At 31.8% G+C, this 72,089-nt stretch overlaps 2 protein-coding genes across 2 annotated transcripts; both read right to left on the reverse strand.

The window, feature by feature from the left end:
- Positions 1-17,290: 17,290 nt before the first annotated feature.
- On the reverse strand, positions 17,291-41,037 carry LOC139488663 (MAM and LDL-receptor class A domain-containing protein 1-like). The gene is made up of 7 exons (XM_071274467.1): positions 40,961-41,037; positions 38,419-38,562; positions 37,248-37,595; positions 28,697-28,789; positions 26,616-26,669; positions 21,115-21,168; positions 17,291-17,968 (listed from the first exon to the last, which is right to left on the reverse strand). The coding sequence occupies exons 1-7, from the start codon at positions 41,022-41,024 to the stop codon at positions 17,556-17,558; spliced, it is 1,170 nt and encodes a 389-aa protein (XP_071130568.1). The 5' UTR covers positions 41,025-41,037; the 3' UTR covers positions 17,291-17,555.
- A 10,160-nt stretch (positions 41,038-51,197) lies between these two features.
- Positions 51,198-53,930, reverse strand: LOC139490086 (uncharacterized). Its single transcript, XM_071276938.1, has 4 exons — positions 53,927-53,930; positions 53,336-53,419; positions 52,314-52,389; positions 51,198-51,961 (listed from the first exon to the last, which is right to left on the reverse strand). The coding sequence occupies exons 1-4, from the start codon at positions 53,928-53,930 to the stop codon at positions 51,358-51,360; spliced, it is 768 nt and encodes a 255-aa protein (XP_071133039.1). The 3' UTR covers positions 51,198-51,357.
- Positions 53,931-72,089: the final 18,159 nt, after the last annotated feature.

Below are 72,089 nucleotides of genomic sequence, written 5' to 3' on the forward strand. Positions count from 1 at the left end.
TATCTAGTTGTTAAGAAGTATCTTCATGGTAGTATTTGAGTTATACCTTACCTTATAGTGTTAAATATTGGGGAAAAAAATTTGATTGAATGCGTTGAAAATAATTTCTGATTCGGACAACATACCCCCCCCCTTTTTGCTCCCCTCTTCTGAAGTTAAATGGTTGCTCCGTTAGCACGCTGGTGCAGCCTTAATTTTTTTTATTGTTTAATCGAGATATCTTAAGTACCTTAAAAGAACTGCAAATCGTCAAAATGGCTTTCATAACTGCAAGACAAGTTTTCCAAGAAATCTTAATTCGATTCGGTGTAATTACATTTAAATGGCATATAGTTTACAAGTGTGAACAAATCTCATGTACAAAATTAAACCAGGTGTATAGATGTGAACAAATTTAATGTGAAACCAGTGTACATTTCTTTAAAACTAATTGTAAACGAGTTTACTGTACATGACGTTTGCCTTTAACCTTTATAAAAAAAATGTTCGAATCCAAATATTTGAAGTACAAGGCGGTACAATTACACAAGTGAAGAGCGCAATGACAAAAAGGACCCCACGTGTGTATTTTTTGCAAAGACAGAGGTAACTGTGACAGTATTGTTACAGAACAATATATGATAATATACTGACTGACATTAAAAACGGAACATTCATTTTGTAGATTTTTTTGTACCAAATCATGTTTGATCTTCATAAACATACTATTCATGCTCATCATACTTCTTTCCCTTTCGAAAAAATCAACATCTGACGTATCTGTGGTTATTGAACATACCGGATTATTGAGATCGCACGAATTCCAGAAAGCGAAATTTCGAGCCAATAAAAGATTTTTTCATTTTTTTCTTCTTTGTGAAACAGTTCGTTCAATCATTGGCCACACTTAAATCATTTAAAAAATGTCGCATCTCCATATTGCTAAGACTGGGGAATACAAAACAGAATCAACACATTAAAATACTGCAAACAGGAAAACGTGAACGTGCTGCAAAAAGACAATTTGACGTCACAAACTCGTCTTACTGTCCTTCTGACAATGATACCGGTAGACCGAGTTTGTTGAAGACCATCAAAGACCAAATCAACATGTCGTGACCATTCAACGTCAATAGAGTTTGATTAGACAACGTCATTTGCGAGACAGATCTACGGCCGCAAAGTCAACTGCCAACCAAATTGATGAATGAAATTTTGCACATAAATGCCATAAATGTTTCTCATTAACTGAACTGCCAAAGAATCGACTGCAGAAAAACGTTTCAACCGCATAAATGCCAAAACCCATTGTAATGGGTGGAACAACTGCAAAATCAGAAGATGCAAAACAGAAACAAAAACGTGCCGAACAGAATTGGTTTACCTTTCTGACAATCATTTTGGCGTTTGTTTCAGGTAGTCATTGCTTTTGACTGTGACACGTCCATTGGTAAGGGTAAAACCAGGGTTTCTGTGTACATGGTGTATACCACAATGTTTGACCATTGATAATGACGTAATCAATTTAACTTTGGAACTGCACTTTTTTAAACATTGAAGTAATGAAAGAACTTTCCGTTCATAAGTTTGTTTACAAAAAATTGCACATTTGAAAATGAGAATTCAAAATAATAATTTAGTGTTGCGTTTCTAAAGTCGGTCAGTATATATAAATAACGCATAGCTGGGAGGATGATAGCTCAGATTATTACCACGAGAGAACATTGTCAACCGAGGCGAACCGATTGTCAAATAATAGAATCTGAGCCAAAACGCAGAACTTAAGCATTATCTTCAATAACATGAATAACTTTATGTAAATTCAATACTATGTCCTTTAAATGGTCAAATTTTGATTTGTCTAGACGGGAGGTTGACATTCAAAAAAAGTTGTCACCTGCTTAGCCATGTGATAGAGTAAGTTAACACCCTCGTATCAGCCAATCAAAATATGGCATATTAACGTAATCTGCATCAGCAATATTTTCTTTAAGTTATAATTCAATCTCTAGTTCATGAACAACTTAAACATAGGTGCACAATGTAAACGAAGTTTTGATGTCTTTCAATTTAAATCTTGATATGAATAAGATGTGATTATGCATTTGCTTCATTGTCCTTTTACAATCAAGTGTATTATGTTTAAAGATTTCATCCTTCATGCACATTTAGGGTTTCGAAAGTTTTCATCATTCATACACATTCTTAATGTTCTGTCCGGCCAAAACTTTCAAATGGTATCCTGACTACCTGACTGTTTCACAAACCCATCCAAGTTGATTGCTCATCTATCGTTTTAATGTTTCAAGATATACATCTCTTCATTTTCTTTTAAAGGAAATTACAGGATTATAGTTTGATAATTATTCTTATTTATGTTTACTTTTATTTTATAAATATACATTTTTTTTTAATTATTTTAATCTAAATCTAAACAAACACTAATTAGTGTTTTGTGACCATTTTCAATTATCTGTTATTTAATCAGGGCAAGGTATTCATTGATCTTTTGGCAATACTGGAACACCTTTACAGTAATACTTTTCATATATATATATATATATATATATATATATTTAAAGGATAATGTACAAAATAAAAAAATGAACTCAATATGATAAACAATATTGTGTTATTCCATAAAGTAAATTAGTCATTAGTAAATCAAGAAATTTTTATTTTTAATTTAGTTAACATCTACAACAGTCTGTTAAAGATATATATTCTTGGATGTATTGCGAAGGAATGCCTGAAATTACATACCTTTCTGCTAAAGTAATGCATTAAATTACAATTATATGTAATGCCAAAAATGCTGCATTTCACATTACATTCCATTACCATGCATTACATTTACAAATTTGCTTTACCCATTGCCTGCTATGTATCCAAGTCAATTTTACAAAAATAGTCCATTAAAGAAAAGAAGCGTCTTTTAAACGGATCCTGGATCATGCCGAACAGCCAGTAAGGAGACGAGTATTAATCCACTCAAGCAGGAAAATAAATGGTAAATTTTATGTATAAACTCTTATGAACCATACCAATAAACGACAACCACCGAAAAACATGTTTTTGACTTAGGACAGGTGCAAACAAATGCAGCGGGTTTAAACGTTCAAACAGGCGCCAATCTTCATCATAATCTGACACCGTGGTTTATCATTACAACATAAAAAGACACAGTATTAAATATCAATTGAAATGACTTTCATAGCAAGTTAACATATACTAAAGTAATCAATTCGATCTATGACACAATATAAGTACAATATTTAAAACAATGACAAAAGACAATTACAACCATGCTTGAACAAAATGACGTCAAATGAGTTGCGTTTGCAGGAAGTTATAAATGAATAACTTATATTGTTAGGAGTACGGAAATAGTTTTACGAAATAATTTTGTTGTTCATAGTTTGATAAACGAAGTAAACATTTATCGTAATTATGAACACTTATCATAGGTGGGAACATCTCCGACGTGTTGTCTGTACTCTTCCCTCCACTATTTCAACAAATATTGGACATTTCTACCGGTTCGTCAAAACCTGCTCTGTTAAACTCATCCATATATAAGCATCTAACCAAAATTTGCCCTATGTGCTCCGAGGTCGTTGTCGATGAGGTAAATGTAACATCTGGGTCCAAATATGTTATTATTCTGGCTGGCAATCTTAATGGGACCCTACTTGAGACAAGAGCAAACACACATGATATATTGTTGATGGAGTTTCACAAGGAAGTTTCTCTTTTCGGCCCGATATAGACAATCAACTTACCTTCTTTCATCATGCTCACCATGTGTCCTCACAGATTGGTTATATTCTTTCCAACAGGAATAAATCATCTAAAAAGTACTGTATTCTAGACAATTCCTACGCCAACACTTCGGCACATTGTGCAGTTATCCTACAAACAAATATCACTATTCTTCTTCCTGTCAACAATACAAGTCAAAAGAAATCACAAAAACGAAAGTTTAATTGGAAATAAGGGACGAAGGGAAATTTTGGGAATCAATTCTAAATGAGTTGCTTCATAAGGATCTCCAAACACTGGTAAATGATCAGCAAATAGATATCATCTCAAATTCACTTATAAATGCTCCATAACAGTCTATTTTGTCCAAAATTGCACAGTTGAAAGGCCCGAAATAGAAGGTTTCCCCTGAAGTTACAGTCTTACTTAAGATGTGTAAAATTCGTTACAACAAATTGGTAGAAATGAGCAAACCAACTGAACATCCGTTAACTCTTGAATTAAGGATACGTAAACAAGCTTCGGCAACTCCAAGAATGGAACAAGCTATCGACAGAAATACCATTCTTGCCAAATTATGAACACCTCTAGTTCACAAATTTTCCATAGAATCATCAGAAGAAATATGAGTGGCAACTCTCAATCAGCAATACATTGTATAAAAACTGATGAGAATAAATATCTGTTTCTGGTTAAAGACCAACGGAAAGCTTTTGCAAGCTATTATAAAGACTGAATTCGAAGTGCTCCCAAACCCGAATAATTCGATGATCTATACAATTATGAAATGTATGCAAAATCCGTCAAAAAGAAATGATTGAAACTTTTGAAGACCAGGAAAACCTTCCAACTTTTTTTTACAGCTGTTGATTTAACTAAATTAAAGCTATCGAAGAATTAAATTTGAATAAAAATGTTGACGAATTTGGACTATGTGTTGAACATCTCAATTTTTCAAAAGGAAATAGCATCTTATCTAACTAAACTTTTTAACAATATAATAGAAATTCTAGACTCCAGGTACCTTCAAAACTGGCATTATCTTTCCTGTATGAAAAAGTACAATGATTCTTCTGATGTAAACTGTTACCGGGGTATCACAGAAACCCCAATTCTATGAAATGTCTTCGAATACTGCATTTTACCAAAACTACGAATTTACAGTTTGGCTACAGTAAAGGCCTAGATCCTCTTATCTCTAGGTTCATTTTATCGGAATAAAAATATGATCAAACAAGGAAAAACAGTAAGTTATACATATGTATATGGGTCTCTTGAATGTCAAATCAGCCTTTGAGATGGAAGAGCATGACATTATTCTAGATAAACTATATGAATTCAATATTTTCTTTGGCTGGTGATTACAGATCTATATTCTAATTTCTAATTTAAGAAAAGAAGTACAATGGCAAGGCGATCTTAGCAAACAAAAAATCCAGTCCACCAAGGAGAAGGTGGAATTTCATCAACTCATCTCAACAAATTCTGTGTACAAGATTTAATCTTTCAAGTAAAAAAAGAAACTCCTTAGTCTTAAATACTGGAAATATTTTTGTAGGTATTTCTACCTGCGCTGATGACATGGCTTTTTTTTTTATTGAAACAAATAGAGACAATCTTCAAGTTATGCTCAATTTTTCAGAAAGATATTCTTATCAACATTACTACACAATTCATCCTACAAAAACAACAAATTGTCACACGCGGAAGATCCCCAACCCTAATTGTACTCTTTATGATACTCCAGTTACAGTATTAAAAGAAGCAACTGATTAAGGGTTAACTAGAAACCGGAAAAAGGAAGGAGAAATAAATTAGAATGAAGCTTGCAAGACGAAGTTTGTATGCACTTATTGGCTGTGGGGTGCATTGGACAAATGACTTGGGTCCAGTAACATCTTATAAAATCTACACATATTTTCTGCCAAGACTCCTTTGTGGTTTGGAAACCATTTTCCTAAAATAAAACCAACATAACACAGCTGGAATCTTTTCATAGAAAGAATTTGAGACATCTCCGATATCTTCCTCAACAATGCTCAACGTACGGCAATAGCTGTAATATGCCTCTTGATTGGTGGACTCTCAATCGAAGCTGAACTTGTAATTGTAAAGTAATTGTCTTTTCTGCACAATTTACTTTCTTCGAAAGACCAAAGAGATAAAGATGTCATCATCAGATAGATGTCGATTAACTACGATAACCCAAACATCTTTTTCTCTACAATTCAGGAAATTCGATTGAAGTATGGACTGCCTTCGATTCATCTTCTTCGAAAATCTCTTCCTTCAATAATAAAATGGAAATCTCTTGTAACGAGGCAATTTATATGGAAACTAAACATCTTCTCATTGGCAAAAATCACGTAGTTTGGAATTTCTTTGACAAAAAAAAATGTTGAAGTTCGAAAAGCTGTTATGAAAACTACAATTGATTCAGGAACATTTAAACGAAATTCTGATAGAGCGAAACTAAATCAATCGCTTTCTCCACGTTGTCAATTGTATGTAATCTATTTGAGTAAAATATCTTTTATTTTCTCCTGGATTGGCCACTGTTATCCAAAACTAGAATTACATATTTTTAACCGATCATGGACTACGTTACTTAACATACAACAGAAGAAGTCTGGCACAGTGTCTATTAATTGAAACCGAACATTATCAGGCTAATGATAGACTGCAGACATTTCTCACACATATTAAACAAATATCAATGTAGTAAACATGGTTCCCGTTTGAATGGTTTACACTAGTAATTTTTGGGCCCTTTATAGCTTGTTGTTCGGTGTGAGCCAAGGCTCTGTGTTGAAGACCGTACTTTGACCTAATATATGGTTTACTATTATAAATTTTTATTTGGATGGAGAGTTGTCTCATTAACACTTACACCACATCTTCCTATATCCATGATAGACGCCAAATAGGGAGATGTGCTATAAACTCTATGTAAAACGCTTACAGTTGCTTGAAGCAATGGATGGTTGACGATCTGGAAAAAAAACCAGTTTATAATCCGTATATTTTGTGTTTTATTATTCATAAAAGACAGTTGGATTGCTTGTGTAAATAGAGTTTTATTTTGTATAAACTGTTAGACAATAAGTTTTAAAATATATAAATAATATTTTACCATGTAAAGAATACTTTATTTGGATTTTATCCTTGGTGTACCTTATTAAGGAACCTAGTACTGAGAGAAGAAAAAAAGGGTACATAGAAAAATACTTAGACGAGATTGAAACAAAAACAAGCACAAATTGAGTGACAAAAATGCATTATAAATGTGTCAACAAGCCTTATCAACACGATTTTACTATTTGAGAGTACGGTAGTTGGTATAAAAAATGCACACACAAAAAAAAACCACGCATTTAAGACTATATAATAAGAAGATGTGGTATGATTGCCTATGAGACAATTCTCCTCAAGGGACCAAAATGACACGAAAATTAATAGCCTATTTGCACTTATTTTTAGAGGTCACAAAATCACTTTGGATTGCCGGTGACCCCAAAATGTGTTTTCCGATTTCTTAAAATTGAGACATCACGTTTGTACAACTTCTGTCATTTTGTTTGCTGTGAAAATTCAATCAAAGAGGTTTAATGTCCATTTTCCTCATTTACAGAGGTTTCAGAGTAGGATCCTTGGTTCTTAAAAGACTTTATAAGCGTATCTATGCTGCTATATCATCTGATCATGATATCCTTACCCAAACATTTCATGTTTAGTGTCATACATATAAATATTTCACAACAATTTCACAAAACTGCACTGTATACGCGTTATGATTTCGTTTTACGTATGAAAATTATTAAATTGCATCTTTAACTGTGTCATTGAAGCGTCAGAGAATACCAGGGGTTGAAGTCATAAAACTCTGCTCAGTACTCTGAGCACAAAAACATGAAAAATCATGCTCGAAACATGAAATCCAGTATTTTGATTGGTTGATTCTTGAGTCTGAGTACAAAAATCGCACTCGAAAGTTTTATGACCGCATGACCTGAACTGCTTGTGCTGTCGTTGATCACCGCCCTTGTCAATAAACGAAACCATAGTGAAAAAAGGAATACTCATTTGTTGTTTTATAAAAAATGTCTGTGTATCAAGTGTATCTGTATATAGTGGAAAGACATTCTATCTTTGTTAAATTTCATTTCCTTTTATTTTTGTCTTACGTTTAATTGTGTGTTATGCTGTATTGTTGTTTTTATAGGTGTAGCTCATGTTTTGTGTATAGGATTTCATGCAGATTTTACTCTTTTAAAAATGACCCTGTTTTAATAAAAACTTTGTCAAATCCACGAATCTGAGTATCCACAAATATGCAAGTGTTCCTCAATCCACGAAAGTTGGTACCCACAAAAAAATGAATCCACAGTTTTATGTTTAACTAACTGATTAATTGTTGTGTACTTAACGTCCATTGGGAAGAAATACAAAAAAGGATGAAAACCCGAAATTTTATAATGGGGAAACAATCTTAAGACTTGTACAAATAATGCAAATATGTACAGAAAGATAACAAAAATAAACATACATTAAAGGTTTTTATTTACATTACTAAATCGTGAAGAAACTTACGAATATAACACAAATGCACGCCAGAAAAACAAAATGGATTCGTATCAGCTATAAACTATTAAACAATCTCTTATTTTAAGAGGCAAATCGGTATAGATATACGATATATTATTCACATATACAATATATAGCCATATAACGAAATTATGTACATCTATAGCAACAAAAAGTTTAATAGAGACCTAGAACTGAAAAAAATATAATTTTAACGCACTATTTTCATTTAACATTGTGAAAGAAATAAAACATGTAAAAACAAATTATTCGATTACAAATAACAAAGTAAAAATAAAATAGAATATTAGTATTCTTCAAACAATTATACATATGAATAATAAGATATCATGTTAATCTCGTTGATCCTAAAAAAAAAGCGTATATAAATAATACGCTTTCGGAAAATTATATTTTTTAAAACCAGTTTTTGTGACTTTGGCAAGTTATATCAGGTAAAAGGGAGACAACCAGTGATTGTAGAATGTAAAAAAAATAAATGAAACAAAAGCAAAAGCTGTCAACAGTCCATAAAATACTACAAAGATAACAAAAGGCTGCGAATCACAAACCATATCAAAACCCGATAAAACAATCAAATGTTCTACTAAATCAATCAAGAAATCGTAGATAGCATTGAGCATGTTGAGTGTGAATGAATATAAGCATGAAGTTTCCTAGCCAATACTGTTACAAAAAGACAACAAAAAATGTGAATCAAAGTATTATGTATGTGACATGTTTAATGATAACATGTAATCTACATATACTCAGAACTAAATGTGCATGCAATTGATTCAACGACCACTGACTAGCTTGGAGATAAAATCTATGAACTCACAATAGATATATATTTGTTCATTGAATTAATAAAATAACAACACTACATACAATGACATTTTACAAATGTAAAACTGTTGATGTATAATAAACGATAGAGGTAAGTCTTAAACATGAATATGATGTCATTGTCACAATACTTAAAGTGCCAATGAAAAATGAATGAAATAATAAATCTGAAGATTTGAGAGATCTTAACAATCTATAAAACTAGTTTATGTAAAATAAAATATCAAAACGAAGATTCAAATGCAACGGTTACCATGATTGCTAATTGAAAGTTGATCGAGGCGATCGTACGTCTTTTTCTATTTCTTATCCAGACTCGAAACGACAATAATCGATAGTATTATTCAACCAGTTTGGGTGACAATGAAGCAAACCATAAGTATATAACCTGTAGACTTGATCTTAATGAGGTTCGCTACTCAGTTTCAAAATAACAAGCTTTTCATAATACTAGTACATGTATATATTGATAGTTTTTTTTAAGGAACCAAAAAAGAAAAAAGTAAAAACAATATAGGTCAATGTGCTTGTTCCCGAGATATTTTGGCGGAAAAATTGTCTCTCTTGATTTTTCATAGCTTTGTCATTGACAAGTTTAAGTGCCCAAAAACTATTAAAAAATAGCCAGGACTTTATAAGACTTATAATTATACCTGTAATAGATTTATATAAAAAACAAAACGAGGGTCAATGTGCAAATTGTTTCAAGGCATTTAAATGGTTAAAACCAGAGGAATCCGAAAATCAGACAAAAATTCAAAAAAATGACAAGTGAACATCCTTAAGTTTTCATATAGTTAGTTCTTATCATCATTAGTTTATCACCTCAAATCATCAGATGTATCACACAAACAGGAAACCATTTTGTAATTTTCTTTACGTTGAGATTTTAATTTCCCCTCCCGTGTTGTAGTTAATATATTTATATGTTTAAAACTGTTCAGTATGGGTAGTTGTATACTAGGTTCGTCTTCAAGGGTTTAATTGGTAATATATGCATTGGAAATATATAGACTTGATTATTTTTGCTGGTCGCGGTGTTGACATAGAAAGTTTTGATTTGTAAATCCTTTTTTTTGGCTTTTCTTATTCTGTTTAGATAATCTCTTCCGCTCACTCTAACATTTTCATTGAATTTGTCCACATTTACCCCTTTTAATTTGGCAAAAGCCCGAAGAACCTGGCCCCCATTTGCAGGTCTTTTTCCTTTGCATTTAATGTTGTACCAAATGGCCATACGTGACCAGTTAATGCAAAGGGCTTCTGTATTTTGGATCTCATCCAGAAATGCTGTTTTGTCAAAATCATACGCGTTGAAGGGGCCGTGATGTCTTTTTGGCTTTTTTTTCCCCGTGAAGATTCTTTTTGTTTTTCTTCTTTTGTTTTTTCTTTCTGCATCAGCAGGTGAGACAAAGCATGTCTGAAGTCTACATTTGTATCCCTGTTATTTGAAAAAAAATAATACTGTAAGCAAGACCAAAATTTATTTGAAAACTTTTTATTATACTTTGCCTACAAGTTTGTCAATTATTGATTTTACAATTTGAAAATTCTGTTTTAGGGTCTTTCTGAAATCAGTGGTGCCCTCTGATCCAATTTTTTTTCATACAGTTGCCTCAACTAAATTTGACATTTTAATTAGTTTTAGGTAGAATGGGAGTCTTTATCTATCTTGAAATGTAATATAGCAGAAAACATCAGGTCTACATTTTTGATTCAGTCACCCATATCAGATTTAGGAATGCAATTTTCTATTAAGAATGTCATTTTCAAAAACAAATTTAATGGATTTTTCTCCTAATCTTGCAACTATTAATTTTACATGTACAAAACACAACTTTTCGGTGTCAGATCAGATTTTTTTTTCACCTTCTATATTAATGGGAGAAAACTAAAAAAGTATATTTTTAAAGGGATTATTTTTGTTATACCACATAAAAACATGCAAGTACATGTAAGTACTAAACATTCTTTTTTTTTTTTTATAAATACATATATATTCTCCCATACATAAGTTAACAAAAGTTAATAGAAGCAGGGAACCTTTTTTTTTAACCCAAAACTTTGATTTTGATGTTACAGTTTATCTTTGAAATTGAAAAAAGTACAGATTAGTTTTTTTAATTTTTTTTTTATTCAAGTGTTGATAGCTAAGATAAGCAAGTTTTTGCTGATTAAGATCTAGAACTAGAATTATAAATTGAAAAATCTTAACATTGATGTAGGCAAGTATTGATATTTAATCAGTTTTATCTTTTCTATAAATGCAAATTGTTTTTTTATTCAGATCAAGTAGTGTTATCATTTGAAAGTAAATATTGTTTTATTCAAGTTGTTAAACAATTGAAATAGAAAATTTCTTTCCTCCACCCTTGCAATATTTTTGTTTTTTGTTTTTAAAAAAGAATATCGGAACTTGATAAAAGCAAACCGTCAAATGTAGATATTTAAAGATGCAAAATTTAACTGGGTTTTCCATTTAGTAAAGCAGTAAATCGGTTAAAACCTTTTTCTGTACTAACTACAGAACAGTTATATTGATTCAGTTTATAGGATTTAAAAAAAGTAAAATTAAATCTATACTTCAATTTAAGCAAAAGTTCCAGTTTTGAAATTCTTGCCTTGAAGCTGCTTGATGATAATTTCCAATACTAATGTAAATTTTTCTAACATTATGAAATTAAGGTTGCAATATTAATTCAAATTGTGTTGTTTAAAGATTTACAATTTTTAATGAAAAACCCAGCAGGCCATTTTGCAGCTAAAAGAGTCTCCCAAATGAAATGTTTAATTGAATTTTGGCGTATATTTTTGGTTGATTTAAGTGAGGAGGGGGTGGACCTTTATCAGGATTCCAGTGTTTTTAAGCTTGTAATGACAGGATTTGTCCTTTCGAATGTTGGGATGTTAGGATGTTGGAATTTAAATTTCTTGTACGTTTGGGACATCCGGATTTCAGGTCTTTAAAATGGTGATTTCAAGATCAGGACCCCCCTACCCCTCTCCCCATATATCTTTTAGCTACTGCCCTTTTAATGGTAATGGTTTTTGATTTTAATATCATTTCTTGATTTTCTTGTTAAAAAATTGTGACTATGAAATTCAAAAATACAAGAATAAACATTTCATTAGGGAGACAACAAATAATGTTTATAATTTTATTTTTTATTTTATTTTTTTTGTACCTATCATACTGTTGATATGATTTGCCTGATGCTAGCAAATGTTCAATATCAAGGTCATTTTCTTTATAACTATCCTCTATTTGTTTGTTAGTATTGATTATGACTCTTGTGATGTTTTGTTCTCTCTCTGAAGCAGATACTTGTGGTGTTAAATTTAATGATGCGGCGACAGCTTCCTTAAAATTGACGTTGAGGTTTTTTTCAATCAATGGTTGGATCAAACCAACAACGGTTTTGACTACCTTATTTCCTTGAGTTGGTGTATTACATTTTGCAGTAAGGGAGCTGAATGACTCAACCATTTGAGTGCATGCAGAGTTTAATCGAGACTGTATGAAGGAAGTATGTAGAGACGAGTGCTCCATGAGGACAGTTTGGCACGCAAAACAGTTGTGCAAAGAATGTTCTCTCTTGGCACCATCTGACAATTTCAACCATTTACTCAACGAGAAAAATTCAATAAATGTTTTTTTCTCTCCATTTGTATTTCTGTTCTTGTAGTATTTATTTTCACTTAAATAGTCTTGTATTCTTTTACATTGTTGTTCAAATACATCATAAGTTGTAATATGTAAGCTTTTACATCTATCTACAAATGCACAATAATTGTCATATGTTTGTGTTAATAAAATGCCATTATAATATTTTGGAATAAAGGAATTATTTGAAATACTGGCATTTGTTTCTTGTTCTTCCAGATGCTTGTTGAAGTTTTTGATTTCAGAGAGATCCTTTGAGCTTCTCCCTTTAAAAACCTTTGAAAATTGCAATAATTCATTTTAGGGAAGAAATTGTCTTGCCAGATCATGTTTTTTCATTATTTTCGTAATAAAAAAACAGCTATAATTAGTGAAAGGAAGATGAAATTAATTCCAATAGGGCTTTGTCATTGAAGCCTCTTCATGGCTGTGCCAAGGACAGGATTTGCACATTTCTTGGTTAAATATTTTTTGTTTTCTTGCTTAAATTATTCATTGTTGTGGAATAATAATCTCATTACACATGAAACATTGGAAATAAAATAAAAAACAACATTTAATAAAAAAAACAAAAGCAAGTACTCCTTTCTGATTGGTTGAATTTGTTTATCGCATTATTTGTTAAAAAGAGATGATAATTTACAAATATTAGTATCTAAATTACTTGGTTGTGTTTATGAGAATATCTTAGGATAATTTCTTTGAAATTGGATTTGTTTTTACAATTAAAGGAAAAAAGAGGGAAGGGGTTATTAAGAAGCCAAATGTGTCTACCCTTGTGGATCCTTGTATCCTTAGTATTGAGCCAAGGGGACCTTTACTTTCCTATACTTTGTTGATGCACAAATAAAATTTAAATTATTAATGCCAATATGAATGGGACTATAAAGGTATCCAGCTACATAAAAATCAAGATTCTAGATTCACATTTGAGAATATTATTGGTGGTTCACTCTGCATTTTCCAAGCTTGTGACTGGCAAGAATACATGAAATCTTGGCTGCATTACCCACTCATTATGTGACTGGAAAAAAAAACTTTTTGTCGTTTCGTCTATATAGATGTAGGAAGATGTGGTGTGAGTGCCAATGAGACAACTCTCCATCCTAAAAACAATTTTAAAAAAGTAAACCATTCTAGGTCAATGCACGGCCTTCAACACGGAGCCTTGGCTCACATCGAACAACAAGCTATAAAGGCCCCAAAATTACAAGTGTAAAACCATTCAAACAGGAAACCCAACTGAACGGTATACTATATAAGATACTATTATAATTTACATGTAGTGTTGAAAGCATTTAAGAATGCCTAGATTACGGAACCAGATGTACATTTCTTCTGAATATGCCTCTTTAGTGATGCTCTTAAGAACAGTCTTTAGGATTTGTCCCAACTCTCACAGGTGTCGAACTCTGAAATTATCAACTGTAGCCACATGTCAAGTAGGTGTGCTAGCTGACCACTACAATATATACCAGTTTGAATTATGGAATATTACTGAGAGATAAATGGAAAAATATCTGTTAATAAGCAATCATGATCTTGCATAAAATAACAGCATAACACTACATCTATAGCCCTAATATTTATTTACTATTTAATTTTGGGGACAGATATATATGAATCAAGTTATTGTCAAGTGACCCCTCCTGAAATACTAATTCTAGGAAGCTGGCACTTATGAAAGAGGTAAATATTTCACAGAATCTGAACTAGAAATGACTAGTTAAAATAGATCATACAAAGAATATATTCGTACAGCTCTGTTGGATCCTGATACCAGGTTGATGCAGTTGAGGGACATTGCATAAAGTCCAAATAAGTAAGTGAAAATGCAGTGCTAGCCGCACAAATCATGTCAAATCATAATTGTAATGGCACAGTTGATAATTTATGATCAAACAGACATGTATATAAATGTCTATAAACCGATAGATATATATAAATATATATAAACGTTTGCCGACTTCATAATAATCCCGTATTGATAACTTGAAAACATAAAGGCTAAACAACTGCCGTTCAACTGCACGTTCCGTATCATGTATCAACGTCTTTCGTGCGCTTGATAGATAGGAATAAATATCTCGAGACCCTAGTAACCCTTCTATTTTCACAAAAATCGGGTTACTAGAGAGGAAAGTTTTTGGAAAGCTCAATAATTCATTATAAAGAAAACTGCTGCGCGCTTTATAAATATGTTACTGTAATAAAAATTGGAACAAAAACGAGCTGTAATTTAACGTTATATCATGTCCGGTAAATGAATATTGTATTTTTTTTTTATTAGATGTACTTTTCTGGTCAAGCGCGCAGCACTTTTCAATTACGGGGGATAACAAGGCTTCGTTTAAAAAAAAATTGAAGTGTTTTGATAAGCGTTACGGTAGTAACCCGCTTTTTGCCAATTTGGTAAAGGTAGTTTACCCTCATCGAAGTCACGTGACGAAAGAGGTCATGACCAATTTTTTTTTATTGTAACGAATTCTTTTTACATGACCAACTGTAGGGTAAAACTTCAGACAACAGGTGTGCATATTTAACGAATTTTTCAAGAAAATAGGTTTTTAACACTATTTACGATACAAAGTACCTTAACCTACCTGCGTACGTTGGCGATTTATAAATTTTGTAATAAAAGTTGGAACAAAAACGAGCTGTAATTTAACGTTATATCATGTCCGGTAAATCAATATTGTATTTTTTTTTTATAAGATGTACTTTTCTGGTCAAGCGCGCAGCACTTTTCAATTACGGGGGATAACAAGGCTTCGTTTAAAAAAATGATTGAAGTGTTTTGATAAGCGTTACGGTAGTAACCCGCTTTTTGCCAATTTGGTTAAGGTAGTTTACCCTCATCGAAGTCACGTGACGAAAGAAGTCATGACCAATTTTTTTTTATTGTAACGAATTCTTTTTACATGACCAACTGTAGGGTAAAACTTCAGACAACAGGTGTGCATATTTAACGAATTTTTCAAGAAAATAGGTTTTTAACACTATTTACGATACAAAGTACCTTAACCTACCTGCGTACGTTGGCGATTTAAAAGTGTGGTTCCGTTATATTATATAAAGAATGTTTGTGGGTGTCACTTTTCGAAAGGTTCTCAGATTTACTACGACAGTCAGTTTGCTGTCTGTTGTCGCATATTAATGTATGATTACAATATCAAGTATGATTTTAGTTTATTTTAATATATTGGATATTTTTTATGTATTTTGAATATTGTTCTTATGAAATATTGGTTTATAATGTAATAAAACATTGCTTGCGGGAAAATAGAAAAGTTACAGGAAATAGCTCAAACTATATCTAGAGTGTTGTTAAATTTATTTGACTAATGATTTTAGTAAAGAAATACTTTGAAATTGGACGAGCATGGCGATGAAGAAGTTAAGCTGTTTTTTCGAACAGCCTACAATAATTAAAGAAGTAAGTACACAATATGTGAGCTTGGAGTTAATATCATTACTTCTTAATATTTATAACCTTGTCTGTTTGTACGTATAAAATTAGCATGTTCATTCTTATTACACCATCAAGATATTGTCGTGAATATAGGTTCTCCGGAAACCGATAAAGAATTAAATGTTCGTGAACAAAACGTACCATGCCAAATTATCATGATTTAGGAAGAAAAGCTAACTCCACCTACTGAGTTCTTGTTTTGTATAATTTGTACAAATGACGACGGGTGCCGTATACGGTGCAGGAAATGCTTAACCTTCTGGAGCATCTGATTTCACTCCCGGTTTTTAGTGGAGTTCGTGTTGTTTCTTAATTATTATTTATAACTGTTGATGTAAATGTCCTTTGGTTTTGTGAGTCTTTGTTAACTCCTTGGTTTTGATTGTTATTGTCTTGTAACAGGTCACTGTTAAGACGCTGTTGACGCATTGGTATCTGGTTCAGAAGGGTTTGTAAGCGATTGATATTGAGATAAGTTTGGTTCCGTCGATGGAGTTGATTCATGTTCTGTAGATTCATAGATATGTTCAACTGATTCCCGTTGGTTTGGTAATAGTTCGTATTGATTGGTGTGTATATATATAACCCTTTTAAATTTTGGGCACGGGTTACATTAAAGTTTGTTGGTCTATAACCGACACTGTGGCTGCTTTAAACGCAAGACTCTAACAATATATACAGATTTATAAACACTAGTTTACAGCTTGAAAGCCAGGGAAAGACTGCCCAAGCAACAATTTACAAAACATAAATTAAGTCAAAGATAAGAGTATTAAAACAAAATAAAAGGTTCTCATAACATAAATATCATTGTCCAATCTTATATACTAGTAATCTGATTATTGTCCTCCGGCAAAACTTAGTAATAAGCGATAATTGCTTTCGCACTTTTGACAGCGATGATTGCTTTCTCACTTTTGACAGTCATCGGGTTAAGTTGAATGAATGATTGATTCAATCTTTAATTCAAAGTTCAAAAATAGTAAATATATAATCTCTTTATGTATTTGAAATAAAGAAACATGCATTATATCTAAGAATAAAGAAACACATGAAAACAAGAAATATTCAGCTTCAATCTAAAATGAGAAATATTGAATTTTAAACGAAAGTTCATATAAATATTCAATTTTAAACGAGAGTTCATATAAATATTCAATTTTAAACGAGAGTTCATATAGATATTCAATTGTATACGATATTTTATATAAAACACTTTGCAAATTATAGTAAAAGTTCCTAGTATCACTTTTCTTCCGGTTGTATATATTTTGATTCATAGATATGTTCAATTGAGGTTCTATTAGTTAATAACGATTCGTATATGTTGTTATAATTCCCCATCTGTTCAATTCCAGCTGGTGTGGTTTGTCTTTCACGATGTGTTGGACTATTCTCATGTCGAGTCTCAGGTAAACTAACATCTCTCATTTCAATGTAGTTCTCATGTCTAGTCTGGTGTATCTCAGGTAAACTAACATCTCTCATTTCAATGTAATTTACTGCGATATTGTCCAAAGAACTATTCATATCTGTAGCAGTTGGATTTGCACGAACCTCAGAGGGTTGTGAATGATTGGATGTCCTTCTCCTGTTACAAATCACTATGATGAATACTAAAGCGGCAATAAATATGACAACCAATGAAGATATGCCAACTACAATATAATAAAAATCATAAAAATAAATGAATGTAATTTGTTCAATATTTAAAGTACTAACACAAGTTATAGTTTATGACATCCTACTTGTTTTGTTAAGTCATCATTTTCATTCTAAAATTAATTCAGTCTGTTTCTCCGGCTAAGGACCCACATAGTAAAATTGGTATGTCTAACTATGCAAGATTCTAAATTATCATCGGTATTTGTGTAATTTTTTTTATAATTGATCCTTCGATTCACATCCGAAACTTATAGATGTATGTTAAATAAAAACACGCTCATACATGTTCAAGACTAACTCAGTACGATATCGTCGATATTGACAAGGTTGACACGATATCTACTCAAAATCGATAAACTTATACGCTCATTATATAATCAAACGTCAACTTGATGTCGACACCAGACTCGGACTTCTCTTGAACTGAATTTTAATGTGCGTATTGTTATGCGTTTACTTTTCTGCATTGGCTAGAGGTATAAGGGAGGGTTGAGATCTCACAAACATGTTTAACCCGCCGCATTTTTGCGCCTGTCCCAAGTCAGGATCCTCTGGCCTTTGTTAGTCTTGTATCATTTTAACTTTTAGTTTCTTGTGTACAATTTGGAGTTTAGTATGGTGTTCATTATCACTGAACCAGTATATATTTGTTTAGGGGTCAGCTGAAGGACGCCTCCGGGTGCGAGAATTTCTTGTTGCATTGAAGACCTGTTGGTGACCTTCTGCTGTTGTCTGTTCTATGGTCGGGGTGTTGTCTCTTTGGCACATTCCCCGTTTCCATTCTCAATTTTACCAATACACAAATCGACAATGTCCAATAGTGTTGTTGACCAAAAAAGATAATAAATTAAGGCTAATATAGGGTTTGAAATATAATTCATTTTTTTTTCATAGTATTTATACCTCTTCCAAATTACAAGTTCTGTATCTTGTATTCCTTTGATTGTATAACATTGATAGTAATTGAAATTTAGGTAGGCGAAATATGAAACATTCAAAAACCGTCAAAAGACAGAAACAGGACAAACATGAACAAATATATATGTAAAAATGAATTCCATGGGCTCTCGCACTTGTCAATAAAATAAAATATGGCTAATGTATTAGTTGAAACGTGCAACCACATAAAACAATGATATAGATGATTAACACAGAGTACATCCGTGTGGAGGGTTTAAAGACATAATGATGACCCGAGAAAATACCAAAGATCGATCTTAAGCTTACAAGCGACAAAGATATTGATCAAGCACAAGTAATGATTCAAATCACCTATAGAAAAACTCATATGGGAACACAATTTAACATTTTTAATAAAAAATAATAAAGATGAATTGGATTAATCTGAAGAAATTTAACTTAAAAAAATTATAGGTAGGTCTTAATATTAAAAAATATTATCATATTTTGTTGCTTTTTGTGTCAAATCTATCATGCTGACAATTTTGTATTTGTAATTTTTCTCCGTTTTAAAAACAAAATGCATATTATTTCAACTTTTTGTCATAAATGATTGAAAAATATATATTTAAGAATTTTGAAAAGAGAAAGTGAAATAGAATGTACATTTTGTACATGTTCTTGGTAAAATCATTTTTTGTTCCTCTTTCCCATTTTCTCAAAATTGTGGCTAAAAAGGCTGAATTGATTAGTAAAAAAAAAATGAAAAATTTAATACTCAAAATCTAATCATTTTGAATACACAATTTTTCACAGAGTTAAGTTTGATTATAACATTTTTTAAATACATTAATATTATCCACTTGTATCACATGTTTTGGAAATAATTCCGGAACGAGATTTCAACAACACTGCAACATCAGAAGATTACATCCTTAATATTATAGTAGCTTATTCTTGACCTACATATACTAAATGATAACGAAGGTAGGCTGATAACGATACTGAACGACACAAACGGGGATTTTAAGTATCAAAGGAGTAGGGGCAATAAGACCCTTATTTGGGCCAAAAATTTCTGCAAATTTTAAGAATATCATACATATTCTTAAATTACTGAAAACTTGACTTAGGTATAAAATACTAAGAAAAACAAAACAAATTTGACATCGAACACGTTACCATGGCACCAAATCATGACTTAACTTGCATATTTTGTTAAATCTCGTGATTTTCCTTGATTTTCATCAAATTTTAAGTGTATGTTAGATTGAAAAAGTATGTGCGCACCCAAGAAACAACTTTATATTTAATTTGGTGAGATTATGCCAATAGTTATAATAAAGATTCTGTTAAATTACATTTTGTTGTTTCTCGGCTGCGCAGGATGTTTCCACAACGGAAATACAGATAGTAAACTGAATAAGTTTTGTATTTTTCATCGTTTTTGTGAAAAAAGTATACATTATGACGTAATTGTGACGTCATCAGATAAAAATCTTTATGTTTTTTATTCATATGTCTTGACACTATGCATTTCTAAACATTTTGTGCCAATTTGAAATAGTTATCAAACATTTTATTTTCTTGGGCCAAAACTACGCCTTAATGCCCCTACTCCTTTGTCAACTTTTCATTTGTACGTAGCAACACACTAGCAGGGATGGCATACGGAAGCATATCTCTCCCTGCTGACACTTAGTACCAAGTCTTATGTTTCCTGTCATGATATCGCTGAAAGAGAGTTGCTGCTTATAAGGAAGTTACCTGTGAGTGTTTTCGTAATGATATGTTAAACTTTGCGAGGACGCATCGAAGAGTTGGTTAACCATTATGTTATAGCTTGCCACGTATACGTTCTAATAGTCGTAACCACAACTTCGCCTATTAGTGATTAATTGTGACTTGCTTGACACAAGAAACCGAATGTTGAACTTAACACTAACAAATATTTTTAAGTTATTGGTGCCACTAAAGGAGCATGATTTGTTAACCTTTCCGGAACAGATGAGATCACTCCAATTTTGTTTGTGGTGTTCGTTTTTGTTTCTCAATCTTTGCTTTTCTATGTAATGTTTTAATTCTTTTTATCGTTGTCTTTTTTGCCGAAGTGATTCCAGTTTCCATCCGATTTATAGATTTTGAATGTGCCGTTGTCCCCTTTCAAATTCCAGATGCTTTTTTATTCCAGATAATCTGATGTTCATAAATTAGACATAATATAAAAAACAATGTTTACCTGTTACTGAATCTCTTGTATCACGGGTATCACTTGTAACACTGGTATTACTTACTGTAAGAAAATTAATGTAAACGTGTATATCAATATGTCGACTATAATTACATTTCGAGTAATGTCCATAACATTACATTCGAGAAGTACAAAATTCTTCATCAACGGCAAAATGGCTTTAGAGTTTAAGCTTCCAGATAGACATAGTTTAGATCCCAAGAAACCTCTCACATATGGTAAATAATTGTAGAGCACATGTAAGAGGGCGAATAGTTTCATACTTTTATATCTAAACAATTCATTTGAAGATTTAAGCAAACGAATATGATTTTGCAAGGATCATACAACTACAAATAAGAGGATGTGGTATAATTGCCAATGAGACAATTCTCGACCAGAGACCAAACAAACGATTACCACTTGATGCTCCTGACGATAGGCAGACGTATACATATGCAGAATTTGATGGGGTTCAATATTTTTGTTGATGAAAAATTATCTTCCTAACCAGGGAGATTGGTACAATAACATAAACGGTACCAAGTTGTCAGCACCAGATGCCCATTTCGACAATCAATGTCTCTTCAGTGATGATAGGTGCGGTCAAAATATTTGAAAAGCCATATCTTATCAAAAATATAAAGAGCTATAAATCAAAAAGGATAACAAAAGTATAACCAAAAAACGGGCAAGAAATTAGACTAGAGAGAAACACTATTGCATTTAAAAAAAATCCTAGATATTGTAACAGCAAATTTTAATACAAAAATAGGTATGTTCGTGCCAGTACCGCATCACTGGCTACTTAACTGGTGATACCCTCGAGGACTATCAATCCGACAGCAGAGGCATCGACCCTGTGCTAGTAATAACATAAATGATACCAACAATTCTGCACCGGATGCGCATTCTACAAGCAATGTGTCATCAGTGATGTTTGTTGTCAAGATATTTGAAAACCAAATTTATTAAAAATATAAAAAGCTATAAACAAAAAGTGACAAACAAATATAACCAAAACCGACCAAGGAATCCGAGCTTTGCATAAAGGTGATAAATCCCTCATTTCAAATAATTTCAAACATGTTGTAACAGCAAATTTTTATAGCACAAAATCCGTATGTTCATACCAGTACTAAAGTACTGACTACTGCGCTGGTTATACCAGCGGGGACTATCATATAAAAAATACGATGTGGTTTGATTGCCAATGAGACAACTCTCCACAAGAAACACAAACATTACCAACTATAGGTCTTCCTACGTCCTTCAACAATGAGCAAAGCCCATACCGCATAGTATCCGTCCACGAGTAGAAGCATAGACCACGATTTACAACAAAATATGAAAAAGACTAAACTGTATGTGGGGTATTCGTCATAAATCGATGGGGTAGTCGCTTTCAAGATGGTGATATTAAATGTATAGAACGACAGGTCATCATGTATTATATACCTTCTACAGATCGTAAAATTAAATGGTAAATTCCATCTTCATTTCTTTCTTCATTTGAATTCTAAACTGTATTTTTTTTAATGGTAAAAAATCATAAGGCTACAATTCTTTTTTCTCAATCTTAAAGGGGCACTAGCTACGAGATATAAAAAAAAATCTAAAATATTATTTTGTTTTGCTCAATCATTAATGAAATACAAATAATGAACTAATAATTCGTTTTAGCAGCCTGTATTTTTCAATTTTATCCAACCATATATGTTATTGTTCTAGTATAATATTGAAAATACTTTGAACGCGCGGAACCTCGCCATGCAGTTATTTGGGTTAATTTTAAATACATATGTACAAGTAGTAATGCATGTGGTTGTTTAATTTTATATTTCCTTTTTGTTATGCTTCTTTGTTAGATGTTTGTTTGTGTTGTTCTGATTGAGATTTAGACACGTTATTGATGGCTGTATCCCTATTTTGACAATTTTACCTATTCTGTCTGTTGTGTTCACGTATCGTTATAAATATAAGGGAATTTGATACGACTGGTATCAAAGTGAGAGGGTTAGCGCTATCAAACCAGGTTAAATCCACTATTTTCTACATTTGAAAATGCTTGTACCAAGTCAGGAATATGGCAGTTCTTGTCCATTCGTTTTTTATGTGTTTTGTTATTTGAATTTGTCATGTGATTAGGAACTTTCCGAATAGATTTTCCTCTAAGTTCAGTATTTTTGTGAATTCACTTTTTCCTCGGAGTTCAGTATTTTTGTAATTTTCTTCTTTTTTTTTAATTAAAAAGTATGAATCACTACGCTATTTTTCCAGGTACATGTACAAGTCGTTCCAAATTGCAAAATTTCCTTAGATTGTTCATAAAAAACACATTTGTGTGAATGAAAAGAGAAAGAATTTAAAAAAAAATATGAGAAGATAGGTTTTATAATATATTCTAAGAAAATAAAAAGAACAAATGATGTCACCGAACTTGTTTTCTTGCTACAAAATTCCCTATATTTAAAAGATATTTTTTTTACTATAAGATCTCCCCATAAATGGCTGATTTGAAAAATTATTTCTAAAAGCACAAATATTTGGTACTTGTTAAAATTTTCGATAAAGTTTTCTTTATATGAATTAACAGTGTAACCAATAAATTGCCAATCTGTTTCCAAATTTGCAGTTTTTGGCAAAGAACTAAACCGATTTTTTACTGTGGTTGTACAATTCAAGACGGTGGTATACTCCTGAATTACACTAAACATAAATTTACACAGTACGAAACATGTATCTGAACAGGTCACCAAGAAAAAACAAGTCTTTGAACGGAAATCTTATAAATTTTGTTCTCATTTTTTTATTCATCCGCCAGTCAGAAGGTAGGGTCCGGAAGTTCAGTATTTTTGTTATCTTAATTTTTTGGTTCGAGCGTCACTAATGATTTTTTTGTAGACGAGCTGCTCGAACAAAATTGTAAGCCTGGTATCTAAATTGACTTTCTTTACACATGTTACATGTTGTCAACTTTTTTGATATAAATGTTTGAAAAAATATATATCTATGAATTTTGAAGAAAAAAAAGTTATATGGTATCTTCATGTTCTTGGTCAGGTAATGTTTTGTACCTCTCACACATTTTCTCAAAATTGTTGACAAAATATGCTGACTTAATTAGTAAAAAAAAAATGAAAATTGAAAACTCAAAAACTAATCATTGTAAATATACAATTTTTTCACAGAGTTAAGTTTGATTATAACATTTTTTTAAATACATTAATATTTTCCACATGTATCACATGTTTTCGAAATAAATCCAGAACGAGATTTCAACGAGAATGAAACGTCAGAAGATTACATCCTTAATATTCTAGTACCTTATTTTTGACCTACATATACTAAATGATAATGAGGGTAGCTATATAGGCTGATAACAACAAAAAACGACACAAAAGGTGATTTCAAGTATCAAATTTGCCAATTTTCCATTTGTTCGTAGGAATATACTAGCAGGGCTTGCATATCATGCATATGGAAGCATATCTGTCCCAGCTTATACGAAGTACCAAAGGCTTATGTTTCCTGTCATGATATCGCTGAAAGAGAGTTGCTGCTGATAAGGAAGTTACCTGTCATGTTTTTTTTAATGATATTTTAAAGTTTGCGAGGACGCAATGAAGAGTTGGTTTATTACCATTATGTTATATTTTCGACGGATATGTTATAAAAGAGGGACGAAAGATACCAAAGGGACAGTCAAACTCACCAATCTAAAACAAACTGACAACGCCATGGCTAAAAATAAAAAGACAAACAGAAAAACAATAGTAAACACGACACAACATAGAAAACTAAAGAATAAACAACACGAACCCCACCAAAAACTAGGGGTGATCTCAGGTGCTCCGGAAGGGTAAGCAGATCCTGCTCCACATGTGGCACCCGTCGTGTTGCTTATGTGATTACAAATCCGGTAAATAGTCTAATTCGGTAGGTCATATTCATGAAAGGGAAGGGAATTGTAGTTACGACGTAAGGAACATATCCGATATCATTTGTGAAACGGTTATTTCATAACGGTCAACCAACTCGTGATGGCGTCCGTAAAATGTACGAAGGGATGAATTCAACTTCACCATTTGGAACTCTTGGTTTAATAGCTTCCTTGTGAGCAGCAAACCTCTATCAAGAAAATCATGTTAGGAAATGCAAGCACGGGAATATCGTATCAATTGGGAGATATATACCCCGTATGCAGGTGCTGCTGGAATGTTGCTACTTAGAAATGGAAAGTTCACAATTGGAAAGCTGAAATCATCTCTTTTGTCGTAAAGTTTTGTTTTCAACCGACCCTCATTGTCAATTTCTAGATGTAAGTCAAGATATGAAGCCGACTTAACTGTATCTGTAGTACCCTTTATCTCTAGTTCGATTGGATAGGTGTGTTCCACATATAGTCACCAAATTTTGAATTGTTTAGTGAAAGAACATCATCTATATAGCGGAAAGTAGAGTTAAAGGATATTGCTAACTTCTTATCTTTCTTCCTAAGAAGTTCCTACACGAAGTTAGCCTCATAATAATAAAGAAACAAGTCGGCGAGTAGAGGGGCACAGTTTGTTCCCATTGGAATGCCGACAGTCTGTTGAAAAACACGTCCTCCGAACGTAACAAATATGTTGTCAATTAAGAAATCAAGCATCTTGATAATATCAGTTTCAGAGAATTTTTTGTTTGAATCAGAGTGATTCTTTACAAAGTAGGATTTATCCCTTCCTAAGACAAGATACTTGTATCTACGTTGGCCATTCTTTTTTATGAAGCAAAGTAATACCAACTCTTTCAATTTGTCTTTTAGTTTGGAATGTGGAATACTTGTGTACAGAGTAGAAAAGTCAAATGTTTTAATACTGTTACAAGATGAAAGAGAGTTAGATTGTATGTACTCTAAAAGATCTTTTGAATTTTTAAGTATCCACATCTGATTCACGCCACCTCTAGAATAGGCAGTTCACAATAACTTTGAAGCCCGTCTTTGATTGCTGATAAAATAGATGTTAATAATTTAGAAAGAGGTTTCGTGGAGCACTTGGAAGACCCAGCAATATACCGTTGTTTGTAAGGACACTTATGTAGTTTAGGTATCCAATACAGTGATGGAATATATAATATAATATAAGTCGTAACCACAACTGCGCCCATTAGTGATTAATTGTGACTTGCTCGACACAAGTAACCGAATGTTTAACTTAACATCTACAAATATGTTTAAGGTATTGATGCCACTAAAGGAGCATGATCTGTTTACCTTTCCGGAACAGTTGAGATCACACGAAATTTTTTGTGGTGTTCGTTTTTGTTTCTCAATCTTTACTTTTCTTATTCATGTTATTATTTTTTCGAGTCTTTCTATCGTTGTCTTCTTGTCACGGTGTTGACAGTTTCCATCCGATTTATAGATTTCGAATGTGCCGTTGTCCCCTTTTTAAATTCCAGATGCTTTTTATTTCAGATAATATGATGTTCATAAGTTAGAAATAATTTTAAAAAAAATTCTTTACCTGGTACGGAATCTCTTGTATCACGGGTATCACTTGAAACACTGGTATTACTTACTGTAAGGAAATTATGTAAACGTGTATATCAATATGTCGACTATAATTACATTTCGAGCAATGTCCATAACATTGCATTCGAGGATTACAAAATTCTGCATCAACGTCGAAGTGACTTTAGAGTTTAAGCTTCCATATAGACATATTTGAGATCACAAGAAACCTTTCACATATGGTAAATATTGTTTAAACATATGAAACCAAAAGGCAACCTGTTTCATACTTTCATATCTAAACAATGCATATGTGGATTTAAACTCACGAATATGATTGTGCAAGGATCATACAACTGAAGATGTGATATGATAGCTAATTAAGAGACCACTGTCCACCACAGACCAAATGATGTAGCAATTACCACTATAGGTAACCATACGACCTTTAGTAATGAACAAAACCCAGACCACATAGTAAGGCGCCAAAGCCTAAACAATAAACGAAACAAAAATAGGATTACCAACAACAGACGATAACCACTAAATTACAGACCCCTGATTATGGACAGGCACATACAGATCTAACATGTGGTGGGATTCATAAAAGTTTGTTGGTGCCAAACCATCCCCCTAATCATTGAGAGTGGTTTTATGACATAATTGGTGCCATTTTTGTGTTTTCGACATTCAATGTGTCCTCATTGATGCTTGAGGTCATAATATTTGAAAATCATAGTGAAAAAAAGCTACAAATCAAAAAGGAGAAAAAATAAGTATCACCAGCCCAGTAGTCAACACTTCGGTGTTGACATGAATATCAATAATGTGGTCATTTTTATATATTTCCCGTATAGAAAACGTTTTGAAGAACTAAGGATTTTCTTATCCTAGGCATAGATTACCTTAGCCGTATTTGGCACAACTTTTTGGAAATTTGGATCATCAATGCTCTTCAACTTTGTACTAGTTTGGGTTTATAAATATTTTTGATTTGAGCGTCACTGATGAGTCTTATGTAGACGAAACGCGCGTCTGGCGTACTAAATTATAATCCTGGTACCTTTGATAACTATTTACACCACTGGGTCGATGCCACTGCTGGTGGACGTTTCGTCCCCGAGGGTATCACCAGCCCAGTAGTCAACACTTCGGTGTTGACACGAATATCAATAATGTGGTCATTTTTATTAATTTCCCGTATAAAAAACTTTGAACTTTTTGCAAAACTAAGGATATTTTTATCCCAGGCATAGATTACCTTACCCTAGCCGTATTTGGCACAACTTTTTGGAATTTTGGATCATAAATGCTCTTCAACTTTGTACTAGTTTGGGTTTATAAATACTTTTGATTTGAGCGTCACTGATGAGTCTTATGTAGACGAAACGCGCGTCTGGCGTACTAAAGTATAATCCTGGTACCTTTGATAACTATTTACACCACTGGGTCGATGCCACTGCTGGTGGACGTTTCGTCCCCGAGGGTATCACCAGCCCAGTAGTCAACACTTCGGTGTTCACATGAATATCAATAATGTGGTCATTTTTATAAATTTCCCGTATAAAAAAATTTGAACTTTTTGAAAAACTAAGGATTTTCTAATCCCAGGCATAGATTACCTTAGCCGTATTTGGCACAACTTTTTGGAATTTTTACTAGTTTGGGTTTATAAATATTTTTATATGCAAGGCGGAGACATATTCCTTCATTTCAATTCAGTTCCAAATTTTTGTTACACCAAATGTTTATAACACTAAATCAGTATTTTGCAAGGTGATACCTTCGTGGACTATCAGTTTACCAGCAGAGACCTCGACCAAGATATTAGCTAAGATATGAAACAGACTAAACGGTATTGGTACGTGTTTGTAATCGATAGGATAGTTGCGTTCAATATTGTATAGTATCAGATTAGTAATGATTTGTAATTCTCTTTATATCATATGACTTTAACAATGGAGAAATATAACAGATTAATATATTGATCCTATTTTAAAAGTGGCCCTCAAATAGAAGTTAAATAGTGAAAAGTTTCCGGACGTGAGACCCCAAATGCAGTACATCCGATATCACTTGTAACACTGGTATTACTTGTATCACTGGCATCACTTGTATGACTGGTATCACTTGTGTCACTGGTATCACTTGTATCAATGGCATCACTTGTAACACTGGTATTATTTACTGTAAAGAAAATAATTCATATGTTATAACATCGAATTGACAATTATTGCAATGAGTTATCCGAGCTTTACATTTGAGCGATACAAAATTCCCCCTGAAAGGTGAAATGGCTATATACTTTCAGCTTCCATTTAAAGGTATTTGAAATCTCAAATAACTTAGAATTGACGTAAAAATAAACAGTTATAAAAATAACTTAAAGCCTTCAACAATGAACAAAACTCATATCGCATAGTAAGCTATAAAAGGCCACGAAATGACAACTGTAAAGAAAGTCGAACGACTAACTTAAATTAACGGTGTGATTATTGTACACAACAATAAACACACATATATTCTGTTATCTATTTCTTGTATGAAAAGATATTTTTTTGTATCACTCTGCACGTATTTTTTTCTATTTCAGATCAGATGAACCCTACAAAAATGGAGCACAAAAATGTAGTTATTGAATATGTGTGTTCTTAATGAATGCTTTGTACTTTATTTGGCCTCTTTAATAACTTTGTATCGATTGTTACTGCTGTTTTGTTATAGATGAGATTCGCGTCTTCCGCATGAAATGTTAAGCCTGATATCTGTTAGAAAATAACATACACCCACTGGCTCGATATGCGACTGCTGATAGAGGTTTCAACTCCGAGGGATTCATCAGTCAAGTAGTCAGCACCTATTGTTGACATGAGTTGTCATAAAAATAAATGTACACCAGGCTTTTTCAATAAGTACGGAGTTTTTAACCCAGGAATAGATAACTATATCTATATATGCTGTAATTGCAATAGCTGTCTGAATTTAGACACTCCATGGTCTTCAATTTTGTACTTAACTTGACCGGTTAAACCTTTTTGACTCGAATATCATATGTATCGAATACACATTTTTCTTCTGAGTACAGATTTGAGAAACAGAATCGACTACGAAAGCTTCAAGCTGGCCTAAGAACCATGAAAATGAGATAAATGTTATGATAACCCTACCAGGTAGCATCCAAGTACGAGATTAACAATAACAATAACAATCATTGTATTAAAATTTAGGAAAAGAATATCTTAAATAACATATGACTGTTAAGGTTGTATGTTGCAGTGAAACATGACTATCAACTATTAATTTCCGAATATTTTCTAATGCCAGTGACAAATATCGCCCTCCATCCAGATCGACCAACTTTGCAAAATTTTCATAAATTACGGAGATTTGTTTTCATCCGTAAAATTAGTTCACTACTTCCGATGAACGTTCTGTTAAACTTGTGTATAACACTTGTGTTGTCCACTAATCATCTTTTCGGGATTTTGTGGCATTTAAATACCCATTACAGACATAAAAAAAAATCAAAATTCTGATTCTGGTTTTAAATCTATTAAACTATATATATCATGTACATTACCAGTTCAAGCGACAAATTCCAATGATAAGACACTAGTAGCACGATTTCAGTCTGAAACGGTCATTTTGGTCTGATCACATCTTGATTGACTGGATTTACCGCTAGAAAAAATCTTCAAGATATTTAAGATCGTTTAGTCGCCGTTCAGATCGATAGCCTCATTAGGTAAATCAGTTCGTTAAGGCATGTCAAGACGGAAAAGACTGAATCGTCTAGCGGGTTGTTTAGACCCGTTAAGACCGTGTCAGACCAAAACAGACCATGGATACAAAAGAACGTTAAGAGGCTGTCAGACCGTGTTCAGTCGTGTTCCGATTTTATTAATTTGGACACAAAACGGGTAAAACTTTCCCAGTGTTTATCAGGGGTTGCTCCCCTTTTAAGAATAAAATTAAAATTAAAAAGAAGACGGTATATGTTAACTGAAAGTCTACCATGTCCACTTAATTAACTAAAGAAAATAATCAATTCTAATTCATACCTCTTCCTATTTAATTATTTAACATTTTCTATATTAAAAAAAACATAAGTGGTTCAAAGTCATACTGCTGCGCAAACCGCGGCGAATTGAGTTTAAAATCAACCGATTGCCGAAATAATATTTCTTCATTGAATATAAACATCAAAAACTTTATATTTTAAAATGGTTTACAAGTGATTGTATATAAATATTTATGCAATTATAGACTAGTGCCGTGGTGAAAAATTTGTCAACTTGACGTTACAGATAATTTTCATACCCTGAAAAATTACGGAGGTAAGGACTTAAATGAAAGCATTAAAATTCTCCTATACAAAAATATTAAGATTAACTTGAAACAATAATTACCTAAAACATAACCATTCTGCCTCCAGAAAACTATTAACAAAATTCATCATTAGCGAACACTCTCTTTTAATAGAAAAGGTTAGACATCTTAAGATTCCTAGATATCAGAGATATTGCAAATTCTGTAATGAGATTGAGGACGAAAAACACTTCTTTCTCAAATGCTCTAAATATAACTTTTATAGAAAAAAAAATATTTTGACTCAACGAAAATCAATTCGGAGAGGATTGTTAAAGATGACATGCTTAAACTTACAATATTTATACTAAACCCCACATCTCACAGTCAAATAAAAAAATACAGCTTCCTTAATAAGAGTCATTAGAACTGAAGACGGGAGACCCACAACAATAATTTGAACTGCTACATCTGTATTTTAATATTGTACTGTAATTTTTGTATTTATGTTATGTTTGTCAGAGACTAGTTTTTTTTTTTATTTATATGACAATAAAAGTATTTGATTATAAAAATACAAGGCAAACGTTTTGTTAATAGTTCGTTAGAAATCATTGAAATATATAACAATTTTCAAAGAATATTGTTCATACACACAAAAGTCATTATAATAAAATTGAGAATGGGAATGGGGAATGTGTCAAAGAGACAACAACCCGACCATAGAGAAGACAACCTTAGAAGGTCACCAAAAGGTCTTCAATGCAGCGAGAAATAATGTCTGCATCCGTTGCTGCATATATATTCTTACGACGCTAAAAACGACGATTCTCCAGTAAAAATTTCAAATATATTTGTCAAATATGTGAGAAAATACGTAACCCTACGACATAAAAACTTTATTTGGGTATTTTGATTTAATTCAAGATGAAATAAACGCTTGATCATGATCAAGCATGTGAACAATCTTCTTTGAAAATAAGTTTTATTTATGCATAGGTCGACTTCGTTCTCTACTTCTATTTTTTTGAGTGAAGAATGAGTACAATACAACTGATTTTGTGTCAAATACAGTTGAACAAATTGAAGTTTTTAACGACCTTGACTGGCTATACAGATACAGCCCTTGCACGGTCGGCCCTGGCTTGCGCCTTATTGGGCATTAAATAATTTATTTTTTTACCATGTGGTAATTAACATAATTTGGAATGAAAAAAATATTAATAAAAGTTTACTGAAAGAGCAAAAATTTGAATAAATAAATGAATAAAAAATTGATAAATAAGTAAATAAATTAAAATTTAAATACAGTTGGGTACGAAATAATAGCTTAAACCCTTTCAAACTATTCTAGAAATCTCTCCATGCCGTATGGCACAGGTTATGATTAGCCCTCGGGGAAAAACAGTCAAATGTAGAGATAATTATGACAAGTACGTGTATTCCCGACAAACACTGACAATTACCAAATTCGTTTATTACGTGAACATGAATGCATTTTGTATAACCATTAAATCTGCATATATATATATATAACTGTATACATCACCCATGCAGGAACATATATATATAAATAGTTAGATTTACTGTTACCAGATTTACTTTTTATATTTATTCACACGTGTACGTGTTGTGAGGTTGATTTATTTTGAATTATACTAAATACTAGATAAATAAAAAATAACGAATACATGATACATAATTGTAGACAATCCAAACGGGCTGTATGACATTATAAGTAATAACGCGGGCCATGCTTGTGATAATTGTGTGATAGTGGTTAGTTCGTATAATAAGTCAACGTTCGGTATAGTAAGGGACTGTTTTACACCAGGAACGGTGAAATCGAAGACATCCAAAACCTTTGATAAACATGGAACTATTTTATTGCCAATCAGCCAATTATTGTACAATAATATCTTTGACTCATTGGCACTCATACCATAATGCACATCTTCTTCAGTGGCGGATCCAGAAATTTTCATAAGTGGGGGCCGACGGACTGACCTAAGAGAGGGTTCGCTCCAGTCACGCTTGAGTGATTCCCTATATAAACAACCAAATTTTTTTCCAAAAAAGGGAGGCCCGGGTCCCCTGCCCCCTAAATCCAACTAGGTTCTTATATCTATCTTTACTATTACGTCGCTTCTATATATCATTGTCAATATTTAGCAAACGACAGTGTGATTATTTTGTGTATGAGTGACAAATGATTCGATGACATACTTATCAGTCTTCGGTTGTTGTCAGTGTATAACATGTATAATGCAGGCTTTAATCTTTCAAATTTCTTCCTTTATATGTCATGCATCAAATAATAAGTAGTATTATACATGTGAAAATTAAGGTGATAAAATCTAAGGTATAAAGTAGTGATTAAGACCAACGAGTCCGTTGTGTATATACCGCAACGGATTTCTTAGTGCACTAAGAAGAAAGTTTTAGCACCAATGACTCTCACTAAAACGACGTTTTAAGTCCCCAGAGAACATGGATATAAGAGAATATAATTTATAACTCATATCTATGGTATCAATAGATATAGTAATTGTGAAGTTAAATGACTTTTTTAATCAGCGTGTGCCACTCGGCACGTGACCAAGACCTTAATGCAAATTCCCAATTATCACAATAAAAAGGGTGAAACAGCTTGTATGATTGGAGCTTTCAAACTAAATGGTAGACCCAACCCCCAACATAGCAGGGTTCAAATTTTGAGTTGGAGCCGTTAGACTGCTCTATAATTTGATATAATTTGTCTCGAAAGCAGAATTACACTGCACTGTGAGTATTTGTTAGATAATCACGCGCGATTTTATTATTTAAAGGAAATGCTTTACGAAATAACTAAGATCAGTGTATTTGTACTCGTAACAAAAAGGAGAAAAGATTGGGCTGCCTCTCTTCAATTTTGTCCAGTTTCCAAAGTAAAATCAAAATTAAATTCTCCGACAATGCACATGGTGATATATTGTATATGTCATTCCAACACTTACACTTGTTCTTTTATTTGTGTGGCAATTTTAATGAACATTTTAATTCAAAGCTTGGATTTGCATCCTTCATTCTCCAGTACGTCTGAATTTCTACATACATCACAGTCAGTAATTAAAGTTGTGTGTTAAACGTCAATACGAAAGCAAACAATCCATAGTAAAAAAGATATTTAGAGGGCACATATGTATCTTTCGTCTGACAGCACGTATACACCACAGTTATCGTAAATTATATAAACATATAAAAAAAATCGAAAAAAAACCCATTACTTTTTTAAGACAAAACAGAGAAAAGAACTGATAAGTGCGGGTAATCCATGCGCCTTGCCTCCTTTATGTTTCGATATCTTAAAAATTGATTATTCTTTAATCTATTATAACACGTGAAAACTACACCGGTGAGTTCCATACATGTCATAAACTTACAGCTGGTCCTGAACATGCATGAAGTATTTGCCACTGGACTTTAAACAACAATCAATCACACTACAACTTATAGTATATATAGTTGTGAAATACAAAATGTATATTATAATGATACATTTAAATAAATAAATAGAATACAAATACACACTACTTTATATAACTGACACAATTTAAAGGATTACTCTCTAAACTATATAAGTAGAGAAGCGAAACGTTTCTTTTGCATACTAAACAAACTTCCTAACAGTACATGTTTTTTTAAGGGTTTTCCATGCGGCGCTCAAATATTTTGCATGGTCTTTTGGTAAAGTGTTTAGACATATATGATATTATAAGAACCTTTAACGTATATTAGATTCACATTCGTTATTTTACTCAATATAAAAAAAAACATAAGCATTAATTTATATTAAAAACTGAAGGTCAGACATCACTAATACGTGTATACACAAATTCATTCATTTTTTATTAACGTTTACACATTTTCATCAAGAATGATGATGAGAGTAATTGTAAAATATAATAGGCATGTACTTTATTACGTTATGGATCATTGATTTTGTTACCTGTTGACCCGATTGATTACTAGCACGTGCCATTGAACTCGACCATTTTAACTAAAACAGATTTTATTTTAAATTAACGCCATATATATATATACAAAGTATAGACAAAGTACTATATACATATTATATGGATAAGAAAATAAATATTATAAGGATATATTGTTTGAATGAACATTTTTATACGGTGATACTTTAACACCGTCTCGACAGAGACTGAATGCAGTATATGATCAGGTTTCGGGATCCGGGAAGTCTTTTTTCGAATTTCCGGATGTCGGGAAAATTTTTGTTCCAACTTTAATAGAGTAACTCGCACGAAAAAAAAAATAAACATACAAAAAAAGCAACAGCTTCAACGGTAAACTAGGACATATATCAACAGAAAACGAATTAAAGAAACTGTCTTGCATAAAACAAAAATATGCATGACTGTGTTAATTTGCCTCTGCTGCATTTCTGTGGATTGTCTCATTGGCAATCATACAACATCTCCTTAACTTTTTTAGGTTACGTTTAGGATTTTCCGTTACTAATCTTCAAATACAAAAAACATTTTCACCGGTGTTCACAACATTTCAAGGTTAAATTTATGGCATACATTCTGGTGTGTATACAATTAACATGCGTCCTTGCATTTAATTATCAATATATATTTATATAAACTAACATTTATTAAAAAATAAACAACATATATAGACGAATAATTTATTAGTTCCTCAACAAAACTAGAAAAGAAATAAAGAATCAACACAAGATTTAATCTTTTTTTTCCTAATAAATCAAAATATACTTCAAATTCTAATATTAAAATACATATATACATGTATTAATCTAAAATGCATTATCGAGTAGAAGGGGCGCAACTCGTGGTATCAAACCGGTATACTGAACGGATCTAAACAGGGTCTGAAAATTTAAAAGTTCTTTTGTATCCATGGTCTGTTTTGGTCTGACGCGGTCTTAACGGGTCTAAACAACCCGCTAGACGATTCAGTCTTTTCCGTCTTGACATGCCTTAACGAACTGATTTACCTGATGAGGCTATCGATCTGAACGGCGACTTAACGATCTTAAATATCTTGACGATTTTTTCTAGCGGTAAATCCAGTCAATCAAGATGTGATCAGACCAAAATGACCTTTTCAGACTGAAATCGTGCTACTAGTGAGATGTATCAATTGATTTTAAGAAAAAATGGGAATTTAATGACTTGATAAAGTGATGTCATGTAGTTGATTCTTTCAACGATGGCCAATGTTTAAACAAGTTGACTTGAATGTTTGTCTAAATGTGTTTCTGTAAAACATTGTATCAACATAGTTTTTTTCAGAAAAAAAAAATATATATATGATGAGCAGATTGTTTAGTTCGAGTCTGTTGCTGTAGGTTTCATATCAAATAACTTAATTGCAAATGTTATTTTTTTTCTTTTTCTGAAGATCAACAATTTGTTTGTTTTAAGTGCAACGATTGTCCATGCTTGCATTTGTTTTAATCACAATACACTAAATCTGATCACGAATTGTTATTGTTTCATTTTTATTTCATTGAACACCCTGTCGTTTCCATTCTGATGGACTATATTTGTGTTTGTTTTCTATACTGCAGCACAAATATTGAATCTATACATACTCAAAAATAAGATAAATGCTAAACAATTAGAAAACATGTGCCTTATAACTGTTATAACTTTCATCTTACAGCATATACTATATAGATATAGGAAGATGTGGTGTGAGTGCTAATGAGACAACTCTCCATCCAAATAACAATTTAAAAAAAGTAAACCAGTATAGGTCAATGCACAGCCTTCAACACGGAGCCTTGGCTCACACCGAACAACAAGCTATAAAGGGCCCAAAAATTACTAGTGTAAAACCATTCAAATGGGAAAACTATCGGTCTAATCTATATAAAATATGTTTGAATATGATTCAACATATTTGTATAGAGAACAGCTCGTTTTGCATATCGTAAGTGTTGGTATTATATTTTATTTTAATATGTATCTGTGAAACATATACTCTACATGATTTCTTTTATGGTTTTGTTTATGTTTCATAGAAACCCAACAAAGCGTTATATGCATTGTATACATGATCTATTAAAGGTCCGATAAAGAATTGTCGTGTTAATCATGAACATGTACGTAGTATACAATATCATAAATAGTAAAATTTAGAAAAAAGATATCATCCACATTTTTGTGTGCAAAAACCAGAAACTAATTCACGCTAACTGTAAACTATTTTACTTATTTTTTTTTATGAATATCAATATAAAGCACGTACATACCAGATCTTTCGATTGTTATTTCTAGTTATGATTAAAGAGAAGTTAGTATCATACCTTTCTTGCACTCCGTGTTGTTTATAGAAATATCGTCAACAGCAATTTCACTTTTGTATCCATTACCACGTGTCGCTCTGAACAGAATTTGGAATGGCCCTATATCGTTCAACGACAGCGATTGGAAATGCCATTTGTTCCTATGGGTACCTGATTTCCTCCATAGTTCAATTAAACGTGCATTTTTAACTTGAAATACTTTCAAGGTGTTGATGTGTTTCCCATACATGTGATACCAAAATGTCAAAACTTGCTTTGGACACTCATTTATCAAACCAGACAGTAGATCAGTTACATCGTTTTGTTTCGATTGACTTTGAGATTTAGTGTAAAAGTAGTAACCATTTTCTATAATATATTGAATATAAGTCGGTAGAATAAAAGTAAAAATGTTATAAGATAATCCAGAATATAGATCAAAATATAGATAAAAAAGAACGCTCACGATAAAACTGTAAATATGATAAGTTTATTCCTTCAGAATATCTAGAATTGCTCCAAAAAAATAACGTGGTTTGATGTTGGGCTTGTGTTGATTTTTGTTTTTGTTTTCATATTGATTCTAAATCATGCATTTTTATGAAACCTAGCATAACCACAACAATGCATTGGACAGAATTATGAAAAAAAAAATCTTTATATCATCAGTATAATATTTGTTGCAGACGATATTAACTTGAATTATATCATGTATATCGTAACATAAGTAAGTTCGTTTGGCTTTTTGTAGTTGTTGTTTGGATTCTATTGGCTTTAATGACATATACAATTGTAAATAAATAACAAAAAAGAGAAGAAAGCTATATACACGTAAGATAAGAATCAGTTTGGCCACATTCTTATTGTAAATGAGACGGGATTGATGCTTTTTCTTAGCATAACAATGCATTTTTAAATTAAAACATTCGGAAATGAAAAAAAAAAGAGAAATAAAAAAATATTCTCCCTTAAAAACTAAAGAAACATTATAAAAGCTGACATACATTGTACTTTATAATGCTGCGAAGAACTCCGTAGTATTAAGTAGATATAAAGATAGAATGTATTTAGTTTAACTATAAGTTTGTAAAGGCTTTACTTTCACTGGTAATTTCAATATGATGCTTCTCTGCTGCTGTTTGTTTGTTTGTTTGTTTGTTTTGGTATATATATATTTGCATTGTAACTTTACCGGATGCAGTTGTGTGATCTTTGTCTGGTCCTGTGGATACATGAGATGTTTTACCACGATGAATCGTCCACTTGTATTGAGCCAAACCATTGACTAACCAACCACACGTACCATTATCGAAAGTGCAACTAATGTTAACATTTCCTGTGAAAGATATATTTTTAAAATTCTAAATCAAAGAAAAGTTATAAATGTAGTACATTAGTATGTGTAATATATACTTCTGATTAAGTAGATTACTTATAAAATGCAATTAATGGGATATTGTTACAAGTGACGGTTCAAAGTGCTTTACCAAACTCTTAATATATATCACGTCATGTCAGTGGTATCAGTCACTGAATTTTGTAATGTTTTCGTTTTTATTCTATAGCTAGTTACCACTTCAGTTTAATCATGTATATCTGTTATAAAGTCATTTTTATAAAATTTACTGTTTGCAAAACTATGTATTATTCTTGATATTAATGATGTTTTTGTCCCAGCCAGAAAACCCTGGCCTCACAACTTTTTTGAACTTTTGGTCCTCGGCGATCTTCAACTTTGTAATTGTTATGGCTTTCAAACTTTTTACCTCTGAGCATAGTTTTGTTTGGACGTAGCGCGCGTCTGGCGTATTAAAATATTTTTTAACCTGTTACCCTTTTGATGGCTTTTGTTCGTTTGTTTCTCTGTCCTATATTTTCTCCCATTCTGTATATTTATTGTAACCCTGTCGTGTTATGTTGTCATTAAATGTTATAATTAACACTGCCATTGAAGCGGGATGTTTAACATGCCACAAAACCAGGTTCAACCCACCATTTTTTTCATTAAATGCCCTTTAGCAAGCAAGGAAAATGGCCATTGATACATTATAGCTCGTTTATGTGTGTCTTACATATCGCTGTTGTGTCTCTGTTGTGTCGTAGTTCTCTTATATTTGATACGTTTCACTCAGTTTTAGTTTGTAACCCGGATTTGTTTTTTCTCTATCGATTTATGAATTTTGAACAGCGGTATACTACTGTTGCCTTCATTTACAAAGGTCTTTTCAAATCTCTGTATGACGTTATATAACGTGATACTATCTATTTCAGATATATTATTTAATATAATGTTTCTGTACAGAACATTTGTGAAATCTCTAAACTTTATAGGTTCTTTAACTTTATTCGGTTAATTGGCAAAGACAAAATCAAAAATCTAAATATTGTTAAAACATTTCAATGCAAAAGGACAACATCTTACAACAGTAAGTTAACAGTTAGCAAGTTGAGAATACTTTACCAGTGTATACATCCCGTTGTTGGGATTTAGTGCTATGGCAATTTGTCTTTCATTTTTGTTATGTGCTTTATCTACATACCGTCTTGTGTTTCTTTGTTACATATTTTTTTTGTTTTAAGGTCATAAGGATTATAACAAAAAAGTGACTGCTGTACCTCTAATTTAGATATTCGTATTGTGTTATGTCTGTTTGTTTTGTTAGCACATCTTTGTCAATATAAAGGAATTTTATGCGACTGTCATACAAGTGAGAGGTTTACCTAGCTATAAAACCAGGTTAAACTCACCATTTTCTACATAGGAAAATGCCAACACAAAGTCAAGAGTATGACAGTTGTTATCTATTCGTTTAAAGTGTTTAAGCTTTTTAAATTGCCATTTGTGATACGTAGTTGATAATGATATATAAACAAATGAATACGAATATCCAGCGCATGCAGTATTATGATATTGTATGATGATAAGTGTTCTTTTTCCCTTTCATTAAGATTATCAATAAAAATCTAATATGGTTTTTGTCAGATACAAACACGTTTTACATATAGCTATATAAAATGCATCAATTTTAAAGGCTGAATATGTTAAGAAAGGAAAATTTTCTAATTTCATCTTCTCCATATTTGAAGACATTCAGTTAATAAAGCAAATAAGTTTTACTGAATACCAATTGTATGATCAGAAAAACACTTTTCCTTTAAGAGGAAAATAAGCTATGATATAGGACAAAACGTCGTCTTGTTTTATACATGAAAGAGGGACATTTCGCTATCAGCAGTCGGTTCGGTTCAATTTGGACAACATAGAATAAAAAACATTCCGTTATGTACAGTAACATTCAGTTTGAAAAAATTATACATGTAGCCCGAAGTACAATGTAATAGAAGAAACTAAGTAGAATGAATTAGATTACCATCAATTAAAAAAGTACTCTTAGAGACCTTCTTTTAACTGTCTTTATGATATGAAAATCAACAAAAATCCTTACCATTAGTTGTATAGTATCATGAATGCCGCCATCAATCATAAAAGAAATACCTAAACCATTTCTAGCTAACAACTGGTTTTAAGGCAACTGTGTTTTTTCCCAAGGCAAAGACCATATATGCAACAGTACCTTAATATATTGCTTGCACATAATTCCGTTTACAGGTTTGGTAAACTTTTCAGGTTAATGACGACATTTTGATGCTATGCATAGAACATTACCATGACTACCATAAAACACTGAAACACCTGATTGGTTTGGTACAAAACTTATCAAAGAAGCACTTACCTGATTTTGTATTCATCACTAAAACATGTAAAAGTATGAGCAGCTTCAATGTTAACAACTTCATAACGTTTCGTGGCCGTTTTATCATTTCTTATTATATAATATTATAAATAAGGAAGTAAACATTTAGGTCAATATAAGTATACTTGCATTGATGTTTTCTATGTGTGTATCAAAATATGTTTTATAGTACTTACATGAAATCATGATAAAATTCAAACTAATGATTGGGTTAACTCATCATTTTTGTACATACATTTTTATATTATATACTGTATGAAAGTGAATAATTCATGTTTCATATAGTTAAAACTATTGAATTCATATCAAATTAATGAAGTCATTCATACAAAAAACAACAAAAAACATATTTTTTAACGAACTTCTTTATGTCGGAAATATATTTTAGACAGTTCGCCTGACCCAGTTGAAATGTAGACATAGGCGTACTCTAATAGTGAAAACTTTGCTATCTATATTTTCAACAGCAACACACAAAAAAGGACAAACGATTTCCAAGTTGGTTTTCTTTCATGCAATTACGATCTTGGGAATCAAGAATTATGGAAGGTTTTTTTCGCGGTGTGGAAACTTATTCCCCATGAAAAATGACAAACGAGTTCCAAGTTGTTTTTCTTTCATGCAATTTTTAAATAGAGATCTTGGGAATCATTAATTATGGACGTTTATTTTTCGCGGTGTGGAAACTTATCCCCCATGAACATGGCTTGGACTGGTATGCACGAAAAAATAGCGTTAACCCCTGTTCCGCGACTAATACTATTTTCATGGAATTATAATATAGAGTGCACTGACTAAGTAAAAGGGTGATACAACTACGACGTTGTTCATTTTAACACAAAGATGTACGCAAATATATTCATTGATTATAAGGGATAAAAATTGCAAAAGTGTAGCAGGCGGTTAGAAATAATAAAAATGCACAATCTATTACACACAGTCTCCCATAAAACAATGCAAAAAGTCCACAAGGAGGGTCATCATATTCGATTGAAACTGTGTGTGCTTAAACAACATTATAAAAGAAGTTCATATAACAGATATTTCATCTGGTTCCCATGTCTTTCAGCTTGGAGATGCTGTAATGTACCGGGAACCAGTTTTGCCATGTTTGAGGCAGTATTTTTCTAGGAAATTGACCAATTTCAACACCCTGAAACTTATAATTGCGAAAAATAACGAGATAGAGAATGATGATTTATTGAATAATCAATTGTTAAAGCTTTAGAAACTCATCAGTACAAACATTTTTCAAGAAACAGTTTGTGGATTATTACAAGGGAGATAATCTAGTAAAAAGTATTTTCAGAAAATCATAAAAAGTACATATTTCAAAAGCTATCCAGCCTTTGGTCCATTAAAAATATTAAGACAACTCACTTTGTGTTATCAATTGAAATACATAATTATGCATTGTAGCTAATAAACTTGCTGGGGTCTCTTTCAAGTACATTGTAGAATTCTTCTAAAAAAATGCCTAAATTTACATTTTCTCTCTATAAATCAATGAATTTAAACTAGTATTTTGTGGAAAAAGGGAATGTAATTGTTTCTTTTTTTCAAAAGCAGTATAACAATTGACAAATTTCTTCAAAGTAAAAATGACTTTAGTTAAATTACAATTTATGGTGCCATATATATTGAATTGATATGGTACAGAGGGAGATAATCAAGTAAAAATGATTTAACAAAAAACTTAAGTCCCAAGTCAGGAGCCTGTAATTCAGTGGTCGTTTGTTTATGTGTTACATATTTGTCTTTTTGTTAATTTTTTTATATAAATAAGGCCGTTAGTTTTCTCGTTTGAATTGTTTTACATTGTCTTATCGGGGCCTTTTATAGCTGACTATGCGGTATGGGCTTTGCTCATTGTTAAAGGCCGTACGGTGACCTATAGTTGTTAATGTCTGTGTCATTTTGGTCTTTTGTGGATAGTTGTCTCATTGGCAATCATACCACGTCTTCTTTTTTTTTTATATTAAAATGACTATTTGCAAACTTACCAATTATCGGTACATTAAACATAAAAGTATATATCTATTTGGTTATATTAAGAGACATAGTTAATAACGCATTTAAGATCATTTAAGCATATACGATGGGTGGGCTCTTGTTTTAGTACTTTCTAAAATTCTCCTTGAATAATATTCAAATTTGTCTTTCTCTGAAATCAACGAAATCAATATATCAATCCGTAGACAATTTTTTATGAATGTATTTTTTTCTTTTTCCTAAACCATTATTACACCTAACAATGTAAGATAAACTAACAATGAAGACAATACATCAAAATAAATAATGCCATAAATATTGATTATGCAATTTCAAAAATTTGAAAAAAAAATCGATTTTTCTTCAAATTTATTGTTCTGCCCTTGATAAATCTTAAGCGTTTCAATACTTCCTTTTTTCATAAAGATAAATATAAAACAAAGCCTACAAAGGTGTAAAAATAGAATGTTTAGACTAAAACAATCAGTATTTCTTGTACGATTCTGTTGAAAAATGTAAAAAATGTGCAGTTGATAATTGATAACAAACTTTTATAGAATAACAATCTGTATATCCATATCGTTTTAAAGAATATTTTAAAATAATTTAACAAGGTGTAAAGACCTAAATTACAGTCAAATTAACATTAATTTTTATATGACCAATTGAATAATACAAAGAAATCCAAAATTATAAAAACAGACTTCTAAACTAATGTGTGCTGTCATATTTTTACTAGAGTTAACTCATCATTACAAAACCATCTCATGTATTTAAATGTTTCTTTTTATGAAATAATTATAGAACATTTTTTTCTTGCTTTTAAAAGTTGACATATTTAGATTTAAGATTTCAAGATACAATGGATTTTTTTTTTTAAATAAGGTTAAAAATCTTCATTATAAGGCTATTATTCGTCTGACGATTTGAGCCATGTAGAGTTTTTTGTCGTCCTTTGATTTTTGCCCCTATAGTTTCTATACACCCATATATTAAACTATTACAGTTTATCCCATTTCGGAATAATACGCAAACATGCAAATAAATGTTTAAAATCGTCATTGAAGGACAATAACACCAATGGGAAGTAAACTTGCAAGTTAAGCCATTGAATTGTTTTTACATCTTGTCATGCTGAAAATTTATATCGATACTGCACTATTTATGTTGCAAAAGTGAGACAAAGCGATCCTATATTCTTTCGTTGGTTGCAGCGGCGTCAACATTAGTTCTTTTTATTTTAGACACCAATAACTTTGTCAAAACTAAGATTTTATGAAATTTGGACAGAGCTTAGTTGTTAATGTCTGTGTCATTTTGGTCTTTTGTGGATAGTTGTCTCATTGGCAATCATAACACATCTTCTTTTTTATATTGTTAATCATGTTAATGTTAAGTTTTTTTGGTTAAGAGATAATGTCTGAGGCAAACTTTAAAAAATACTTTATATATTTTATACGTCAATGGAACACGTTAACACTGACACGAACAATCACAGCCTTCATAAAGAGGTCTTTTTCAATTTTTTTTCCACATTGCTAATAAAAAATGCTTCGCTGAGCGCAGCCTGATACGACTGCAGATGTCGAACATTGAACAGTTTGAGCAATTAAGGCACAATACTCAAGCTTGATACTGTCTGAATTTGGATTGAAATCAAATATTTGACATAATATAGGTTTTGACAAAAAATAAATGTGTTCAAAGATTTTACCATTCTATTGCGCAATACTGTGCAATTGAATTCGTTTTTGAAAAATTTTGGAAAAAGATATGAATCCCTTTAATGAATTGGAAAAAAAATCCCCCCCCCCCCCCTTTACCTTTTTGAAACCCCCTTGGAACAACAACCCGAAGACACAATCATAGCCTCTCCTTTTTATAACGGAATCTCGTAGTACTTTCCAGAGAGATCCATACACTTTAAAACAAGTTATTGTCTAGAAACCAGAAACATGCTTGTTTTTGGCCCTTTTTGGCCCTTTTTGGCCCTAATTCCTCCATGTTTGGGTTATTAACCCTAAGCTCAATCGTAGCCTTCCCTGTGTTATACGGAATCTTGTGGTACATTGTCAGAGAGATCCATACAATAAAACACAAGTTATTGTCTGGCAACTAGAGAAATACTTGTTTTTGGTGCCGTTTTGGCTCATTATTCCTAAACTGTTGGCCCCCAAAATGAATCCCAACCTTCTACTTGTTATATTAATTATTGTGGTACAATTTCAGAGCAATAGAAATACTAATGCACAATAAATTATCCAGAAAGTAGAAAATGCTTGGTTTTTTTTGCCCCTTTGTGGTCCCTTTTCCTAAACGGTTGGGACCATCATCCCTAAAATCGATCACAACCTTTCTTTTGTGGTAGTGAACCTTTTTTAAAGAAATTATAGAGATCCATTCACTTAAAGTAATGCATTTTCGGACGACGACGCAGACGCAGACGACGACATCATACCATTATTCAATTCCAAAAACTTTTTGTAGTCGTATAAAAACCATACAATATAAAAGTAAGAAGATGTGGTATTATAATAAGTTCTTTTTCATTTTTTCAAAAAATTTTACATTTTTCTTTGGCCTTTCAACACACAGCCTTTATTTATCAAATCTTCATTTGTTTTTCTTAGTTTATATTTGGGAAATCTAACAAACTGACTATAGAGACCTTCTATAAATTCAAAATTAATTGCATTTTGAATAAAAACAATCGATTTTCAATGTTCCCCCAACTTCTAATTGTTTGAACTGGGCTCATCTTCAGCCGTGACCATTTATCTTTAGAAAGCAATGACATGAATTTTATCAAAATTAGATAACGATTGATTATACTAGATATTTTACAATACGAACCGATGCTCGGACAGACGAACGAACATCATTTATATATCCCAAGCTGCAATGTAATACTGAGAGGGACAACAAAAATAGATATTGGTATTTGTCAAGGATACAACATTTCATCTCAGAAGTTAACCAGCCAACACAAACTGTACACCCATAGGTCGCTACACGATCTGCAACAAACTGGGAAACCCGACACCATTTAGTAGCTCTATATGACCTAGGCTGTTACATAACCAAAGTTGCATTTTCATTTTTGTACAATATTCTGTTACAGTATAATTTAAGTTTGCTTTGATTAATCTCACATTTTTTACGGTCACAATGAATATGTAATTATAGTATTATAACAAACATTAAGTTCTGAATTAGCAGTATTTTAAGTTTCTGCAATAAGCTAAAATTCTACGATTATTTTTTTTTAACTACAACTCGTTAGAACTGTTTTAGTGAATCAAAAGTAATGTCTCCCTTGTAGAAGTCACTCTTGTAAAAAAAACTGCAATTGCAATAAAAATAAATGGTGTGTGAGTGGAAATATGAACTGTTTCCAAAAAAATTAACAATTTATGAATCGAGGGGTTCGGACATGAGGACATAATATATTGTACACTTAATTGATCTAGTCATTATATATTCATTAAAGTATATAGTTTATAGGTGGGTATCTGAAAAATGTTTATAAGGGACGCAAAAAAATCATTGGTGTACTCTAAGGTCTGATTAAAAATATATATACGATTTAAGGTAGGAATATGAACACATTTCAAGCTATTTAACCATCAATTGTATGTAGGGGGCAGGGCATGACCCCAATGATGAACTAGAAAGGCAATTAAGATTAAATATGGGTTATGGATGGGGTTATGAACTTTTTAAAAGATAAATCTAAATAGCAACATCATTATATGAGGGAGCGGGACATGACCCCAGGAAAAAACTCTTAGCTATTCTGCAAACATGGCAAAGGTCTTGCCCGTTCTGTGGCATATAAAATAAAATTGCTTACTACAATTCCATTTTAACTGTGATGGATAGTTGTCTCATAAGCAGTCAGTACACTTCTCTTTTATATTGACATGGCAAGACAGTATGTTTTGTTTTAGGCTGACATATAGAATTACCTACTTGACCTTGACCTTATATTTGATATTGAAGGTCAAATATCAAGGTCATTATTCATGGTACACAACACATCATATTTAGGTACTGACATTGTGTGTCAAGTATTAAAAAAATCTTCAAGGAAGAGAAATATGTGTTTCCTAGTAAAAAAACCGGGAAACAATCAAATATTTTGACCCTGAGGTCAAAGGTCAAGGTGAATTGGCAATTTTCATTTTATGAGATATACTGTCTTATTGTAATACACCTTCATGCCAAATATCATGAGATAGTGTCAAAGATAAATAAGTTTTCATGATTAAATTCACAGATTATTGTGAAAAATATATGAAAATTACCCATTTTTATTCCGTTGCCATGGTAACCGTGTAAGAGACCGCAGCTCAAAAATCATAAAACCTGTAGTACACATGTTAACCTTCATAGAATGTAAATCTTTATAGAAATATTCAAAACATTTAGAAAATCAAAGTACTTTAAGAGATTTCATGTCCTTTTGTTGATCTTTTTACCATTTACCCAAAATGCCCTTTTTGGACCGGTCAGCCTTCAAATTTAGCTCTACTCAAGCTTTAACATTTTGTCAAGTTTCGAAGGACGAATGATGCTTGTTATAAATATCAATTCAAATACCAGTTAAACATAACCTTATCTAGCATATTCATAGTAAAAAAATTGTGATGTTTTTGTAGATTTTTTGGGAAATTCAGGCATTTCCAGTAGATGGCGCTGTTAAATCTAAAAAAAGCTTGAAATAGAATTTTAAAGTCAGAATTTTTTTTACTCATGACTATCATAATATGTGTGCAAAATGTCATTTCATTTGGTTGACATGTCATGTGGAACGCACTTATAGGCATTTTGCATGGTTCTATCAAAGACTGGGTGTTAAGTCGACAGTTGAGGATACACAGTTGTAATCGTGAATAACAAAAACAACACCAATATGACTATTTCAAATGAAAAAGTTTGTAGAGTATCCTCTGAAAAATATTTTTGCTGGTTTTCGATTGCATTAAAAGTACCCTGGGAAAGTCTATTGCTCCTTCTGATAATATATATATATCATACATCTATCTACACCTTCGGTCCTTATAATTCCTTCTCTTCAAATATTCGACTTTGTGCGGTCCTGATAGTAAATCCAGAAAAGCGCTTCGGACACATGGAATTTTAACGTGGTGCTTACATCTTTCTTTCTTCTTTTTTTTTTCTATAAAAGACACCATTTGCTATTTTGTATCTGTATTGTTGATTTGTTTTTGTATTTTGAGATGACCCCTTGTTTTTTTCAACTGTAATCGTAAGTCTAAAGTCTAATTCTAGGTATATACCTAGTTTCCGCAAAATGTCTATTGGCACCTTCTTACGGTGTATATATATCACAACTCGTTCGCTTTATCTGAGTCTTTTGTGATGTCTGATATTTCAGTAAACGTAATTTGTGTATTACTGGAAAATCGTAAAGTCAAGGAGTTCGTTATAACAAGGTACTTAAAACCTGTATTAAATTTTTCAAAAATATTAAAAAATGGTTTGGTAGTTTGGTTGCACTCATTTCAAGTTGCATATCCTAATTTGTACGAAGATTTGTTTAGCGAGCCCAGATATATAGATACGATCCGGTTACACTTGTCGTTCCTTTAAATAGAATTATTCTAAATGGTTACCAATTCAACACTATAGTGATTTCCTAGTCAAGAATATAACAGTAGCTGTCCATTAGTTTGATGTGTTTTATCATTTGATTTTGCCATTTGATATTGAATTTTCCTCGGAGTTCAGTATTTTTGTAATTTTATTTATTGCTTTTATTGGTATTAGTATTGAATTTGTTTGTTAATTAATTAAAATCGAACTATATGAATTTTTTATAAACATATGCATGTTCACGGCCCAACAATCTGTAATCGATTCATGTATCTAGTCTTCGTACAAGGTCATGCTTTTTTTCCGACTATCAATGACGTCTTTACACAAAATCCAATGAATGTTGAATGCATACTAATTGATATTTTAGTTTTAGATGAATGATGTTTTATTAGTTGTTATTGGATTTGAACTACTTGTCAGAAACTGTATGTACTCTAAGGTCTATATTTAGTGGGTTTCTTTTTATTGTGGGGATGTTGAATTCTCTGACACGTTCACTGCGTGTTTTTGTAAGATGTGCAGTATTTTTCTTTACATCAATCTGACAAATTCAGCCCTTTTCAACTGATTTTTATAGTTTGTTCTTATGTTGTACTGTTAGAACTTTATGTACACCATGGAGGTCAGTGGGCGACAAAAAAGGGGGATGTAGACGCCCTCAAACTAGTTGCAACGCACAACATTCTGTATGTACCTGTCCCAAGTCATGTACTTTTCATTCAGTCGCAAAACGCATAATTGTAATTCACATGAAAACGATTCAATCAAATATACTTGACTGCGTGATTCGAAGTTCTAATATACATGATCAATGAACGTCCTAGCAACAAACAAAAGACACCGTTTTCAAAGAATCTATAATGTCTTCAATTTCTGACATATGAATAAATAGATTGATAGGTTGATAATGTAAATTTCAGCGGCTTCTATTCAATATCATCTATCAGCTCAAAATGCACACACACAAAAAAACAGAATAAAATGACCACTCAGGGCATGCAAGATTACCAATTCAGGGCATGCGAGATGAACAACTCAGGGCATGCGAGATGAACAACTCAGCGCATGCGAGATTAACAACTTAAGGCGTGCGAGATTAAAGTGTTGTTTATTCTCTAAGTCATGGAATTGACAATTACGACACAAGGGTGTCATTTACAAAATGGAGGGCGTACCGCCTTCCCTCTTTGTTTGCTCGGAAAATAAATTGGGGTTTACATTCTTTAAAAAAATATCAACTTGCTAAACTCGGCAGTTAATATCGTATATATTCCGTTTTCTGGAATCACATGTACATGTACGCTCCTTTTAACCAAAAAGAGCCTTAGTATCAGTTTTAAACCAGGTGTGAACGGTAAAATGTTCCTAAATGTGTTTCCACGGGTAGTAACAGTTACTATAATTTTCTAGCTGTTTCGAAGAATTGCGTTAATAAGGCAAACAAATATACGCACACTAAACATACAGACAAAACATCAACGTATCTGCGCACGACAAGCGGGAAAGATTGTTCTATCAAACTGGTCAAAATTTGTGTGAAAATATTCAAGATTGCCATCTCAGAAGACTTTTCAAGCAAATATATTTTCAAACAAATATATTAAGTTATATGTAGAAAAGTAACACTTTCTGCTGATCCATCAACATATTAGTCAGCAGATTGTAATGAACAGATTTTTGAAACATACAATCTTTCTGATAAAGAAAATCACCGAGAAACACCTTAAACGAGAGGTACACAAACATCAAAATGTCAGCAAATTGTTTTTTCGTTCCACCTGTATTTGTATATTTGGTAATGTCAATCATATCACAAAAAACCATTACAACGTAATAGTATATTCTCAGACAAACACATAACATCAGAACTTTCAAACGGATATCCAAATGACATCGATAATTCCATTTACCGACAAGCAATGATTTTAATCATAAGACGCCCACGTTCAATCAATAAAATTGAGAAAGGAAATGTGGAATGTGTCAAAGCGACATCAACCCGACCATAGAGCAGAAAACAGCCAATATTGAAAACAGGCACTTTCACTCACTAGTTAAACACATAAGTACATTAAATAATATTAAAGATACATAAGAAAAAGTCCATACCAAGTCAGAAATATGTCTGATGTCGACATCCAATCGTTTGATGTGTTTGAGCTTTTGATTTTGCCATTTGACAAGCATGATAAGAAATTGTCCGTTTTGAATTTTCCTCGGAGTTCAGTATTTTTGCGATTTTATATTTTTTTATGATTTATCACACGATTATGGCTCAGATCAATATACTTCAAACTCATGTATTAATAGAACTATATAAAACGGAAAAGCTTTTTATAAAATTTATAGATCTTTGATTGTGTTAAGAACATCCACGAAACACATGGTGTTGCAGCTATGAATGATAAAAATAATTGGCTTAATTGCCAACAAAAATCTATTTTCATGGCATTTTTCTGTCTCTTGTAAAGCTATAAATGCATAAGACCTTAATTTACAAACATTTCACAATACAATGAATTGATGGCCAAAGAACACATTGATCGTACCTTACATATTGCAATGAAAACTCTGTTTGATGACACATCTGAAGACATTTAGCTTTGAAAAAATGTTTTAATGACTTCAACTAGTACTAAATTTACAAAGTGTCACCTGCTGTGTAACAATATACATATATACTTCTTTTGAAAATGAAAACAAAATTTACGATCCACATACAAATTATCTACATATACATGTATGTATCATGTCTATTGAGTTCATGTCGTTGTTGATATATCATAATCATCTTCAGTTTTTTGTCCGAAGAAATGATCATATGTATCATCTCTCCCTTCGTCGTTTCTTTTGTGACTTCCAGAGTCGTAAATAGTATCAACGGCATGGTTATAAATGTTAACATCTGATTCTTTGTGACGATTATTTCCCGAATGGTCGTAGACTCCTTCCTCGGATAAAGCGTATTGATCCTGGTCGCCAAAGTTGTTTTCAGCATCCATAACAGGCTTTGCAAACTCATAATCTGAACGAGTGTTAGGCAATGTTGTTCTATTGAAACCTGTGGCAGTTGGATCTAATATCATATAACTGTCTGTAGTTCCTTTTCCGTCTTTTATTGTCTCATTTAATGTTGTTTCAGGTGTCTGATCAACAATCGAATATTTATGATCACTAAGAGTTGAATTGTCTGATACAGTTATGTTCCGATGCACTGCATATGCAGTATTGGTATTTTTGCCATCATTTTGTATGTGACTTGAATCATTCGAGGGTAGTGGTAAAGCTATATCTTGAGTTCCAATATAGTCATTTTCTCTAAGATTGTTTCTTATTTTTTCTCTTGGTCTGCTCTTGGATGTATGCCTTTAATATACATTATGTATATAAGTATTGTTTGTATTATGATTCAAATGAACAATGTAAAAATAAGTCATCTCTGTATAGTTTATTCTCGCTAAAACATGCATAGAGAGTAAATTGCTTTAGTTCTAATGACTTTGTTACGATAATTTTTGTAGTATAATGAAGATATGCTAACATTTTATTTAGTTCTACGAGAAAACTTAAAGCATTAACATTGATAGGACATTTTCGTACTTAGAATCAAATACTAATTTCAAAGGATTTAGGAAATATCAAAAATGTTACATCAATCATTTAAAGATGTTTAAAAAAAACTACTTAAAACACAAAAGTAAAAATTTATATTACATACCTTCTAATGAAAACAACAATGACAATAACAACACATGCTAGTAATATACCACCAATTATCAAGCCTACAACAATACCTGAAAAATGCACATACAAATATTTGACATAACTTTTACAGTTATTGGTTGGCAGCATTCGGGGAATACTTATGTTTCGAAGTTTGATGTTACTTGTGAATGGATTGTCGTGCCTTCTTAGCACTAGTTAGGTTATTAATTGTTTATGTTGGTGTTTTTGTTTTATACATATGACCTAATTTAGCTTTGTTTTTTTTTTTAGTTTTGTTGCGAATGCATACAAACTTAAGCTATGGGGCTTAGAGTTGATAATATCTATCAACGTTTAGTTTCTGATTATCAGATTTGTTTCATATTCTTTTTTTCAAATTTGTAAAAGAGAGAAAACTCATGAGTATGATATATTGCGCTTGCTGTGATTTCAAATCATACCAAAGACCAAGGCTTTCATGTACGTATTACTAAGCTATTAAGAATTTTCATTTGGCGACAAAAAATTATCGTTTTAAAGAATGGGTGATACAATAACGCAGTATACAGTCATGGCTTGTTGTGCTTTCTCAGCAATACTTAGTTCAAACATATTTATTTATAGTGGATTGGGAAACAAGTTAGCGGCATAAGCCTACTCTTTTTCGAAATCTACAAGGGTGTCTTTAACGTGCAAGAGATATGGCTCTCTCTTAACACGGGTCAGCCATCTATCGTCTCCTTCCGACGGACTATCATCGTTTCCTCAAAAACATACTCGCAAATGGTGTCAAGAGAGAGCAATACTTGGTGTATCCTATTGTTAATGTTTTTTTGTTATACATATTACCTAACAAAGCTTTGTGTTTTAGGTATGTTGTGATTGTCATGCCAACTTGAACTATGGGTAAAACATAGTCTTTTTGACACTGTTTCTGGTTGCCTCGGTGTTGTCAGTTTTCCTCCGACCTAATAGTTTTAGTTTCGAATTTTTCCAGTTCGATTCTTTATTAGAAAATATGATGTCCAAAATCACCTGTATCACTGGTATCACTTCCATCACTTGTATCATTGGTATCGATTGTATCACTGACATCACTTGTTTTACAGGTATTATCTACTGTAAGGGAATTATAACGTATATTAATACATCTGCTATAAAATATTGCAATGAGTAACCAAATTCTCCATCAAAGGTGAAATGAATTTAGATTTTTAGATTCAATATAAACATTTTCGATATCTCAAATAACCACGAAATGACGTGCAAATTAACATTGATAAGTAAATGTACGGCCTTCATCATTAAAACAAAACTCATACCGCATATTAAGCTATAAAGGCCTCGAAATGACAACTGTAAAACAATTCAAACGACTAAACTAAATGCATTTTAGCTTCCTACTTAATTTGGCATTTTTAATAATTTTATTTCGATCGTCATTGGTGGTTTCTCATGGATGAAACTCGCAATACGCGCATAAACTGTTAAGCCTTATATCTATGAGGAGTTAATTGACGTTTAAATTTTCTGGCGTCAGACACGCAAATCAATGAATGTGTTTTCAATTTGATAGAAGCTTTTGTGCTTTGTTGTAAAATTGTAACACAGTGATGACTGCTGTACCCATATTTGGCTATTTTATTTATAAGGCCTGTTTTGTTCACGCATCAGAAGTTGACGAGACTGTCGTAAAAGTAAGAGGTTTAGCGCAATAAAACCAGGTTCAATCCACTATTTTCTACATTTGAAAATGCCTGTCAGGAAGTCAGGAATATGACAGTTGGTGTCCATTCGTTTGATGTGTTTTTTCATTTGATTTTGTCATGAGTTTAGGGACTTTCCGATTGAATTTTCCTCGGAGTTCAGTATTTTTGTGATTTCACTTTTTACAACCACTGGCTCGATGCGACTGCTGACAGATGTTTCCTCACCGATGGATTCACCAATCTAGTAGTCAGCTTCTCTCTGTTGACTTAGTTGTAATTGATATAGTCATCAAAATAAATTAACAGTTCAAAAACTTAATATCAGCTTGTAACCAAGATTTGTTTTCTCCCAATAGATTTATGACTTTTAAACAGCGGTATACTACTGTTGCCTGATTTAGACTTTTGTAAACTAGTAGGGAGTTTACAACTAGGAAAAGATTATCATAGCTATATATATTTCAAATTCTGAATTTAGACACTCCATGCTCTTCAACTTCGTATTTGAACCTTTTTGTATCGAGCATTTTATCGAATATAATATACTCTGAGAAACGGAATCGTTGAGTTGACGGAGTTGACCTAAGAATGTTATGCATGTAAGAACCGAATTAGAAAAAAACATGTACTATGTTTGAATATGATTCAACATATTTGTAAAGGTGACAGCTCACATTGCATATCTTAAATGTTGGCTTAATTAAAATTATATCTCTGAAATGATTTATTTTATGATTTGGTTTCTGTTTCCTCGAAGTAATCCAACAAAGCGTTCAATGCATAGTATATAAAAATGTGATCGCTTATAGGTCCGATAAAGAATTGTCGTTTCAATCATGACATTTATGTTGTATGCAATATCATAAATACTGAGTTTAAGAAGAACAATATCATCACCTAACTACGCTATCTGTAAACTATGGCACTTAGCTTTTTTCACGAATAGCTATATAAAGTGTATTCATACCATAGCTTTTGATTGTTATTTCTAGTTATAATTAAAGAGAAGTTAGTTTCATACCTTTCTTGCACTCTGAGTTGTTGATAATTATATCGTCAACAGCAATTTCACTTGTGAATCCTTTACCACGTGTTGCTCTGAATATAATTCGATATGGGCCTATATCATTCAAATACAGTGACTGAAAATGCCATTTGTTTCCTTGGTCAGCTGATATATTCCATAGTTTATTCGAATGATTACTGGACTTTTGAAAGACTTTCAAAGTGTTGATATGGCTCCCATACATGTGATACCAAAATGTCAAACACTGCTTGGAACTTGGTCTTATCCAATCAGAGTAAAGATCACTAACAGCTTCTAGCTTCGATGGTATTTGAGATTTTGTATAAAAGTAGTAACCATTTTCTATAATATATTGGCTTGCAGGTTAAGGCGTTATAATGTAAATGAAAAAATGTATAAGCTAGTTCAAAATATAGTTAAAAATGGAGGAGGTGCTCACGATAAAAATGGTAAATATGACAAGTTTATTCCTTTTTAATATCTAGAATTACACAAATAATGTGTCTTGCATGGTGCTCTTCGTTATTCTTTCCTAAATCCTCATGGATTTTTTAAGTTGAAGTTCAAAAATGTATAGATTCTGATGCAAATATATTTTTGTTTGTACATAATTATTCTAAATCATACAGCATTTACGTTATGGTTTATTGTAGTATACCCACAATGCATTACTCGTTCAATGTACATATCTATATCAGCAAACAAAGAATTTTCATATTTCTGAATATTTGTTGCATAGGATATTCATGCCATACTGAAATTATCTCGTAAAATAAGTTATTTCTTTTTTTTATGCTTATGTTGCTTAGATTATATTGGTTTAAATGAAATATGAAATTGTAAGACGTGCAGAAAGCAGAAAAAAACTAAACACCATTTCTTTTTTTTTTATTACATATTCGAGACGGTCTATGATTTTTTGTAGGCATAATATTGTGTTGAATGCACATTTTTGGACAAGACCTGACAGTATAAATTGAATTTGTATTATTATTATTTTGTATTTTATATTGTTTTTATTTTACATGTCTCAAATGCGATTCGTGTTAGAAGTTTAAAAGCTTATCACATACTATTCGAAATTAGACACACATTGGTTTTAATTGACGCATGTATCCGGCAATGAAACAAAATATAAAATAATCAAAACAAAACAAATTTCCCCCTTAAGAATTACACAAACATCATTAAATATAACATACGTCCTGATGCTGGGAAGCACTACACACTCATGTTCTTTAAGGTAAGATTTATTAACCATAGGAATGTAAAGGCTTTGATTTTAAATGGTAATTCCTATTTGATTCTTCTCTGCTGTTGTTTGTTTGTTTATATGTTTGTCTGTTTTGTTATATATTTATATATTTATATGTGTACATTGCAACTTTACCAGATGCAGTTGTGTGATCTTTGTCTGGTCCTGTGGATGCATAAGATGTGTGTCCATGATGATGCGTCCACTTGTATTGATCCCTACCAGTGGCTAACCAACCACACGTACCATTATCGAAATTACAACTACTGTTAACAATTCCTGAAAAAGATATATTGTTTCAAAATTCCAAAAAAAAAACAATAGTTATACGTGTTGTACATTCATTTTTATTATTAACTTCTGATTTAGTAGCTTGCATATGTATCACAATCAATAAAACTAAAACAAACTTCTAATATGCATGAAGTTATGTTATCAGTCACGGTTGCAAAGACTTTATCAAATCTCAAATATGTATGACGTCATATAAGGCAAACCCCAACTACTTGAGATATATAATTAAGTGTATATGTTCCAGTATAGTGTATACAGTTTTCAAACTCTGAAAAATGTCGGAGTTTTTTTAAGTTTACCTTGTTGAACGACATTTTCGCTTTCTTCTGATATGTAACATGAACTTGCATCTGCGCGCTTATATGATTTGGATAATCGCTGAATACGATGATTATCTTTATCATTTGATTAGAATAAGGATAGCATTAACCGAAAAATTTAAGGTCAGAAGAAAACTGTATAGGCTTTGAACATTTTATTCTTCCTGTATTGGATTTTCTTTATTCTGCAGTATTTGGCAAATTCATGTACTTCAGTTAGACTTCGACCTTTTTTTTATTTATACTTTACGGACACCATCACGATTTGGTTGACCGTTATAAAATAACCGTTTCACAGATGATATCGGATATGTTCCTTACGTCGTAATAACAATCCCCCTTCCCTTTCATGAATGTGACCTACCGAATTAGACTATTTACCGGATTTGTTATAACATGAGCAACACGAAGGGTGCCACATGTGGAGCAGGATCTGATTACCCTTCCTGGGCACCTGAGATCACCACCAGTTTTTGGTAAGGTTCGTTTTGCTTATTCTTTAGTTTAATATGTTGTATCATGTGTACTATTGTTTGTCTGTTTCATTTTTGACCATGGCGTTGTCAGTTTGTTTTCGATTTATGAGTTTGACTGTCCCTTTGGTATCTTTCGTCCCTCTTTTACTTAAAGTTATATCAGAAAATGTGCGATATCAAATTGCTCATTTACATGACGATGGTCATGTGATCCAAAATGATTATAAATATAAACAAATAAATACGAATGTCTTTCGCATGCAGTAATATAAAGACAACTGTTCTTATTTCCTTTCAATAAGATTATTAATGAAAAGTAAACATGTAAACAAGAACATGTGCATCTTATCTTTTATCTATATAAAATGAATTTTGAAGGCCATGGCCAAATATGTGGATTTTTTTTTTATGAAACTGACTTTAGCAAGATGCTTGATTTCTTGATTGACTACATGTTTGTTACGTTTGGAGGAGTTGTTTTCAACAGACTGTCCGAATTCCCATGGAACCAATTATGCCCCTTTTTCCGACTTCTTTATTATTATGAGGCTCACTTCATATAGGAGCTTCTTAGGAAGAAAGATAAGAAGTAAGCGATATCCATAAACTTTATTTTGCGCTACATAGAAGATGTTCTCTCACTACATAATTCAAAATTTTGTGACTACGTTGAACGCATCTTTCCCATCGAACTAGAGATAAATGATACAACAGATACAGCTAAATATGCCTAATATTTGACTTACATCTAGAAATTGACAAGGAGGGTCGGTTGAAAACAAAACTTTACGACAAAATGATTTCAGCTTCCATTTCTATGTAGCAGCATTCCAGCAGCGCCCGCATACGGGTTATATATCTCCAAATTGAAACGATATTCACAGGCTTGTATTTCTTACCATGATTTACTTGATAGTTGATTGCTGCTCACAAGGAAGCTAGCAAACAAAGAGTTCCAAATGAAGAATTTAAAATCATCCCTTCGCAAATTTCACGGACGCCATCACGAGTTGGTTGACCGTTATGGAATATCCGTTTCACAGATAATAACGGACATCATCCTTATGTCGTAACAATAATCTCTTTCACTTTTTTACGAAAGGACGACTAGAGTTACTGTTATGCCAGATTCGGACCTGAATTCAACTGATCGAAAGAAAAATTATTCCCGTTTGTTGTTTAGTATCATGAATACCATCATAAATTATACATGAAATAGATTACCTGTTTCATGCTAACAATTGGTTTGGAACAAATGGGTTTATTCCCGAAACAAAGACTCTGTAAGTGATTCAAAATAATATCTTTTGCTTTATAATAATGCCAACTTAACAAATTGACAACACTACCTTACTATATATATTGCGACTAAGTAAGTTTACGTGTGGAGCAGGATCTGCTTACCCTTTCGGAGCAGCTGAGGTCACCCCTGGTTTTTGGTGGGGTCCGTGTTGCTTATTCCTTAGTTTTCTATGTTGTGTTATGTGTTCTGTTGTTTGTCTGTTTCTTTTTCATTTTTAGCCAGGCGTTGTCAGTTTATTTTCGATTTATGAGTTTAACTGTCCCTCTGGTATCTTTCGTCCCTCTTTTACAGGTTTGTAAACTTTGCAGGTGAATGACGACATTGTGGTGCTTTGTATAGCACATTACCATATTTACCATGAAACATATCAAAAGAGCACTTACCCGATATCGCGTTGGCATTTATCACTAACAGTATTAGTAACTCCGATGTTAACAACATCATAACGAAGTTCTTTTCCATTTTATTATAATCATTATAAATAAGGAAGTTAACAGTCATTTGGTTAGTTTAAGTGTATTTTCATTCAGTTTTATTATCTTTTTTTTTTATCTATATACCATAGTACTTAAACATGTTAAATTTTTGTATGTACATTTTCATATTATATATGGAAGGTACTTAATATAAATATAATTATTAAAGTCATATTAAATTTGCAAATCATTTAATAAAAACAACTAAAAATGATGTAAACATAGGACTATTCTGGGCAATTATAAAAAATCGATGAAATGTGGAGAAATTATCATTAATATCACATGGAAATACAACAATTTGCATAGTACATGTTATATGTTAAAAATAAAACATTATTCAACCCAAAACTTTGTTGATGGTATTCTTTTTGAATTATTTCTCTTCAAAACTTGTGACAAGAGACATGCATCACCATACTATAGTACATTTATGTAGTATGTGTGAAATATGAAAAATATTGTTTTTCAGGATTTTACTTTTAGTTCATCATAAACTTTTCAATCCATATATTTAAAGGTAAAATTACTAAAACAAGTGAAGAGTTCAATGATCAAAAGGACCGTTCTGTGTATTTGAACATGTATTGCAATGACAGAGTTAATTGTGACAGTATTGTTACAGAACAATATAAAATAAAACTGTAAATATCAGTTGCGAAGCGCCTTGCTTAATTAATCGGTGCAATGCTTAAAGAACAACTAACATAAATCAATACACACAAAATAGTTTTCAAAGGTACAAAACACTGACATAAGAGTATTCTCAATTGCTGAAAGCAATACGTTTTTAAAACCAATTTCAACTCCTCAATGAATCATGTTCTCCAACACTTAAGGTGGTATGGGAGTTTAAAATAAAAATGATAGAATTTGTTCATACTTTGCAAAAACGTAGTATCTATTGATATATGGTAAAAAAATAGAATAAAAATGATAGGTCACCGCGCATTTTCTCAAGCTACATGTTGTGACAAAATGACATGTTTTGTATGGATTATACAGGAAAAAACACCATTTTGTGATTATAAACTAAACAAAATGATAGAATTGTAAAATAGATTAGGAAAAGATAGCTTTCAGACAATGCTTTGAGAATATCAAAAGAAAAGATAGGGTCACCGTACGTTGTTTCCGGCTAAAATACAAAATAGGAAAATTTTATGTAGATTCCTTCAGAAAATGCACTTTTTTAGAGTTACCTCCCCTTAAAATGCTAATTCAAAAAACATTTAAAAACTACCAAAAATAATCTACATTAATTTTGTAAAAACATTAATATTTATAACTTTTATTCTTCTAAAATGGTTCTTTTAAATAAAAATTCAAATAAGATTTTGCATTCCAGCATCAAATTTTGCTAACTTGATTCAAAATCTGGACCTTCGATTCTCTGTTTTTTACAATCCAAGATGGTGAAAGACACCCATAGCACCTTAGGTAGCAGTTAGTACTCAACACACAAATTCAGTGACGCATGACCTTGTACAGTGGTAAAATATAACAGTACAGACAGTAAGTAGGATTGTGAGTATTCATACCTGTACTTATATAATGTGTTATGGTTTAATTTTCAGGAACACAATCAATGTTTGTACCGATAAAACTATACGGGGGCTTGAAACTCAATGGTTATCATTAAAGGCTGTCAGTCATACGTGTTTTACGTTAATTCCTTGAAACAAACCAGGCTGTTGGGTTTACCGTTTGAATTGTTTGTCTATCGTCATGTTGCCGATTTGTATAGCTGACTTTGGTATGTATGCTACTGATTGTTTTAGAACCTTGTAAGGTGATGTTGTGTTGCCTACATCGTTGACAGTCATACCAAGTCTACTTATTTCAATATATATATACACATTTACAATCAGAAAGTAGTCGTATTATCTAACAGATTGGATAACATCCCTTGTATATGTAGCATAATAAATACAGTTACAGTAACTCAATGGAATCTGCATCAACAATATTTTCTTTAAGTTTCTAGAACCTGATCAAATTAAATAATAGCTATACGAAAGGATAAGTTCTTTAAATTTAAATCATGGCAACTGATTTGTCAACAAAATCTTGATAAGCATTTAACTTAATTTTCAAGTTGTTGATGACTTTTTGGATCATGCATGTCATAATAAATCATACATAGTACATAGTGTTCGTCATGAATATTCAAATATTTTCATCTCAAACAGTACATTTGTTAGAAACTTTATAAACAAGAGTTACATTTGACATCTTTCCGATTTCCTGTTTTCGAAGATTTTGTGATAACATTTTACTATTTGTTTTAAAATGAATAATTTTGGCCATGAATATGTTTCATTTTCCTCATACAATCAAGTATATTATGTTTAAAATAGAGTTACATTCGAAAATTATCATGTTTCCTGTTTTCGGAGATTTACGATAAAATCTTAATTTCTGACTCAATATACTACTTTCTAGTTACGAAATTTTGTCAGTTTCCTTAACAATCACGTTTGTGATGCTTTTATTACAGTTATTAAAGTAGTTAATTTATAAAAAAAAAACATAATAACCTAAATCTCCCTAGTTTCATTAGTTAATTTATATAAAAAAAACATAATAACTTAAATCTCCCTAGTTTCATTGAATTTTTTTTTTTTATAGAAAAATTAATTATTTTAACTCACACTATAGCCTATGTAATAAAATCATGGACACAAACAGTCTGGCATCTAATTAAAAGTAGTTTCTGTTGTATTTATATGATGTTTAAAACTTTTCTATGCACTGTTGTATATATATGTTGGATCTCCTTGATGTATTCGAACAAAATGCTTAGGTATAGATATAAGAAGATATGCTATGAATGCAAATGAGACAACTTTTCAATTTGTAAAAAGTAAACCATTATAGGTCAAAGTACATCCTTCAACACGAAAGTTTGCTCACAAGGAACAGCAAGCTAGTAATGCCCCTAAAAACTAGTGTGAAACCATTTAAGCAGGAAACACAACGGTCTTATGAAAGGCAAACGGACAGAATGTCACAGGACAAAAAAGTCACATAACATAGAGTCACAAATTTGGTAGGACAAAAAGTCACAAATAATATGTTGACAATTGTTTGAATATGTAAGAGAAATATCTTGAAATATTTACTTCTTAATACATATATTCATATTAAAGTTTAGGAAATGTGTCGTTTTACTTGAAAAATAAAGATTTATTTAGTTTTAATCGTGCACAAGAAAGATTTCTTGACACCATGAAGCCATTTAAGTGCCAACCCACTTTGACATTTAAATTTTTTAACAATTCTTTAATCATCTTTGATATTTTTTGATAAATTTTGTTTACAAAGTTGGTATATATATAATAGTTCAAGAAAAATACAAAAACAAATCTGTAGAAATAAGCGTTTTTTATCCAAGGAAAATAATCAGAAAAAATAATTGTGCCTTTTTGTCCTATGACTTTTTGTCCGTGACTTTTTGTCCGTTCCTTTTTGTCCTGTGACTTTCTGTCCTACATTCTTATGAAACAGACCGTGCAAGGACTGTATAGCCAGTCAATGTCGTTTCGAACTACATCAACGCACGAAACCCACTACACAACATGTTCCTGACTTAGGACAGGTGCTAAAATCACATGGTTTAAACATTTTAACAGACACCAACCTTCACCCTAACCTGAAACAGTGTTATAACATTACAGTATAGAAAGACAAACTACATGTATAAAAATCGATTGAAATGCTTCACTCGATCAATAAGAAATATTAACAAAGCAAGTAAACATACACTGACCAATATAATGCATTCGATCTATGACACAATATAACTAAAATATGTAAAACAATGTCAAAAAGACAACTATAACTTGAAACAAAATGGCGTTAAATAAAATAACATACACAGGTAGCAATACATGAGATAATGTACGACAACAGAAGTGATACATTATCGTTGTACAAACTTCTAAAAGATTGTACTTATATCAAAATAGTGAGACGATATATGAAACAATAACAAGCAATGCTTCACGAATTGTCTCAACAGGTCACTTCAACACATAGGCTAGAGGTATAGGGGAAGGGTTTATATATATATATATAAAAGCATGTTTATGCGCTTATCCCAAGTCGGGAGCCTCTGGCCTACAGTGTATGCTAGTCTTGCATGATTTTTTATTTTAGTTTCTTTTATTTTAATGTCATTATCGATTATGTTATTGTTCTATTATTTTGATAAAATTTTGAACGACAAAATTGTAGTGGTTTTAACCATATGTGGATTCTTAAAAATTCTAAAGAACTTCTGGATAATTCTAAATCTCTGTCTTATTCTAAAGTAAGTTCTAACAAAACTTTTGTTTTTCAACCCTATATACCACCATTCACCATGTGAATTATAATTTTGAAAATACTTTGAAAGACAAAATTATTTTATATTTCTTCCTGTTTGATGTTTACATTTTCGAATCGTCAGACACGCGACGACTCTTCACTAAGAATTGATGTTAATGCAATCACAGAATATTTCAATCCTTTATGGGTTAATTTAAAATACATATATGGGTTAATTTAAAAAAATGTCGAACTTTGAAATTGAGAAATTTATTAAAAGTTACTTATTCAAACAACCCTCTACATAAGCAAATCAAAACAAACACTATTTTAAGAACAACATATTAAAAGATGCAATCTTAATGATTTCATACAAGAATATCTTGAAACATCTTTTGATCGGTGGTACAATATTTTGTCTCTCCTGTTACCATTTTCAAAAAAAAGTGGGTTATTAAGAAAAGGTTTAGGTCAAATGTTAAGCTTGTTTTACGTAGCCAATTAGATGGTTTTCATGAGAATAAACTTCTATATATATTTATTCTGTAAAAAAATAGATTATTTGCCAATTTTCCAGGTTGAACTGAAAAATGCCGCTAAAAATTGGGTTTCAAAGGTTGTAAAAATTGCCACCAGTAATGCAAGTCTAAGATAGCAATTTATATTGTTCGGCATTTTTTCACCCTTTCAAATAAACCCAACATCAAGTAAATCCCTCATAAGTTAGTTTACTTTTCTCTTTATTTCATTGGTAACAGGAACGTAGACTACGTTTATGATATATCACTATATAAAAGTCTATCCTGTTACCGTTTTGTCTATCCTGTTACCGATATCAGTATTGCACCTGCAAATGCTTAATTGGGAAGATTAAGACGTTATAAGCTAAAGATGAGTCCAAACAACAAAACATTTCATTCGTTTTGCACCTATATGTTAAGATAAAAAATGTAACGACGTTTTTGTCTACAATTATCTATCCTGTTACTGTAACCATAGCAACCTTAGTAAAAGGATAGACATAACAGGATAGACAAATTTCTTCGTTTTTGATTGCTGTTGTAAAATAACTACTACCGTTGGTGAAGTGATTATGGTTTTCTATTGTGAATTTGGTTTCCTACACGTAATTGCTCTTTTTACAAGCATACTGTCGGTGTAATTAATCAAAAATATTGTTAACAGCATAGACATGAAAAAAAGTACACTCTATTTTTTTTCACTAAATGTCTTGAAATTTCTTTTCTTTACACTGTCGTTCAAGAGACGTGGCGTTTTGAATGTAAAGCTTACTTTTATTTGCACTTTTGAAATCAATACTGACTGCTTCAATATTCATAGGGAGAACAATATCACGGCTGATTTAAGTAGCGATAACAGGATGGACATGAACCTCCCGTACGCTGATTGAATTTACTTTGTAGATAATATGTTACATACAATGCTAAAAAAGCTACGATTTGTCGTTAGAGTAATATTAAACATTCTTAAAAAGTCCCTTTTGCAGATATCAAGGCGATCAGAAAATTGGAAAAACAATCATTTGAAATGTGTTTTTCTGACACTGTACGCACACAAACACCCCCAAAAACGGACTTAAATAGAGTTTAATCTTATCAAAACAGATGTAAGATGTGTTTATTATTAATGTTCTGAATCATAAATCCGACAAGCTTTCATTTAAACCATTACAACTGAAATTCCCATTAGAAATTAAAAAAAAAAATAGCATGGGTGTACTGAAAATTCGACATTTTAAAAAAAATGACCCATACATGTATAAGTAAGCAATGCATGTGGTTGTTAAATTTTATTGATGCTTTTTAGTGCTTCTTTGTTAAACATTTTTACCTATTATGTCTGTTTTGTTCACGTATCGTTGTCGATATAAAATGAAATGTAATGCGACTGTAATACAGGTGTGAGGTTTAGCGCTATAAAACCAGGTTCAATCCGACATTTTCTACATTTGAAAATATCTGTACAAAGTTAGGAATATGACTGTTGTTGTCCATTCGTTTGATGCGTTTTATCATTTGTTTTTGCCATTTGATTTTAACGCTGTATTGAAGATCCATTGGTGTCCTTCTGCTGTTTTTCTGCTCTTTGGTCGGGTTATTGTCTCTTTGACACATTCCCCATTTCCATTCTCAATTTTAAGGACAAATTAATAAGAATGGGGATTTTTTTGTTTTATAGAAAAGAATGGGCAACATTGATACAAGTACAAGTATCTTGTCTTATTGAGGGATAAATCGTACTTCGTTACTCTGATTCAAACAAAAAATTCTCTGAAACCGATATATCTAGATGATTGATTTTTTTTTTGACAATTGGGAAGACGTGTTTTACAACAAATAATCGACTTTCCTATAAGAATCAATTGTATCCCTCTTCTTGTCGACTTGTTCTTTTATTTTTATGAGGTCGACTTCATTCAAAAACTTCCGAGTAATAAGAAAAATAGTAAGCAATAACCTGCAACGTTGCTTTACGCTATGTAGATGATGTTTTATCACTTAATAATTCAAAATTTGATGACTTTGTTTAACTAATCTATCCCATCGATCAAGAGATAAAGGATACAACATATTTAGTTGAGTCTGCCTCATATCTTGACTAACATCTAGAAATGGACGGTTGGAAACAAAACTTTACGACAAAAGATATGATGTAAGCTTCCCAATTGTAAACTTTTCATTTCTATGTAGCAACAATCCATCAGCGCATACATAGGGAGAATGTATGTCCCAATTGATACGATATTTCCGGTACACACATGAGTTGTTTGACTTAAAATGTGTTTTAAGTCAAATATATTTGCATTGAAAAATATTATTCCTTTAAATTTAAAACAGTGGTTACAGCATTTGAACTTTTATATGTGAATCTTCGCTATTAGCTATTAGCCATTTCAAAAAAATTGATCAGCTATTGCTTGATGCCGTTGTGAATTATAAAACCATCTCCCATATATCTGACATTATAAAAAAATATTTCTCTTTTTTAATTAAGTTAGAATTTCGTTTATGATATTGTACAATACAATATTACATCAGTCCAGGGAACAGCAAGCCTAGTTACAGAACAAATACATTTTTAGATAGAAGTTCATTAAACTGAAATACATTATGACGAGATTAGTTCTAACAAGTCTAAGGAGATGTAGAAGTTTCTCGGTGGGTGAGTATTTGAATATGTATTGGGATTTTGTCAAAATCATCGTAGGAAATTCTCACCGCAGAAAATATTTCATCAATTGGACAATCAAATTAAAATTATATCCCCGTACTTGCTCTTCGTTTATGGCGCGGGTGGGAGATTTAAACATCGAGAAGCAAGTGCGGATAACTAATTTAAATCATAATGTAAACTGGAGAATTTGTAACTTTCGGCTTATAACAAAATTGCAAATTGTGTTATCAGCACGATTTGGGAAATAATTGGCCGACTTGTTGGAACTATATGTGAATATTATACCCTTTGCGATTGATATTGCAAATGTCAGATTGATTGCATTTGTGGATGTGTGACACAATGTGCATTTGTCAAGGTCCATAATTAATTTTATTATCATTGATAAGGTTATCAAATCTTTCATTGTCAATTATACTCTTGTTGATCATACCTATCACATATTCGTTAAGCCTTACTAAGACCATTAAAATCGTAATGTTCAACAGATATGTAATTATGGGAATAAGTCTTTCTGTTAGCTTCAGTAAATACATTGAATACATTGGTTGTAATGTATTACATGCAAAGAAAAATATCCAACTCGTGACCGAACACCACTGATAATCAACCCATCTGCATTCGTGAATTAATGTGTTGTTTGGTCACTCGTTGAATATTTTTCTCTATTTGAAATCTTCGATTGGTTATTCTTTAACTATTTTAAAATAACAATATTGACAGTCTTGTCCGCTTTGTGGTCCAGCAGATAGGTGCAAAATATGAAGGAATTGTACACTTCTTGTTAAGGGAACATATATTTATTCTAGTGAGCTTCCTCCAGGCATGCTTGGAGGATGCTCCGAGCATTTTAGAGAAGCTAATATCGTTAAATCACCATAACATTCCCATTAATGTCAATCAAATATAAAAGTTATAGTTAAGAGCTTGGATGAGCTTTTTGTAAGCCTTTTGTACGCCTGTATACTAAAATTTTACTATGTTGCCCTAGAAAATTAGTTAATTGACATAACAATAGATATATCAAAACTTGAGGTTAAACAGTTATGGACATTTCATCAACATGAGAACGAAAAGCTCTAATATAACTAAAACATATTTATATGAAGCCAATCAAAATAACACAACAGCGGTTGTAAAAAATCTATTACATTAAAATAGAAACAAGTCACCTTAACAGTTATCATTACTTGAAAATAACTTTTAACGTTATTGTCAAATCTATAAAAGATATTGTTGAAAAACTATAAAGGAAAAAAGAAATAGATTTACAAACTTATAATTTTTGAAGAATAATAACAAATCAAAACATAGACACATGTTCCGAAAATTCATAAAATCAATCTAGAAATAATTAATGAGGCATTTCGAACTGGTCAAATAGTTAGCAACATAAACATTTCTTACCGACCAATCATCTATAAGTGTAACTCTACTACGAGACGTCACGCATTGAGAGATTACTGGATCTAATTCTAAAACCGGTATTGAAGAGTCATCACTTTTACATTCAAGATATGAAAGACTTCATTTATAAAATAGAGTCACACAAGGTCAAGAAAGAATGCATTCTTATTGCCTATGATGTAACAGTTGTCAATGCATTTTCATCAGTTGACAAACAAGAATATACTTTAAAAATTTAAAACAAACAGAATAAACGGCATTTGTAAAGTTAAGAAACAATGAACTTGAATTAAATGGACATTTATACAAACAAATTATAGGAGTGCCTATTGGTGGTATATTTTCTCCGACATGCAGATTAACATCTGTCTGGTCTATTGAAAATATCTTAGATATTAAGTTCCAAATGGATAGAAAAAATCAAATTGCACTGTCAATACAAAGACGACAGTTTTATTGTCTTCACAGGCACATTAAAACAGGTTGAAGATTTCTTTAGCATAGCGAACAACATTGACCCTCTGCTTAAAATCACATTTGAGGTGTCTAGATTTAGTTTGACCTATTTAGAATTTACCGAAGTGTACAAAGGTCAAAGATTCAATAACAATAATATACTTGATGTTAAATAAATATAAAATAAACAGATGCGCCATGAGCGCATGATACGCCCGACATCTTGTGTGGAAGATTTATGCAATCATCATAAATAGTTTCAATATATTGTTTTTGAGATACGGCAAGACATGTGAAACCTCCCCTCCCCCCCTGTTTTTTTTTATTTTTTTACAATAAACGAAATGTCAATAAAATAAAATTTTGAATCAAAACCTTAAAGTATACAGATCTTTAGATTGATATAACAAAGAAGTGTACAAAGTTTTAAGCAATAATCATAAATTGTTTTTGAGATACAGCGCGGCATTTAAAAAAAACTCCCCTTTTTTACAAAATAAAATGTACTCAATAACTCAAAAATAAAAATTTTGAATCATCACCAAAAAGTAAACAGAGTTTAAGATTAATATAAACAAGAAGTGTGTAAAGCTTATAGCAATAATTATAAATCGTTTTTGAGTTACGGCGCAACATGTAAAAATAGACAGTTGCGCAATGAGCGCATGATACGCCCATCGTTTTATGCATTAATCGTAAATAGTTTCTGAGATACAGCGTGACATGTGAAAACACACCTTTTTTTAACAAAAAAATCAATATCTCTCACATAAAATTTTGAATCAAAACCAAAAAGTGTAAAGATCTTAAGATTAATATTTATAACTAAGAACAGTGTAAAGTTTTAAGCAATAATCATAAAAAGATTCTGAGATACATTGTAGCATGTGAAATCACACTTTTTTTTAACAAAAAACTCAATATCTCTTAAATCTTTTTTTGAATCATCACCAAAAAGTATACAGATCTTAAGAATAATATAATGTTGAAGTGTGTAAAGTTTTAAGCAATAGTCATAAATTGTTTTTCTGATACGGCGCGACATGTTTTTTTTACAAAAAACTCAATCTCTAACATTAAATTTTGAATCAAAACAAAAAGTAAACAGATCTTTAGATTAATATAACTTAGAAGTGTGTACAGTTTTAAGCAATAATCATAAATTGCTTTTGAGATACGGTGCGACATGTAAACCCCCCTTTTTGTTTTTACAAAATACTCAATTACTCAAATATGAAATTTTGAATCATTACCAAAAAGTAAACAGATATCAAGATTAATATAACTAAAAAGTGTGTAAAGTTTGAAGCAATAATCAAGAATCGTTTTTGAGATACGGTGCGACATATGAAAAAAAACACACCCCTGTTTTAGTTACAAAGTGCCATAACTCAAAAAGTTTTAATATTATTTTCACCAAAAGGTATACAGATCATTTGATTATCATAAGAAACAACTATATTAAGTTTCATGAAATTTGGATGAATCGTTCTCAAGTTTCAGTGCGACATGTTTACGCCGGACAGACTGACGTACGGACGGACGCAAGACATTTGTATACCATAATACGTCCCGTCAAAATCTTGACGGGTGTATAAAAACACGAAACGTATCAATATTTAAATGTTTATCTAATTCAGCTTTGTGACTATTATTTCTAATATGACATATATATTAACACACTGTAATACTTATTAACACTAGTAACCCGAATTTAACTTGATCGGACAAAAACGTGTTAACGCTATTTAAATGAGATTGATCGTTATTTGATAAAGATTGACAAAAATTAAAAATTATATTTAATTCATTTCAATTCATATCAATTCATTTTAACGCCAGTCAAATAGATTTCTCTGCAGTCGATCAATTGAAATCAAGTTAGTGGTCAGTTGGGTCAAACTAATAGGCCACGCCCCTGTTAAGCTATTTCAAACATGCATTAATTCGTTTTAAACATGGATGAGACCCGCGGACTTTTTACAGGTAAATCACTCAAGCAAAACGACCTCGATGTATATATCGTAAGTAACGTGTGGTCCTTTGCAACTATTTACGAAACTTTATGTATTCCTGTATATTTACCGTTTCTCTTTTTTCTGTTTTACTATATTGTACTCGTAAATCAAATGTAGACACGGAAAACTACATAATTTGTGTACATAATTTAAATCGATGTGTCTTGAAGCAACATATATTCATTCTCTTGCTGTATATTGATATTTGGAAAAGCTTGTAATGAAAACCAAGATATTGTTGAATAATAAAATCGACGAAGATAATGTTGACGTTGAATATGATAAACAGAAAGGCATGCTCAAAATTCTAAATGAAGCAGCAGCCCACTGAACTTCTAAAACTGTGTTAAATTGTAATACCGGTCACTGGCCAAATCGGGCGTTAATTGTGGAAGAGAAACAAATATCAAACAAAAATATTGTTCTTACGACTCTGTAAAAAGATTATTGTGCTGTCATGCACCCTGACGTACTTGTAATAAATTAACATGTATTCTGTATATATGAGATAAATTTTAGTCTGCGATAAAGATGGGTAAGTTGATTTAAGTTTAACGACCTTGACAGGCTATTTGTCGGCATACTCTTACGTTTTTTAATGTTTTAAAAGAAAACATACATTTACGTTTTGGGCATTTAATATAAGTCTACTTTCCAAATTGAAATGAACATAAACATTGTTAAAAAAAACAGAAAATGGAAAAGAAACATTCTGCATTGTTGTTTTCATATAATTTTATTTCCTATATATTTGAGCGGAAATTTCTAAGTTAAATCTGATTGTAGTATAGATAAAATATTTCATCTAGGTGCTCTCGTTACATATTAAAACAAGAGGCTGTCACAACGACAGCAAACCGGATTTATTTACATTTATTTGTGTCCTGGCAATATCACAAGAACCATTACTGATGAATGGTGAAAGTGAAAATCATCAATATCAAATTTGACCTCCATTTTGTCATCAGTATCAACATTTTGAAATAATAATATTTGAAAAGCTTAGATTGAATGGTTCATGAGTAAATGCAACAACGTGAATGGAAACGCTATTTTACAATCTTTCAAGAACCATAACTCCTGAACAGTAAATGTCAAAATCGTCATTATTGAACTTGACCTCCATTTTGTCATCAGTAACAGCATATTTAAATTTCGGAAGCTTTGGTAGAACAGTTCATGCATAAATGCACGGACACGACTGGAAACTCCATTTTTCAATCTATCAAGAACCATAACTCCTGAACGGTAAAAGTCAAAATCGTCATTATTGAACTTGACCTCCATTCTGTCATCAGTAACAACATATTAAAATTTGGGAAGCTTTAGTAGAACAGTTCATGAGAAAATGCACGGACACGACTGAAAACTCCATTTTTCAATCTTTCAAGAACCATAACTCCTGAACGGTAAAAGTCAAAATCGCCATTATTTAACTTGACCTCCATATAGTTGTCAGTAATAACATATTAAAATTTTAAAAGCTTTGGTTGATCGGTTCATGAGTTAATGCACGGACAACATTTGATTGCCGCCTTTCAA

Source organism: Mytilus edulis, chromosome 9, assembly GCF_963676685.1.
Source record: "Mytilus edulis chromosome 9, xbMytEdul2.2, whole genome shotgun sequence".
Taxonomy (NCBI): Eukaryota; Metazoa; Mollusca; class Bivalvia; order Mytilida; family Mytilidae; genus Mytilus; species Mytilus edulis.

Coding starts and splice junctions, on each gene's coding strand:
- LOC139488663 (XM_071274467.1), bottom strand. CDS start 41,024: ATGAAGTTGTTAACATTGAAGCTGCTCATACTTTTACATGTTTTAGTG. Junction 21,169..26,615: donor TACAAGAGATTCCGTACCAG/GTAAAGAATTTT, acceptor ATTTTCTTACAG/TAAGTAATACCAGTGTTACA. Junction 17,969..21,114: donor TACAAGAGATTCAGTAACAG/GTAAACATTGTT, acceptor ATTATATTGTAG/TTGGCATATCTTCATTGGTT.
- LOC139490086 (XM_071276938.1), bottom strand. Junction 52,390..53,335: donor AAGTGATACCAGTGATACAG/GTGATTTTGGAC, acceptor TGCATTTTTCAG/GTATTGTTGTAGGCTTGATA. Junction 51,962..52,313: donor ATTGTTGTTTTCATTAGAAG/GTATGTAATATA, acceptor TGTATATTAAAG/GCATACATCCAAGAGCAGAC.